Raw genomic sequence first — 71,884 nt, forward strand, 5'->3', positions numbered from 1 at the left:
ATCGCTGCTGGCGCGTGTCGTGTTGCTGCTAACGTGGAGCGAGTAGGGGTTTCCGTGCGCTTGGTCACCGGCAGCTGGCTGGCATGGGTTCCCGCATTTCAGCCACAGACACTGTACGAGAAGAAGGAACGGGTAAGCGTGGTTCATCGTGGCCGTTCTGCCGTGCCCTCTGACAAACTGCTGCCACTCGGCGCCTTTTGTAGACTCCTGTGGTGACGTCACGGTTCCTTGCACGTGGTGGCCGACAGGGGTGTCGATCACAAAGTGTTTTTCCACAAAAGTCGCGTAGTCATCGCTGCTGGCGCGTGTCGTGTTGCTGCTAACGTGGAGCGAGTAGGGGTTTCCGTGCGCTTGGTCACCGGCAGCTGGCTGGCATGGGTTCCCGCATTTCAGCCACAGACACTGTACGAGAAGAAGGAACGGGTAAGCGTGGTTCATCGTGGCCGTTCTGCCGTGCCCTCTGACAAACTGCTGCCACTCGGCGCCTTTTGTAGACTCCTGTGGTGACGTCACGGTTCCTTGCACGTGGTGGCCGACAGGGGTGTCGATCACAAAGTGTTTTTCCACAAAAGTCGCGTAGTCATCGCTGCTGGCGCGTGTCGTGTTGCTGCTAACGTGGAGCGAGTAGGGGTTTCCGTGCGCTTGGTCACCGGCAGCTGGCTGGCATGGGTTCCCGCATTTCAGCCACAGACACTGTACGAGAAGAAGGAACGGGTAAGCGTGGTTCATCGTGGCCGTTCTGCCGTGCCCTCTGACAAACTGCTGCCACTCGGCGCCTTTTGTAGACTCCTGTGGTGACGTCACGGTTCCTTGCACATGGTGGCCGACAGGGGTGTCGATCACAAAGTGTTTTTCCACAAAAGTCGCGTAGTCATCGCTGCTGGCGCGTGTCGTGTTGCTGCTAACGTGGAGCGAGTAGGGGTTTCCGTGCGCTTGGTCACCGGCAGCTGGCTGGCATGGGTTCCCGCATTTCAGCCACAGACACTGTACGAGAAGAAGGAACGGGTAAGCGTGGTTCATCGTGGCCGTTCTGCCGTGCCCTCTGACAAACTGCTGCCACTCGGCGCCTTTTGTAGACTCCTGTGGTGACGTCACGGTTCCTTGCACGTGGTGGCCGACAGGGGTGTCGATCACAAAGTGTTTTTCCACAAAAGTCGCGTAGTCATCGCTGCTGGCGCGTGTCGTGTTGCTGCTAACGTGGAGCGAGTAGGGGTTTCCGTGCGCTTGGTCACCGGCAGCTGGCTGGCATGGGTTCCCGCATTTCAGCCACAGACACTGTACGAGAAGAAGGAACGGGTAAGCGTGGTTCATCGTGGCCGTTCTGCCGTGCCCTCTGACAAACTGCTGCCACTCGGCGCCTTTTGTAGACTCCTGTGGTGACGTCACGGTTCCTTGCACGTGGTGGCCGACAGGGGTGTCGATCACAAAGTGTTTTTCCACAAAAGTCGCGTAGTCATCGCTGCTGGCGCGTGTCGTGTTGCTGCTAACGTGGAGCGAGTAGGGGTTTCCGTGCGCTTGGTCACCGGCAGCTGGCTGGCATGGGTTCCCGCATTTCAGCCACAGACACTGTACGAGAAGAAGGAACGGGTAAGCGTGGTTCATCGTGGCCGTTCTGCCGTGCCCTCTGACAAACTGCTGCCACTCGGCGCCTTTTGTAGACTCCTGTGGTGACGTCACGGTTCCTTGCACGTGGTGGCCGACAGGGGTGTCGATCACAAAGTGTTTTTCCACAAAAGTCGCGTAGTCATCGCTGCTGGCGCGTGTCGTGTTGCTGCTAACGTGGAGCGAGTAGGGGTTTCCGTGCGCTTGGTCACCGGCAGCTGGCTGGCATGGGTTCCCGCATTTCAGCCACAGACACTGTACGAGAAGAAGGAACGGGTAAGCGTGGTTCATCGTGGCCGTTCTGCCGTGCCCTCTGACAAACTGCTGCCACTCGGCGCCTTTTGTAGACTCCTGTGGTGACGTCACGGTTCCTTGCACGTGGTGGCCGACAGGGGTGTCGATCACAAAGTGTTTTTCCACAAAAGTCGCGTAGTCATCGCTGCTGGCGCGTGTCGTGTTGCTGCTAACGTGGAGCGAGTAGGGGTTTCCGTGCGCTTGGTCACCGGCAGCTGGCTGGCATGGGTTCCCGCATTTCAGCCACAGACACTGTACGAGAAGAAGGAACGGGTAAGCGTGGTTCATCGTGGCCGTTCTGCCGTGCCCTCTGACAAACTGCTGCCACTCGGCGCCTTTTGTAGACTCCTGTGGTGACGTCACGGTTCCTTGCACGTGGTGGCCGACAGGGGTGTCGATCACAAAGTGTTTTTCCACAAAAGTCGCGTAGTCATCGCTGCTGGCGCGTGTCGTGTTGCTGCTAACGTGGAGCGAGTAGGGGTTTCCGTGCGCTTGGTCACCGGCAGCTGGCTGGCATGGGTTCCCGCATTTCAGCCACAGACACTGTACGAGAAGAAGGAACGGGTAAGCGTGGTTCATCGTGGCCGTTCTGCCGTGCCCTCTGACAAACTGCTGCCACTCGGCGCCTTTTGTAGACTCCTGTGGTGACGTCACGGTTCCTTGCACATGGTGGCCGACAGGGGTGTCGATCACAAAGTGTTTTTCCACAAAAGTCGCGTAGTCATCGCTGCTGGCGCGTGTCGTGTTGCTGCTAACGTGGAGCGAGTAGGGGTTTCCGTGCGCTTGGTCACCGGCAGCTGGCTGGCATGGGTTCCCGCATTTCAGCCACAGACACTGTACGAGAAGAAGGAACGGGTAAGCGTGGTTCATCGTGGCCGTTCTGCCGTGCCCTCTGACAAACTGCTGCCACTCGGCGCCTTTTGTAGACTCCTGTGGTGACGTCACGGTTCCTTGCACGTGGTGGCCGACAGGGGTGTCGATCACAAAGTGTTTTTCCACAAAAGTCGCGTAGTCATCGCTGCTGGCGCGTGTCGTGTTGCTGCTAACGTGGAGCGAGTAGGGGTTTCCGTGCGCTTGGTCACCGGCAGCTGGCTGGCATGGGTTCCCGCATTTCAGCCACAGACACTGTACGAGAAGAAGGAACGGGTAAGCGTGGTTCATCGTGGCCGTTCTGCCGTGCCCTCTGACAAACTGCTGCCACTCGGCGCCTTTTGTAGACTCCTGTGGTGACGTCACGGTTCCTTGCACATGGTGGCCGACAGGGGTGTCGATCACAAAGTGTTTTTCCACAAAAGTCGCGTAGTCATCGCTGCTGGCGTGTGTCGTGTTGCTGCTAACGTGGAGCGAGTAGGGGTTTCCGTGCGCTTGGTCACCGGCAGCTGGCTGGCATGGGTTCCCGCATTTCAGCCACAGACACTGTACGAGAAGAAGGAACGGGTAAGCGTGGTTCATCGTGGCCGTTCTGCCGTGCCCTCTGACAAACTGCTGCCACTCGGCGCCTTTTGTAGACTCCTGTGGTGACGTCACGGTTCCTTGCACATGGTGGCCGACAGGGGTGTCGATCACAAAGTGTTTTTCCACAAAAGTCGCGTAGTCATCGCTGCTGGCGCGTGTCGTGTTGCTGCTAACGTGGAGCGAGTAGGGGTTTCCGTGCGCTTGGTCACCGGCAGCTGGCTGGCATGGGTTCCCGCATTTCAGCCACAGACACTGTACGAGAAGAAGGAACGGGTAAGCGTGGTTCATCGTGGCCGTTCTGTCGTTATAGAGGGCGTGCAATAGATGTGTGAACGTGGGCAAACTCTGGGAATGTCATGTGAGAGGGTGAGGTAAACCGGGGCGTACACTTGACTGTATTTTGGAGGCGTGGTGCTGGTTGTGTGCACGTGTTTAAAAGTCGGAGAAGGTCGTGTGAGGGATGGCATATAATACAAACTGCCTGAATAAACTCTTTTCAGTTGTATTTGAGACGCACGTGTTTGTCCCTTGTCCTCTTTGTCATCCGTCGTCTCCGCCTAAAAAAATATAAAAATAAGATGTTTTTGTTTTATTTTGTAAAAACAACAAAATGAAATTTTTTCTGTTTTTGAGGCTTTTTCGGGCCACAAAATTATATTCGTCAGTCATTCTGAAAACTCTCCTAGTCGCCGACAGCTCATGAAGCGCAGGGCGTATTGAGCTTTGAACATCTTATTATCGTTCCGCCACCAATCAGATTGCAGTATTCGTCGATAAAGGCGTCGAAGAACCAATCCCGAAGCAAGATGCGTTAACCTAATAAGCCACGCCCCGCGTTTTTTTTTTTTTTAATTTGTCTTAAGTGTATGTAATTACGTGAATTGCCGGCTTTCTTCAAGAATAGCACATGCGTTTTTTGTTAGTTTTCTTGCCGCGTTTGATGCGAAGACATTATTTAGTTATTTATGTTTATTTATTTCACTTTTCTGGTGCTCCTAAACAGCTTGTTGGCCTATGGAAGGGTGCACCATTTGTAAGATAAGATATCGCATTGATGCAGAATGTTTGTTATTGAAACAATATAAAGTCACTGTAAATTTTAAAAAAAAAGATGCCACACGACGAAGTCGAAAGAAAAAAAAGACATTAATGGTAGCGCGAGCGTAGTATGTTTAAAAAATATACAATCAGTGTAAAATAAAACTGCGCACACCGTGGTCGATAAAACAGTGCTCGCAGTGGCATATGGTGGAGACACGAAAGTTGAGGGAAGAGAAGTTCACGCAGTCTTTCTACGTAACAGTTTTGGCTAAAAAAAAAAAAAACATGCATTCAAAAAGTTTTAGCAGAAATCTAATGGTAAAATGTACGCGCAAAAATACAGCTACCTGAGGCTTGTCCATCAGAGGAAACGTATTAAACGGATACGTTACAGAATTACCCTTTTCGACTCTGAGCAACGGAATATACGATGAAAGCGAAAAGTCCTGTTAGGTACAGCAATGGATACAAAATATGTTCGTTGTGGACAATTATTGAAACCGTGGAGACATTTGTGCAAAAAGGAGAAATCGCGTGCCTGCCTCCTTTCGGAAAAGTAATGCAAGTTTAACAGTTTCAATAATCTCTCATGACTGAAATAAATCCGTGTATTAAGAAACCGATCGTAAAGCTGTCGAACAAGCTTCTTTTGTATATTTTCAATTTCAATGTTGTTTGTCTTATTCAACAATTTCATATCTCGCCAGAGAAATGTAATTTAGGCAAGATGAGCGATCTATAAAGATGAAAGAAGCAATAACAACTCTTAATCTGGCGAGTCATTCTGATGATCGCGCCCAATGTGCGGTAGCATGTATCCCTCAAATATGTCACGTAACTTTTCCCTCGTGGTATGTTTCAATTTATGCGAAAACAATGGTGGATAGTGATCTGTGATAAAATGTTTTGTAAAATGGAATAAACATCGTCATAGCTGCTGTCACAGTATCTGTAGCTTTTTGAACTAGAAGTCGTCTTCTCATGATTGAATGGCTGACCAGTTTGAATTTGCAAGAAACTTGGAAAGCCCCATGCGATTCCCTTCTGAGTAAGCCAAAGAAGTCGCTCGTGGACAAGCTTTACTATGCTATTGACTATATTCAAATCTACCTCGAATGGAACATGCCAAGTGTCCACCGGAACAAAATGAGCGCGATCTTGTTGGAGGCTACACTCGCTATTATTTCAAGGAACAGATCTAACAAGTTGCTTTTTGATAGAAACATTTTTCTCAAATATTTCAAAGTAATTTAAGAGTCGAGATAACTCAGTCGCTTTCCAGCGCACTTTCGAATTGCCAGAGTGTACGAGACAAGTGTTCCAATTCATATCAGGCAGGTTAAAATCATCCGTAATAAAAAACACTGTACTTTGAGAAAGCTATCCTGCTGAATGTCTGGTCAATACAAGCATTGAACATAGTATAGTCACATATAGAAGAAGGAAAGTGTAATTTCCCAGAAGAAAGTTACGGTGTCTGTACACATTGATCTCGACCCGCACGGATTCTTCGTAAGTTTCCATGTTATCCCTGTGAAGTTATACCAGGTCGCTATGAGCACCCCACCTCCATGTATTTGGTTGCACGCCTTGTAATTTCTATTCCCTCGATATACCAAGTACTGCGTCGGAAAGTACTCGGCGCTTGAAAGGTCATCCCGCGGCCACGTTTCAGGACTGCAGTATGTCATAATCAGAAGCAATTCATTTTTCCATAAACGTCACAACCCTTTTCGCGTATATGCTACGCACTACTCGTTCATTTTCACTGTTTCCGACAAAGGGCACAACACAAAAAAAAAAAAAATCAATGGGCATGAGCAATGCGACACAAGCAAATTCTGTGTGCTCTGAAAGAATATAATTGAGGTCAGTGCAGAAAAAAAAAAGATCCCGTCTGTATTTCTCTTGTGTGCTTCGAGGTTTGCCAAATATTAAACAGGCAGTTGGAAATGTTTTTCGTCGGGCTCATTTATTTAGTTTTTTATACGAGTGCGTCGTGTATGCGTTAAAAAGACCAACCCACGATGTCCGAAATTGACCATCCGCTCTCCGCTGAAAAGAGCAGCCATTAGGAATTCGCGTTCCCCGAAAAGTACGTATTTGATTTTTGCGCCGAAGACGCTATTGTCCAAGTATAGGGTATGCATTTGCAAGGGACCACCAGAAATGTCCTTCGTAAGAAAAGGAAACACGCAGTTTCAATAAGATATTGAGGCACAGTGAATTCAAAATATTTTGACTGTTCTTTTCATCCCGGGATTGCTTGACATAAAATAACCGGCGCAAACTTAAAAAAAAAATGACACAATATTCTTTTATCTTCGAGTTATAAACATCATTTTTTATATCTTGAAGGCTTCCACTTTCCGAGATCATTCTCGTTTTGTAAGTAAACATCGGAAGCTGTGTCGTGCTTACGAGCACAACAAGTGAACGAATGGCATATTTTCCGATATCCTGTCATCGACGATGATAGCTGCGGTTTCAGGACCATAATTTCCGATCTCCTCGCTTGGGCGCGCCTGCGTTTTCTTGTTTATCGTTCGCGCGCTCTAGGGAAACATAGGACGCCAAATAATGGGCTCCCTGGTCATCCTATCGTATTTCTCCGCCATGGAGGTCCGCACCGCTCTGTTCTTGAGCCTCTGAATGGCGGGTCATGTTGCGAGACACGCGAGTAGGTCGTTGGTAACCCGTAATGCGTTGCTTCGACCGCCGTTTACGCGGTCTCCGCTGCCTCGTCATTTCCATATCACGTAGTACACAAAAAATAAAGGTGTTTGGTTCGGAAGATGAGGGACGAGACGGACCAAGATAGCCTGGGGCAACTCCTGCGACGACGGGAAAGGGGACGCATCAAGATAGAGGTCCCTGGTTCGATGTCGGACAATCGGGCCGCCACTTGGCAGTAACTGCAATCCTGGACGGACCGGTAGAGCGTCCGTGTGCCAACGGTCGTGTACTCAGTTCGAACTTAAAGCCGACCCTGCGGTAGAAGCCACGTACTCGTTGGATCAGTCGTACGCCTCTCTTTCTCCACCTGATCGCGTTCTCACCGGTATATGCACAACGCATCTTTACTATGCGGGCAGAAACTGAGAGAGAGGAGGAGACCAAAGCGCCCGAGGAAGCTAGAGACCCGAGCTCTGGCTGGCATGGTTAGTGGGTAGACATAAATCTAGATTCCTTTGTTCGTGCGCATTGTTCAAACGCCGGAAGCCGGACGCCAGCGTTTGGTGTACTCGAAGAGTGAGGAGGGACAATGCCAGCTAGTCTTGCTTGTACCCATTCACCGATCCAGACAGAGCTCGGCTTTCTGGAGCCTCCGCGCGCTCCCCGTTTCCTCCTCCCTCTCACTTTCTACACTTATAGAGAGCTGGATGGAGCTTAGCCGCTCTACGAGTTGAGAGCGAGTGAAGTCACCGGAAGTGCGACACTTGTCCCGGAAGTCGGGCGTCTACTGCGCTTCTTTGTGCACTCAGACGATGTTTTGCGTCACACTTTCCTGCGTTTCTAAGTGGGTTTTAACACAACCCCTTTATAAATGCATCCCGAGATTGAGCCATGTGAAGGTGGGACGAGCTGGCTTAATCAACTAGAATCTCGAAACTCTCGGACAGCAAGCGCCTCCCAGAAGGCTTTTTGAATCTGCATATGCGTTGTTATCGCGCAACAATCAGGCTATCTTAAGATTGAAAAAAATAAAAAAATAAAACGTTTTGAACACTTTTCGGGCCAACTCTCGGAGGAGTTGGAAGATCTCAGAAACTTTTACTCCTGGGACAAGCCGCACACTTCTGGTGGCTTCATGCCTGCTTGCTCAGTTCGCCATCCAACCGCCTAGTGGACACCAGTGTTGCCCACATGCAGAGAGCGGGGTCAGGCGATGAGAGGTTTGAGCTAGCCCTCTGCTCATCTCAATTGGAGGCGCGCACACCTCCGAGCGCACACTAGCTTGGAGGCACCAGCTCAGAGGTGTGCGCGCCTCCGAGCTGGTGTGCGCTAGCCCACTGGACCGCCTATCCCTCCAGCAGATGGACTGAATGAACGGTAAAGGTTTGAGCGCGCACCGTATAGGTCCGCACAGCCTCTTCGTATTATACCGAGTAACACACCGGACGAAAATTTCATATCATTTTGGAACCAACGAGGCTGTATTAAGTAGAGGGCATTTCAGCTGTCTGCGTACACTCTAAACAAGTTTGTGCGTCTACATTCACGCACAACCCTCGGAGAGCCAATCACCGCAACTTACGGAGGCAGCTCATCGAATGACGACTCCAAAACACAAGTTTAGACCAAAAAAACGCAGTCTGAGTTGTGACATTAAGCAATGCAAAACGTCACGCTTGCATTGCTTAAGGTCACAACTCAGACTGTGTTTTTGGTCTAAACATATGTTTCGGCATTGACATTCGCAGAGCTACCTCCCTAAGTTGCGCTGACTGGATCTCCGAATGTTGTGCGGGAATGCAGACTTACGGACTTTTTTTATAGTGTAAGAGGGGAGCGTGTTTTCGTACGTCGATTTGATATAAATCGTTACACAGGCTGAAGAAAAGTGCTTAATAAGCAGAGACGAGAAAGTATATAAGAAACGTTGGGTATGCCTGAAAGTGGCGGCTGCATTGTTCAAACGTGAACTATCACTTTGGTGGCGACGCTTAGTCTATGTGTCTACAGAAAGAAATGCTGAGTGGGCCAGGAAGCCGTGAGCGCGTAACAAGCCAGTGCGGTGGCAGCTACGGCCCTTGAGGGCCAAGCAGTACAACGCAGTGAGGCACGTGACTACATATCACCCGAGTCCACTTTTCTGCGAAGAAGACTTTCCGCTGCATCTTTGCGCTGCATATGTGTGCGTTGCACTCGTATACGTAGCGCACATCGAAGCCATCGGAACGCAATCTGGGGCGTGGCTTTGACAAATTAGAGTGTGATGATAAAGTTACGGGGATAAAGCAAAGCAACGAACAACGGAAAAGGCGAGAACAATACAAAACCCCTTTTCACGCTTTGTTTTGCCCTGTTTTTTGTCTTTCCCCGACGTTCGCGTTGCTTTCTTTCATCTCCGTAAGGCGTATTGTACACCCTTTGCCAAGTTATAGACAGGGTATAAACATAGTCTCCCACCCTGCTGGCGCCGCCTGGCCGTTGCCGGCTGGCTATTAATACCATCTTTCTGGCTGTTCGTCTAGAAAGTAAAACTTTGTATCTGTCAGGTGCATTGACGGGATGCTACACTCAAAGAAATGCCTGCGCGTCTACTTACCCGCAAAACACTCAAAGAACCAACCACTGCGATGTTGGAAATCAGCTCAGCGAATGATGAGGCGGAACATCCGTCTAGACCTAAAAATGAAGACTGCGCTGTGGCATTACGCAATGCAAGCGTGACGCTGTCCATTGAATAATGCCACAGCGCAGACTTTACTTTTAGGTCTAAACGGGTGTTCCGCCTCATCATTCGCTGAGCTGATTTCGTAGACTGCAGAAATGGGCTCTTTGAGTGTAGCAAAGTGGAAAGTTGAGCCAGGTGGTTCATGGTTCTTTAAGTAATTAAAAGCGCCGAAAAAGATAAGGACAAAAAAGTGGAACGACACAAGGCGCCTTGTGTTGTTCCACTTCTCTGTCCTTGTCTTTTTCGGCGCTTTTAGTTATTTAAGGAACTCTTTAAGTGTTTTGCGGGTAAATATATCACTCTAAAAAAGCCCGTGCGTCTGCTTTCCCGCACAACACTCGGACAGCCAATCACTGCAACTTACGGAGGCAGCTTAGCGAATGACGCTGCCGAAACATATGTTTAGACCGAAAAACGCAGTCTGAGTTGTGACATTAAGCAACGCAAGCGTGACGTTTTGCATTGCTTAATGTCACAACTCAGACTGCGTTTTTTGGTCTAAACATATGTTTCGGCAGCGTCATTCACTGAGCTGCCTCCGTAAGTTGCGTTGATTGGCTCTCCGAGTGTCGTGCGGGAAATCAGACGCACGGGCTTTTTTTAGAGTGTAGACGCGCAGACATTTCTTAGAGTGTAACGCACTTGCATTACCTTGCTTTCTGGTACAGAATGAATCGTCAAATTTTAAGGCAGTTTTTTTTTTTCTGCGTGTCTCCCGAGAATTGTTGTTTTTGCTAATTCTGGGTCACATTACCTATCCCAGAGCACTGCCAGATTGCAGGCGAGGACTGTTTTACATAACCATGCATGTTATCTTGCTACCATGCGTGACCATGCATTTTTTATTACTGCATTGTTATCTTGTTGTCATACGGCCCGTGAAATGTTTGGGAGGAGTGCCGAAATTTGCCCGCGTGGAAATGGAGCGCGGTCGACGGCACGGAACCGCTAACTGTCTCACTAACATCTATCGCTGAAAAAAAAAAAAAAAGTATAGGAAGATATATTGGTGGATACATCGGGATTGCGTTATCATGACCCTTGGAAAACGCCATAAACGTCCCCCTTTGGGAATCGCTAACGCTGACCCCTTCACATTTCTGTTTTGGCTTTCTCTTTTGGCTTTCTTATTTGCTTCCTTTATTTTTTGCTGCCTCTTTTCGGGCCCCGTTGCGGGCTCATTGTTAGCGTTTCCCAAGGGAGGACGTGTGTGGCATTTCCCAAAGGTCATGCTAACGTATTCTTTAAGAATCCACCAATGTATCTTCCTGTATTTGCTTTTTGCATCCCTTTTTTTGTATTTCGCCTGTCAGAGTGCGTTGACGCTCTTGGATACGGCCATCCATATCACTCGTGGAAAGAACCACATCCATACCACTCGCGGAGGGAACCGCATCCCTCGTTATAACTATACACACATCACAGCCCACACACCGCTACTACTTAAACCTAGAGCGAGGAACAACCGGCGACGGTGGAGCGGCCACTGAGCACGCCCGCATTCCACCGCGCCGCGGCGCGTCCTCCTCTCTGGTTTCGCGCCAGCTGTGCGCGAGACTTTGACGAAGACGGAAGGGCTCGTTTTGACGACAACCTGGCGGTGTCGTCAGTTTGTCAGCGCCGGGGAGAGAGAGAGAGAGAGGTTGGCGCGTTCTGACGTCAGCCCTTCGCACCAACCAGAGCATCGCACGCGTCACCATCTCTCCCCGGCGCTGACAAACGAAAGACACCGCCGGGTTTTCGTCAAAATCAGCGTTCGAATGCTCACGCGTTAAAGGGTAGCTGCAAAGAAAAAAAAGATTTTTTTTTAAACAGCCTAATTGGGACAAGCATGTCAAAAAACAATTTTTCCGCGAGAAAAAAAAATTTTTACAGCAATATTTATTGCGTGAGACCGATTTTAGTTTGCGGCTATTTCGCCCGTTTTAAATCGCGCGCCACGAAGTTGGGATTCCGTGACGTCAATCCCAATCGGCTCTCATTGGCTAAGAGTTTGATTGACAGCTTAGATCTTGGTTGTTAAACCTTTGTTATTTGTTGCAATTTCCTTTTGAGCGACATATTTTTACGTTTAAAGAATAACCCATGTGATGAGAGTTATTATTCTTTACAAAAGGTTTACAAGACGGGCACTTCCGTTTGGATTCATACCATAACAAACAAAAGCTTCGCCATTCTTTCATGGCATAGAGATCATACATACTAACTCTAGAGGAAAAGGTCCGCCATTTTCCCATACATTCTGGCTGCCGCAAGCGGCGGATCATGCAGGCAGACCTTCTGGGTCCCAAACACGGTTACATCATCAGAGCAGTTTCGTGAACTTCAACAATTCACAAACTTACAGGTGGAAAGATATTCACGTTCCTTTCGAAGCTTTCTTTTTGAAAAGCGCGCAGATGTACGGCCTCGCGTTAACGCTAAACTAAACCATACACCCGGCTTCGCTAGTGGGGCGCGGCTGGGCGCGGTTGAGGAATACGAAACTGCGCAACCACCAGATTTCCGAGATTTCGACAGAAGGGAAGTTAATGCAGCGTAATGAGTTTATTGCTTTTTATAAGCGTTAGAATAGCTCATAATTTAGTTTACAACGTTAAATTATCACTGTTTATATTGCTAAGAGTTTTCACTCTTCGCGTTACCATGGCAACGTTGCTTTCTTTCTCTCGTGTTCTGTCGCTCTCTTTTGCGTTCGTTCACTCGGGACCCAGGATGTCGGCGCACGGGATTTGCCACTCCTCCTCACCCACCTTTACCCCCCTGTTTCATGGCCGCCGAAGTCTCTGCTCCCGCCTCTACGCCTGTCTCGCCTATCTCGACTAATCGTTTCGGCGAAGTGATTAGTGTTTCGCGCTGACCCAGGTGCTTGAGTGAGACTTCTTGAAGTGAAGTAGTGTGTGTTTAGCAGCTGTCGCAGGTGTTAGTGATAGGAAGCGACGCGGGGTTTTGGCTTTCATAGCGCGGTCCTTTCGTTTTCCTCTTTGCTTGCTTAGCGTGCTTTTTTTGTGTTTGTTTTGCTTGTTTGCGCGTGCAAATGCTGACTTTTCGGAGATGTCAGATGCGTGATCCCGACAGTGAGCCTTCCAGCAGCCATGTCGCCCCGAAAAGAATGCTATTTGGCTGGAGGCAATCGGGCGTTCGCGTAGCGACAAACGTGTCCAGTTACGTTCTCGTCATATCGCTCAGGAGGCCATCGAGATTCCCACCGGGCGCACCTAACGTCCACAACTAGACACACAAAATAAAAAAAGCACCATGTTCACTACGTAAAAAGTGGTCTCAGTTCATGCATCTGTAGACAGGTAAGAAATCTTGCCCAAATTTATTCACACCGCACGACGAGCGCAACACGTCGCTGTGCAAACGCAGTCCAACAACACGAAGCATAAAAACGGCAGATTTAGGAGAACAATTCGGAGTCCATTGTTCGATTAAAACGACGTAATTTATTTGAAAACGCCCGCAGCTTTTTACTCACGGTATGCGTCCGGAATCTTCCACATTTTGAAACAAAACGAAGGAAGATATACTTTTAAAAAGAGTAAAGCTATACGCACTCCGGAGTGCGCTTCGGACGGAAATGGCTATACGCACTCCGCTTTTCTCGTATAAAAAGAGTGGACACAACGAGTTTCCTAAGCGGTGCTATGGCATAGGGGGTAGGGTGTCCGCTTCATACGCAAGTGGACGCAGGTTCGATCCGCGGTGGGCCTACTTTTTTTTTTTTTTTAGAGCGCAGCTCTTAGGGGCCCGTTCCCGGCTTGAGCGGCGTCGGCGTCGCCGTCGCCGTCGGCGTCACCGTCGGCGTAACCAAGGTCATCCCAAGGTCACGTGGCCCCCAAGGTCATCCCAAGATCACCCCAAGGTCACGTGACACCCAAAGTCACGTGACCCCCTGAAGTCACGTGACCCCCGCCCCCCGAAGTCACGTGACACCCCCAGGGTCACGTGACTTCGGGGGGGCATCCGCATCGTCATCGTCATCATCACAGAGGACGTCATCAGTGATGATGACGATGCGGATGCCGGTGAGGTCATCAGTGATGTCACATGACGTCATCAGTGATGATGACGATGACGATGCGGATGCCGGTGACGTCATCAGTGACGATGACGTCATCGGGGAGGTCACGTGACCTCGGCGGGGGTCACGTGACCTGGGGGTGTCACGTGACTTCGGGGGGCATCCGCATCGTCATCATCACAGATGACGTCATCAGTGACGTCACTGATGACGTCACCGACATCCGCATCGTCATCATCGCTGATGACGTCATCGGAGTCCGCATCGTCATCGTCACTGATGACTTCATCAGTGACGTCACTGATGACATCATCGGCATGGTCACGTGACTCCCCAAGGTCACGTGACCCCCCCAGGTCACTTCACCCCCCAGTACCCTTCCCTCCTCCTCCTCAAGAGCTGCGCTCTAATTCGTTGTTACAGGGAGTTGTAAACGGCTTTCACTTTTTTTTCTCAAACATTTTGTTTTGTCGAGGCATTTGGCGATATTTGCGACATTTCCTTTTTTGCGATGAACAGTAAAAAAAAAAAAAGAAAATCGAATATTGTCGAGAAACTTCGCAGAACTAAATGGTATCGGACTCCTTTTCCGGAGGTGCGATCGGGGACAGCGGGGCCTGGATTGCCGGCTGGACGCCGCGAAGCGGCGTGTACTGGTTACGCTTTGTAATTAGCAGCCGATACTGTCGCCGCGAAGCGGCGTGAACGCAGGCGGGGGGCTGTGTTAACGAGCGCCCCAGTGATTCACGCGCCGTTCGAAAAGGGTGGCCCGAGCGGCATGATCTCTCGGAGGAGTGCGTATAGCCATTTCCGCGCGAAGTGCACTCCGGAGTGCGTATAGCTTTACTCTTTAAAAACGCTCGCTGCGTCCTCCCGGGCCAGTTTTACTGGATCAGCTGACGACGACGGGACTGGACCCTTGTACGTCAACCCCGCATAACACACATAGCACCGCATTACACACACCACGAACGTTTCAGCTCTGTCGCATCGCCGTGTTGCACCAAACAGAACGAGATCGCCGAAACCAACGCAGCGCCGTCGTGAACCTTGGCTTGTGGTTGCGCACTCGTGAATTCTGTGACTCCCTTCGCTTTCAAAACACGCACGACGATTCCGAATGATACTTTTCGTCTTCCGGGAACATCACAGGGGCACTTCTCCGGTCACGTCTTCGCTACATGTGCTCGCAAACCGCGTCAAACCAAAACAATACCGCGGCCTGGGCGGCCTGGCGTAGTTGCCAGATCTTGCCGGAAGTCGAGACGCTGCGTCGTTCAACTCCGCAGCGCAAGGAGAGTGAGGGGCGGGGCGTACTCCTCTTCCGCGGGGGTCGAAAGAGCGGGAGTTTCAAATGTGGAGAGGTTCTGACTCTACTAAATTACGTCCCGTGGCGTAAATATTGATAAAAAAAAAATCATTTTTTTCGCGGAAGATTTGTTTTGTGACATGCTTGTCCCAATTAGGCTGTTCAAAAAAAAAAACTTTTTCTTTGCAGTTACCCTTTAAAAGAAACACGCCTCATATAGTTTGGATACATGGTTTTGCGCAAAAAAAGACGGACACAAGAGAGAGAAACAAACACGAGCGCTCGTGTTTGTTTCTCTCTCTTGTTTCTCTCTCTTGTGTCCGTCTTTTTTTGCGCAAAACCATGTATCCAAACGTTCACCAACTCGCCCAACAACAAACTGTTTTTGCGTCATATAGTGTCTGCAGGCTGTGTTTTGTATGATGTATTAGAGGTGTGACCGAGACCTTATGTCTCGCATATACGCAAACAAATAGCGTCCTCGCCACGCGTTAATTCGAAACGTGTCTTGGACTCGGCGCAAGCACAGCGGCGACGAGGTTATTTATTTTGCGTTCACTCAGATTTCGGAAACACGCCGTGATCTTGCGCATTTCTATGTACGTTATTGGTTTAGCCGATGGAGGAAAACGGTCAGAGAAGACCAGCGCCATGACGATTCACTTTTGGCGCTAATTAATTGGCTCCATTGAATCGTGGCATCGGCTTTAGACGGATTTATTCGGATGATGATAATGATGATGATGATGATAATTTAAATTACAATATAATAATATTAATAATAATAATCTTTATTTGATAACGCGGTGGAGCAATTTTAGGGCACCGCGGCGCTATTGTCAGTAACGAGGGGATACAAAAAAAAAGCAGCAGCTTTGAATATTAATTAATAAATTTCCGATGCTTAGAGTAACAAATACGGTGCGGCACATAAACATGGGCTGTCTGTATTGTTGTTTTTCGAGTTGCGTTGGTAACCGACCTGGAGCCACTCAATAAAAGCTACGCTTCAAAGTAACGACACTTACCCATCTTGGTGCCTTAAAATCGGGGTCGCCACTTATCCGAAGCTTTTATCTGGAATCACTGGAAACGCAATTCCCTCCTCCACAAATGTTTAAACGGTTCGTGACGGAGCGAAGCAATAATACGTGCGCTCCCTAACACTAATCAGGATCATCGGTAGTTGCGCCTGTTCCGTACAAAGCACCTAGATTGCTTCGTCCTACACAAATATCGGGCAATGAAGTGCCGAGAAGCGTAGCTCAATTAGCGGCTCTAGTTAGAGCCGTACGTACGTTTTCTTTAAAAACCTTTATTTAATAACCCCTTTTCAAAAGTTTATGGTGGTCACCATTTCTTGGGCACGAAGCTCGATCCTGATTCGATCCGAGTCCTCGCCGAATGATGACGCAGCACTCGCGTCCAATACAGGCTCAGAGTACGTGATCAAGCAATGGCGGACAAGCGTTGTTGCTTCCTTTTGAAAAAAAAAAAAAAGGTCCATTGCTCTTGTTATGTCGCAATAACTAACGTCTGCAGCTTCGGCTGTACACGCACAACCAGTGGCAATTCAAACTAATCAGACACCACGCCCAGCGAGCACAACTTCAAGAGCGCTTGAATCTTATTTAATCTGTAGAGCCGAAGTAAATTTTATCGTGTCTGTGATACACCTGCTTCAAGGGATTTTGAAACGCTTTCATACCGCAGAGTTCTACAAAATGAACCTTTCTGGAAACGCCAGCGCCACCAGTGAGCAGTCCGGGGCATTATAGGAACTCTGAGGGTGTCGCGCCCATTAGCCGAGCCAAGTCTAGCCTAGTCGAGCTTTTGCACGCTAGGTGGCGCACGCTACTGCCCCAGCTAGAGCACCATTTTTAGTTCATTCATGCATCCAATTGAACTAACGGTCTTTGAACGTTGTTAAAACAGGCTGCTTTATTTTTTTTTTTTTTGACGAAGCAAAATAAAATCTACCAACTATATCAACTGATTCCCGTAGAAAAAAATATTAAAAAAAACACGTTGGATTCGTGAGCGATGCCCTCCGCTCTTCTGTAATAATCCAGAAATTATTTGCCTTAGTTGAAATGATTGAAAAAAGATTGGGTTGTGTGTATGTTTATACAGCCTAGAACTTGGTCTGCCTCACAGGGGCCACGAGTCTCCCAGTTGTAGATGAGAAATTTAGCCAGTGCGGTACAACCGCTAGCCTGGGGTCTTTAACGTGCATCACGCAGTAGTGATACACGACCACACGCCCGTACGATGCTCATCCAGATCGAAACGGGCAGGGGTAGGGCTCGAACCCAGGATCCCTGGGTTGTGCAGCGCGAGCTTTCGCTCCACGTGCTCCGAGCTGGTGTGCGCTAGACCACTCGGCCACCGATCCCTTTTTTTTTAATTAAAAGTATGTCTGTTTACAAAGTTTTAAAATGATCACATTGGTTGCCATACACTTATCATGTCAGTGAGCCCTGTTTGACAGGCGAGGACCGCGATTCACACACAAATTCAAAATGTATCTCGCTCAATCATGTCTTTGCAGCGTCACATGCACCCCATGCAGCCACTCGCGCAGTGGCTCGGGAATCCTTATTTACCACTAAGCCTTTAGATCGCGGTTATGCATACGCGTTCCAAATAGCGACCAACATTCAAGCCCTTGTTGTTCCGTCGCCTCAAGAAGGCTGCTCACGTACAGAAAGCCGTCGCAGAAGTGTTGCCAGGCGGGCTTGGATCCCTCTCGGACCTCCAAGTGATCCGTCCTCGACCGCCACAGCGCGTATAGACCGAGGTGTGCCAGCAGCTCCCATGCCCTACTCTGTGCACTGTCGCCGAAAAGTAAAAATTTCGCGCTCTTCCACTCTGCGTAAAGATCTATCTGCAGCACTGCTCGAAACTCTGCCCAAAAACGCTCCGCATTCGTACAGTACAAAAACACATGTTCAAGTGTTTCGGGAAACGGACACATGCAACGCATAATTTGTTGACCACGCTTCAAAGAAACCTTTTTTAACCAGCCACGTCTTGACCGGCAGTACTTCGAAGTGGAAACGTAGGAAAAAATTCTTGCTTGCCGTTCTGACAGGGTATCTACGTACGCGACGAAATACATCCGATTTATCCACACTTCCCGGAAAGCTGCGATAGAGCGGTATGAGCAAATCAACTGGGTCCCAGTATAGAGATTTCTTTTTAACTTTCTGCAGGTCCTCGTCGGAAAAGCGGGCTCGGAAAAATTCCTTCGCCGCTGCTATTTCCTGGTAGAACTTCAGAGCACGTGCCCGGAAGCCCCCAGTGTCCCCCTCGAGCCACGGCCCCAAAAAGCTTTCTCCCAGCTCTCTGAGGCTGCGGTCCCACGGCAGCCATCTTGAACAAGGCGTTAGTTCAACCAACAGATGGCGACACGCACCCGTGGGTGGCCGAAACATTGGTTCACAGTGGGATGGCTCGAGCACCATCACGTTCCCCTCGTGGCCTTGCTCGCGCCGCTGCCAGCTGTGCTCAGCTGGCTCAAGTAGCGTGGCCCAGCAAACGGATGTATGCGAGAATGTCAGGCTGGGTATAAATTGTTCTCTGATATAGGGAGATGCGGTACGGCGGTTGTAACGGGCTTTCGCTATAAATCTTACCAAGAAGGAATCAAATGTTGATTGACGTGGCAATATTCTATCAATGAAACTTTCTTCTGCAGGAATGCACGCTCAGTAGACTCAATCTTCCAAGACACCAGTGGTAGCGGACGTCAAGTAAACTGCGTCGCGATTTACGGTACTTACCTCACCATTATAATGACGACTAAAATATGGTCACGAAATATTGTGTTTCACGGGGTCCGGAAGATGTTGTAAAGGTTGTTACATTATAGTTTTCAGAAACTTTCTGGGAAGACTCGAAGTCTTCCTTGAGTCCAACGCCATCATGAGCAGTAACTGAAAACGATCCACTATTCAGTCGGTGGGTGGCGAAACGTATCCGCATCTGCGGAGTCATGGTCGATGCGTACTCTAAGTGGCTGGAAGTTTACACGATGCCTGCCACGACGTCAAAACATGTCATTGACGTTCTGCGGTCTCTTTTACTTACTTTTGCCCAACCGAAAATACTTTTCTCTGATAACGCGCCAAATCTTGCTTCAAATAAAATAAACAAGTTTTTGATGAAAAAAAAAAAACGGCATCAGGCATCGCATTAGAGCACCATACCATCCTGCAACTAACGGGCAAGCAGAACAGATGGTGTGCGAAACGAAAAAAAGCCTTTTGATGCTTACGGAAGAAGCAGTTCAGTGAAGAATCGCCAGGTTCTTGTTCCAGCAGCACGCGACGGTCTCATATTACACGGTAGAAACACCCGCCGACGCAATATTCGGCGGACGAAAAGCCACACCCCTCGATCTCATGATACTATGGCCTACGAACGAAGATCGAGAGATTCCCAGATCAGGAGTAATGGCAGTTAATTTGGTCGGACAACTCGTCTACGTGAGAAATTTCAGCGGAAGTCAGGCCTTCCATGTAAAACTTGAGTAGAAAAGGCTCTTTGTTGGTTGACCAGAAGGTGTCATTCCTCTGAATACGTTGGATATCAATGCCCTTGAGTGTAAACACAACTAAATCACATAACTCTCTTTGCGTATTGTGTAACTGCCCTTGTATTTGATAGTAGAAGCTACGGTGGTGATTTGGACCTTTCACACCAGGCTCCTTTTTCTTATTTTTCGCTTCATACTCCTTTGCGGTTTAAGTATGCTTCAAGAATCTTTTGGAACGGGGACACTTTACGTCAACGAGGCCATTTGTTCCAAGTAGTCAATCGGGGAATGCTGCTAGAAATCCGTCCCTCATATTAACGAATAAGCCGCACTTCTGCACAGTGCAGTTTTCTGTTCCACGTACAGTGTAAAGCAGCATCCTCATCGATTCTGCCATATACTGTTGCGGGTGAAGAAAGTCTTTAGGTACACGATACTTGAAACAAGTCTGGCACTGTACGTTGTGGTTCGACACCCACTAATATCGTCGTCCTTATAGAGCATCATCATTTAATCATTACCTCGTCACCTCATATTGCTCTTCATCAACAGTAAGTACAATAGGCTACCGCCATATTACAATCCAAGAATTGAAAAATTGAGTCGTTCAGCCCTTTAACAAATTTATTATTTATATAATGTCACTACGTTACATTCCCTCGAGACGATCGACGTCCATCGTCGATCTTCAAATACTTATACCTGTATATAAATTAGACGCACAAAGGGGGAGGGGGGGGGGGGGGGCGGTGGCCGAGTGCATGGTCTAGCGCACGCCAGCTCGGAGCACTTGGGGCGAAAGCTCGCGCTGCAGAACCCACCCCGCCCTTGGCCGTTTCGATCTGGAAGATCATCGTACCGGCCTGGCGGTCGTGTATCCCTATTGCGTGGTGCACGTTAAAAACGCCAGGTTTGCGGTTGTACCGCACTGGCTCAATAGCTCATCTACAGCTGAGACACCAGACGCCCACCAAGGCAGGCTAACTTCCGGCTGTATAAACATACACACAACAATTTGCAATAAGACGCATAATAACAAAGAACACAGCGTGCCGCCTCTTTTCTTTGGATGCCTTTTTTTAAACCAGCAAAAGCTCACGCGTTCTTTCTTTTGAGACGGTTAAAACGGTCGCACATAAAACCCGCATTTCTCCTACCCGGCCGCTTCCTCCTCTCATTATGTGTAGTTGGTTATAACTAAATAAGCTATAATAATGGTGTATTATTCATATTTACTTTCAGTTTCAGTCAGGGAAAAGGAGTTTCGCGGGAACTAGAGCCAATAAATGAACTGCGCTTAGAGCATCGGCACTCTCTTCCCCAACAGTGTTATGAACGCCGCCATTCTGGTGCTTGTGCAGAGCAGGCGCAACTGCCGATCGTCATGATTCAAAAGTGCGACATCCTCAGCATTAGATTCGGTGTTAGGAAGCTCATGTAATGTTGCTTTCCTTTGTCGCAAACTGTTTAAAATGGAGGACGGAAAAGCGTTTCTTGTGATTTCAGATAAAGCTTCAAATAACTGGCAACCATGATTTTAAGCCACAATATGGCCAAGTGTCGCTACTCTGAAGAGTAGCTTATTTAATGACACTATTCGTGCTCTTGTTCAAAAGGCTTGTAATACCTGGAGGGGCCATGACGTAAGCCCCGTGGATTCCACAAGCCACTACCTTTTTGACACCTGCCTCTTCCTCATTGTTCCCGCTTGTGCCACTAAATATAGCTGCGGTTCAGAGTAAAGACACTTGGCCATATTGTGGCTTAAAATCATGGTTGCCAGTTATCTGAAGTTTTATCTAAAATCACAGGAAACGCTTTTCCGTCCCCCACAAATGTTTAAACAACCCGCGACAGAGCATTGCAATATTGCATCAGCTTCCTAGCTCCGCATCTAATGCCGAGGAAGTCGTACTTTTGGATCATGACGATCGGCAGTTGCGTTTGCTCTGAACAAGACCCAAAATGGCGGAGCCCAATACGATTTTGGGGAACGGAGTGCCGATAATTTAAAGCTCATTTAGTGACTCTAGGCATGAAGTGAACTCGGGTGTATTCTTTTCCTCTTCGTCTTTATTGTTTATTGATTTCAATCATATCGAATAATGAACACATTATATCACGCTACACTTGTGTAATTGTTTGTCTTAGATTTATTAACTGACCCACTACTTTGACCATTCATTTATCGATAGTAAATCTTCCAATATATTTTTTAAATGTGGAGGTAAAAAGACACGGAGATTGATGATGATACAGACGCCAACGCCGCCCTCGGAAATTTTTTGAACATTAGAAATCAGCAGTTTGTCTGCCATCCGTTAGGTAGCGCAACAAAACGCCCAAACAGTTTTTAATTGTTTTTAAAATTAGCTAAGCTCTACACCTATTAAAAAACCAAAGCAAGATCATTGTGAAAATTTAATACATCGCAATGTATATCTATTCCAAACAATAAATGTTATTAGATGCCAATAAATCTGTTTGATGTCCAAAAAAGATATGCGTCAAAAACAGGTAAGTTTGAAGGGCTCCTGGAGCGTTATGACTTTGAAAATGAAAAAAAGCCATCGTCCACCTGTTGGGCAATCATTGTAGCTCTAAATGTTATAAAAGATTTGATCATAGTTTAATTATTTCCTCAGTGGCATTTGAAGTACCATGACTCGAAGCACAGAAAAGTGCTACGTTTGATATAAAATATCTGAACAAAACAATTTGACACAACATTACATTTTTTTCTGCACATTACCAATTATAAGTACTACATCTGTAGTTAATTTCATTGTCCTAGCACTTGTCATTAAAAACATATTTGTGCTGAAAAATGTCAATTTTAGGGCAACATTTGGAGGGACGAAAAAAACAAAGTAGTGCAAATAACAAAACAAATGTACCGTTACATTCTGCTCCGACATCATCTTAACAAAACTGCTATATTGGAACCGTGTTATCTTTAATTGATCGTTCATAAAACATGAACGAGCGGAGCAAGTGAGGGTCCGCGCCATTATATTCGCAACGCTACAAATGCGCATGAACAGTAAAAACCAACACATACATAATATCCAATGAAAGAGGATTGCATTGCCTTTCGAATGACATCAATCCCACAAAACAGTATTTAAAAGGAGATGAGTAATGACCTGCCAAAAAGTACCTAAACTGCCACATTCAGTGGGACCGTGGCCTTAAGGGGGCACTGACACATCAAAATCATATTTTTTTTTATTATCCGAAACGATTGAAAACGATGCCGGGACATTACCCTCAAAATTTGAGATTTGGGAATTCAGTATTCGTGAAGTAAAAAAACAATTTCCAAATGCCGAATTCGAAGTTCCCGCGCGATCGGCGCCGGTGCCTTGACGTCAAAAATCGCGGAGACCTGAGAGTCGACTTCCTTTCACCACTCCCTGCTGTTGCCATGGCGACCCAAAGCGAGGAGGAAAGGAGCGAGCGCCCGGCGTTGCGGCGGACCGGTTTTGAGCGGTGTCGCCTGTTTTCCGTTGGAGGATACAAATCCAGGCAGACTTGGACGTAGTTCAACTACTCTACTCAAACTACTGTAGTTTAACTACTTTTTCGAGTAACTTGGTAACTTTCAATTACAACTTTATTTGGGTAATTAGTAGTTTAATTTAACTACTTTTTCAGGTAACTTCTACTCAAATTACTAACTACTTTCGAAATTATATAGTGCTAATTTTGCCCATCACGAAAGTTTGAGCGCAGACATGAATAAGACGCCGGCAGATGAAGTGGCATTCCCGAACAAGGGGCCCCCTTGTTCGGGGAGGCGTCCTTGGGCAAAGGTGGCGACGAGCAGCCAAGACATAACACCGGCACGCACGAACGAGGGAAGAGATGCTTAACAAGCCTTGGTCGGGTATTGACCTAATCCTGTAATGCACGCAGGCGCCGCGTTAACAGCTGCAACCGTGAAAGACGGGGACACTCCGAGAGTTGTTGTCTGCCTTTAGTGAGTTCTGACTCAAGCGGTAGGTTCCACGGGAGGCGCCACTGGAATAACCTCGCAGCTGGGCGCCGTTTCCCATGGTCGCCTTGTCGTCAGCGCATACGCCTTTGCAAAGCCGGACTCCTCCGCGCACAAACCCTGGCACGGATAATCCGTTCATGGGAGCACGTTCCCGCTTCCAGCTGCAACTGTATACGAGCGACGATGCTTGTTCACGTAATCCTTCGCGTCCTTCCGACCATCCATGCCTGGGAGACCTCCTCTTTGTTAAAAACGATTTACTTGTCAGGCGTGTCAGGCGCGTCAGAATATCGTAGTCGCCGGCGAGGATTGGGAGTTACCCTTGAGAGATCTTTTTGTTGGACCCGGCGTTCTGTTAAACAATAACAATTTTTTTTTTTTTTTAGGAGCGTAGCACTAGCACTACAACGCGACGCGCAGTCGTCCGGATGATCTCATCGTCGTGGCGGGAGATTTCAACCCTTGACGTATTCTCAGAACTCTCAGCGTACTCTCAGAACGACGTCGGAATAAAGAGGGGCCGGTCATAACAATCTCAACTTGACGAAGAAAAAAGAAAAAAAGGAGGAAAGTTTGTTATAAAAGACCCTCTACCCGAGGCAAACCTTACATGTTTCGTCATGGACACCTAAGATGCCGACACTCGCTTACCTGACCCTGCACAGCCTGTTTCTCAAATTCAACGCTGCCGTTCCATCCAGCCCGTCGGTGGAACGTCTTTTTAGCTTGGCTGGGGACGTCTTTAGAAGGAATATGGGAAAACTCTCCTATCAAGAACTTTGAAAGTCAATTGCTTCTGCGAGCGAGTAAACTATTTTGGCGAAAACGCAAGCCATAAATGGACTGCATTAATTTGAGGCTCGCAGGGTTTTTCATTGATCAAAACTGCTGTTCATTTTGCTACCACAAAAATATAAAAAGTAACTTCGAAAGTAACTTCAAAGTAACTCGCTACTTTTTTACAGTAGTTAGTAGTTTACTCAATTACTATAACAAATGCGTAATTTCTACTCTACTCCAATTACTTTTTGCGTCGATACTCAGTAACTTAACTTAACTACCTTTTTTGAGTAATTTGTACATGTCTGAATCCAGGAGACGGCACCACAACGAACTCCCGATTTTTGGTATTTCAAAAAGAAGGGCCGTAGTGCGTTCGCAATTGCGTTAAAAAACATGTTTTAGGATTGCCGTAATTAAATGTTATAGAGATGTCGCCTACAAAGCTTCTAAATTTCCTGATTTTTGACGTCACCGATCAAAAGAAGCGAGGAGGCGAGACGCGGGAAAATCAAACGCCAAAAATAAAAAGGCGCGCGCGCGCGCGGGAAAATTTTTTTTCGCGATGCGGTTTTTTTTGCGTGTTTATGACTGCAACTTTCATCGTTTTAGACAATAAAAATAAATACGACCTTTGGGGTGTCAGTGCCCCTTTAAAAGCAGAAATCACGAGAGGATTGCCTTGATCGCGGAAAAATAGGAACTGCTGTACTTTCAGCTTAAGTTCTACGTTTACAAGACCCAACCCTCCTTTCTTCTGGCTTACAAATAGGTTCTCACGCCTACGTTCAAAACACGAGTCCCAGATAAACGTTGCGAAAAAGTGATGCACCTTTGCCACGTCACTTTGGGAGCACGGCAACACTTGTGCTGCGTACCAAACGGTCGGGAAAAAAACAGAGTTACAAATAAATGCGCGATTGAACAAAGAGAGTTCCCTGGCATGCCAGTCAAGTACCTTACTTCTGAGCCGATTAATGTCCAAACCACCGCATCGGCCACTCAGTTTCTCTGCGGTCAAACTGAGCCCTAGGCAGTTCGAAACGCTCGTCGTCCAGGTGACACCGAGGAACTGCTCCGGTGTCAAGTCCCAGCCTCCAAGCCAGGCTCCGACAGATTTGTCTGTGTTCATCGCCGCACCCGAGACACTGCAAAAGTCTGCGATGTGTTGGGTTACAGCGCGCACTTGCGTCCTTGACGAGCACAACACTGTGACGTCATCTGCTTAGGCGAGCACTTTAAGCGTACCCGACGCTAGGAACAGCCCACGAATGCTCGCGTCACCGATAATGGCCCTGCACAACGGTTCCAGGTACAATGCGAACAGAATAGGCGACATCGGGCAGCCTTGTCGCACGGATCGGGTGACTGCAATGGGAGCCGTCCTGTTGCCTTTGACCAGGAGCCGCGTCGTGATGTCCCCTTGAAATCATTGACAATAGCTCCTTCTGAAAACAAGCAAAAATGTATTTTTTATCCATTGTAGTTTACTGTTTTGTCTGTTCTCATCATACATATCAATCTATTCGTTATAATGTTGCTGTCATATAATTTTTCTCTAGATGATTCTATGACCTCATGGGTAGTATATGTTGATTTCTGTCTGTGACGTGAGTGTATAAAGCAGGCAAAAATGTATTTCTTTCATCCGTTGTAGTTTTTTTCTTCTCTTTGTGTGTGTGTGTAGGTTCCAATCATCTATATCGATGTATTTGCAATTATGTTGCTGTTATATCATTTTCTTTTGGTAATCCTTTGACCTCACTGGTAGTACATATTTATATTTTTTCGTTTTATTTCTTTTTTTGTTGTTGTTTTGCTGTATGTTTGCCTGCTGCCTGTGTTGTGAGTGTAGCCTGGTACTATAAGGCCTAGTCAGGGACTTTATTGTCGCCTTTTTGCCCCAGCTCCATGGCAATTTCTGTATTGTCAGAAACTCCAAATAAATAAAAAAATAAAACACTGTATTATTTATTGCAATGACCAATTTTGATTCTGGGATGTGCTGCAACGCGCTCTTAAAAAAAGATCTGATTCTTAACGATTACAGTCTCCGCTTCTTCTGATTCTAAGAAAATGAAGCTCTGCCGTACGACATTTTTACCCTATTAGGATTCAGTGTTGGAAGTAACGCGTTACTAGTAACGACGTTACTGGTAACGCGTTACATTTTTCGCTAACGCAGTAACGAACTCGTTAGTATTCTGAATGACTAACGAGTAAAGTATTTTCGTTACTTTTTTACGGTATCGGCTGTCAAATTTCGTTACTTGTTACCCGTTACTTTTGACCAAAACTGGTGAAATCCTGCACCAGCTTATCGCTGCACGGAACCAGCATCCGTCACAGTAAAGTTAAAAAAAAAAAAAAAAACTCACTTCTCGAAGGCGATAAAAACCTTCGGCTACCAGCTAATTCCGTTAATCCTCCTTTTTTTAAATGTTTTTGTAGTGTCACCACCCTCAAGGCTTGAACGAACGACTGCGTTACACCCTCCTCCCCTCCCTCCTCTCTCTCCCCCCCCCCCCCCCCCGCTTTGTGCAGCAGAAGTGGACAGCGGGGGGGGGGGGGGGGGGGGGAGGGGGGGGGGGGTGGAGCCGTGGAGAGACGTCCGTTTACAACAGTGGACAACTAGTGGCGAAACGATTTGCTTCTTTCTCTAGTTTTATAAAAAAAAAAAATCTTTTGTGGAATATTTTTACTCTCGCTCTCTCCCCGCTGCCTGAAAGTTCCTGACCCACCTTTGTACACAGAAGAATGTTTCGCTTGATTAGTCTTTAATTCCCTAAGGTCATAATAAAAAATAAAAAAAATTTAAACCTGGAAACAAAACTTACAAACACGAAACCTTTTTTTTTTTTTTTTTTGTTTCACAGAAAAACTAAGAGCTACTGCTGGTAAGAGGCAGCAAGTGATTATAGCCAGTGTGCTGGTAACCGGTGTCCTGTTCCAAATAGTGAAGTAAATCAGTCTCTGGTAATAGTATGAACCAGACTGTTACTAAAACCGGCGTACAGATGAGGGGTGTTGGTTGGCTGGTTGTGTTCCACCAGTTCTCGTTCGCATGCTGTAGTTTATAAAAGCCGATTGACTAACATCTCCAACTCATTCTGCGCGCGAGATGGGCATGAATAACGAAAGTCCGTCGCCATGGCCAGCAGGTCTGAATGAAATGTATCAACTAAAGGAGACAGAATCAGGTAATTTACAGTTTCAATGCCTAATCTGCATGCCGAAAATTAAGCTGCTTCGGGCATCAAAACACTATGAAACCACTCTGTAAATTTTTATCTTTATCCAAGCTTGTTAAGGAGGCTTACCATACCTATCTGCCAAACACATGTACTCGAGCAGAAAAGTAACGTAAAAGTAACGTTCGTTATTTTTGAAAAGTAACGGTAACGGTATATCGTTACGTTTGTAAACGAGTAACGTAGCTCGATAACGCGTTACTTTTTACCAAACTAACGAGTAACGCTATTTCGTTACTTTTTTTCGGTAACGGGCACAACACTGTTAGGATTACATAGCTTATGCAAATGCCGGATGACAGACACCCAGAGAAACCACGTGCGACGAAGTCCTTCTTTTCCGAGCTGGTAGCGCAAGTGAGAAGTGTATACGATTCCCATTTCAGTTCACCCGACTGGTTCCCCGCCTTCGATGCATGTCTAGGCCTCCCAGATTTGTGAAGAGTGCAATATAAGTGTGAGTGTATGTGTGTTTGTGAATCTGTGAGAATTGTATTAGATTCATTGAGTTGGACGCTGCGGTGATATCGCTGTGCATATAAGTATTTTAATCAATTATCACGTCTATATGCCAAATATAAATTATCTGTGACAGTTGTATGTAAATAGACTTCCACAAACAGTGTTTTGATTGCATGTGCATATAGAAACGAAAACATGCCTTTAGTTTAGAAGTATTTCCATTCATTGAAGGTTAAAAAAATTGTGTGTGGCCCACAATAAAGGGAAAAAAATGAAAGAAGTCTACAACTCTCTGGGCTCATTCACACTGGAAGCGGATCCGCGTTCGCAAAGCGGTTGCGAACGCGGTTGTATAAGGATTCAGTACAATTGCACGCGCACACGATGACATCAAATGCGCGTGCAATTGCACTGGATCTTTATACAACCGCTTTCGCAACCGCTTCGCGAACGCGGATCCGCTTCCAGTGTGAATGGGGGGTAACGCCGAATTAGAGCGCAGCTCTTGAGGAGGAGTGGGGGAGGGTACTGAGGGGGGGGTCACGTGACCTCGGGGGATCACGTGACCTGAGGGGAGTCACGTGACCTCGGGGGGGGGGGGGGGTCACGTGACCTGGGGGGGCCCTCCCCGAGGTCACCGAAGGTACCCGAGGTCCTCCCGAAGGAACCCGAGGTCCTCCCGAAGGAACCCGAGGTCCTCCCGAAAGAACCCGAAGTCCTCCCGAAGGAACCCGAGGTCCTCCCGAGGCCCTCCCGAAGGAGCCCGAGGTCCTCCCGAGGTCCTCGGGAGGGAGGGGGGGTCGCGGTTACGCCGACGGCGACGCCGACGACGCTCAAGCCGGAAACGGGAGCCTAAGAGCTGCGCTCTAAAAAAGTGAAAGCCGTTTACAACTCTTTGTAACGCCGAATTTGAGCGCAGCTCTTGAGGAGGAGGAGGGAAGGGTACTGAGGGAAGGGTAGACCCCTCCTTGTCCTCCTCCCCTCATTCTTTAATATGCTCCGGGGGGTCACCTGACTTTGGGGGGGGGGTGGAGGGGAGGGTCACGTGACCTCGGGGAGGGGGCCACGTGACCTGGGGGGTCACGTGACCTGGGGTGTCACGTTGGGGTCACCTTGGGGGTCGCGTGACTTTGAGGTGACCTTGAGAGGGGTCACGTGACCTCGGGGGTCACAAAGACCTTGAGGGTCACGTGACCTTGGGGTGACCTTGGTTACGGCGACGGCGACGCCAACGGCGACGCCGCTTAAGCCAGAAACGAGCGCTTAAGAGCTGCGCTCTAAAAGTGTGCGTGGCCCAGTCGCCAGCGCGTCTGGCTCGTACCCGAAGGGTCCTGGGTTCAAAACCCGCCTCCATCTAAAATTCTGCGAGTACTAATTCTTATGGCAAATAGTTACCTTATAGAGTGAAATAATTTGGAACATTCGGCGACTTTTAATTTGCATTACATTTTATGTTTTAACCCCATTCATTCCACGCGGGGGTTCGGTGGCCGAATGGTCTAGCGCGCACCAGCTAGGAGCACGTGGAGCGAAAGCTCGCGCTGCAGAACCCAGGGGGCTCAATCCCCGCCCTGCCCGTTTGGATCTAGATGAGCATCATAGCGGCGTGCGGTCGTGTTTCACTACTGGGTGGTGCACGTTAAAGACCCCAGGTTAGCGGTTGTACTGCACTGGCTAAATTGCTCATCTACAGCTCAGACACCAGACGCCCACTGAGGCAGACTGACTTCCGGCTGTATAAACATACACACCACAATTTGGATGATCCTCGTAGAACAACACTACGAGATTGAGTCTGGGAGGCGCTAGTAATTCTAATTTTGTAAAATATGAGCGTTGTAAGGGCCTTTCGGTATGATTCCACGCCTGAAAGTGTAAGCAAGCACCTTAATTTTGGAGCCAATCCTCCATGAGCTTCGGATCACGATTTTCACGCCGCGGTACTACCATCGCTGAAAGTTGCGAATGTTCGTTAATAGGGTATTTTAGCCAACCGTTACCGTGTTCCGCGTGCCGCACTACGGTAGCCTTTGAGATGTGCTTTTAAGCTCCCGTGACCTTTGGGAGCGCGCTTAAAAACATGCTTCAAAGGCTCCGGTAGTGCGGTACGCGATGACAGATTGATAGAGGTCTCCAATATTGTTTGACGTCAGATGTCATTGGATGCTTTACTTATTCATAAAAATGCATATTTAGATTCGCCACTAAGAAAACAACTCCTAGAAGTAACTCAGGTAAATAAAATATAAAGACGACACTAATTTCACTCTCGAACAGTTCACATCAAAATAGTATGATTGTAATATCTATTAACTTCGAAACGTATACAGTCAAAACCAGCCAAATCTTACGAATGATTCGGTGTAAAAGCGATGGTACACCTATTTATCAAGTTCACACCCCTTCCTTCGGACGAGGCTTCGAATGGTGAGAAGCAGAAAGGCGGCTAAGGCTTGCAGAAGCACTCTTCATGCCCCCGACTGCCACCGAGTGAGCGCGCCCAATGTGGTGACGAAGCGCCTTCATGACAGCGTCGTCTTCTCCTAGCGGGGTGCCTGCCTTGGGACTAGCCGGCAGAGACACATTCGCTCTCTTCATCCCTTCCTGCCCGCGAGCCAGAATGCCGTAATAGGTGGAGTAGATGAGCCTCATGTTCTTTATATCGTCGAGAAGGATGACGGACGTGACTAACAAAAAGACCATGAACAATGCGAGGGCGACGCAGATGAAGATGTAGTCCAGCATGTGGTGGCGGAAATACGAAAGGGCAGCGTCGGCGCAACTCCGCGTGTAGATGTTCGCCCAGGCGTTCTGTTCGTCGGTCAGGAGGATTCCCGAACCGCAAAGCGCGTTGGGAGGATTCGTCGCGGTGTTGTTGACTCGACAGCAAGAGGCCGGTACGCCGCAGCGCTCGCGACTCGGGTTGGCGTCCAGGCAGCGGAAGTAATCGTTGAGTTCCCAGTCACGGAAGGAGTCCCTCGACAGACCGCAGCACCGGAGAGTCTCTTGCAGGTTGTCGATGATATTTTGCAGGTCCGGGCTCTCCCTGTACGAAGTTATAAAGTCCACGTACCCGCCTCTTTTGATGAAGTTCCTCAGGACATGCGGTAGAAATGCGACGAGAAAGGCGACTATGGCGTCGCTCCCGAGGAATATAACGATGCCGACGTGATAGACGTGGAGGAAAAAAACATTTTCGCGGAGAGCGCCGAGGAAGCCGGCGGATGACGTGATTAATGCGAGTACGCTGATTAGAATCAGAGCTATCTCGAAGTGCATCACGAAGGTGAAGAGGAATGACTTGTTAAAAAGGTTGCTCCAGAAGGCAATCGACTGACCCGGTCGGTTGTGGGAAGCCCCGAAGCTGGCCCACAGGACGACTAAGGAAAGCAGCATGACGAGGAGGTTAGTGCCGACGATGATGGCTCGCCTTATGAAACTCACGTCCAAGCGTACGGTTGAAGAGAGCGATGACGAATGGGAATTCTTAGTCTTTTTTCCTGTTTCCAATGTAATCCTGGACGTCTTGAAATCCTTATTGACGTTGTGAAGCGGCTTCAACGGATCAGGTGTTGGAACATCCGAAGTCGCGGCAACCATAGTTCCTCGACACTTGAATTCTTGAGCTCCAGCCTCGAACAGTGGAGGTGACTGAACTGACCCAACCATTCGAGCGCTCTTTTTCTACTTCTTTCTTCAAGCTGACCTCAGCACGAGTTTGTTGACTTAAGGCCCGTTCACACGATGCATTTTTCTCGCGCATCTAGTGTCGCGAAACGTAATTTCGCGAAATGGTTGCGCCTTCTGAACGAGTCAGAAAAGGACGCGCGCATCTAAAAAAAGTTGCGCGCACACCTCGCTTCTGGAGCGAGCTTTTGCTGAAACTTTGCCGAGTCCTGTCAATCACTCTGAGGGCCCCGCCAATGGCCGCTCAGAAACGCTCTCACGTTGCCTTTGAGGGGGGAGCGAGCTGTTTGAGAAGACCACTTCACTGCAGATGTTGTAGCCAAGCCAAATCCGAAAATAAAACCGAAACCGCGAACGATGGATACTGCCGGCGCTTCCGCAAGCACATCAAGCACGACTGAAGGAAAAGTGAGTAGCATATCGGAAAAAAATCCAGCGATGGACGAAGACGTAATTGGTGATGATGATAATTCGCGTCTATTTTTAGTCATAATTAAGAAATAAAACCTTGAGACAAGGAAACAAAAAGGGTCGAAGTACACAGTACCGTCTCAAAACCAGCACAGCGTACAGCTCTCATTTACTTCCACAACAGTCTTCTTCTTTGTCAACCTCCATCCAAATTATACATATTCAACAGTAAATAAAGTAAATGACAGTAAATGACAATTCAACAACTGGTAAATGACAATTTAAGAGTAAACTAAGTAATTGGAAGTAAATGACAGCTGTATGCTGTGCTGGTTTTAAGACGGTGGTGTGTATGTCCCTTTTTGTTTCCTTGTCTTAAGGTATTGTTCACCAGCTCGCCTGCGTTTTGACTCTTAGAATGTGGCGGGAAATGGAGAACACGGCGCTGAATGTCTAATGGTGATAATGATGATGTTGGATTTCAACTGAAGCGCCACTTTATGGTCAACACCCAAACTATTTTCGCGAGTCAAAACGTCATCGTTGTTGCACGTGAAGCGGTACGTGTGAACGAGCACATTTCGCGAAACTTGGGTGTCGCGAAACTGTTGCGCGCCTAAAAGATGCTTCGTGTGAACCAGGGGGGTAAAGGTGGGTGAGGAGGAGTGGCAAATCCCGTGCGCCGACATCCTGGGTCCCGAGTGAACGAACGCAAAAGAGAGCGACAGAACACGAGAGAAAGAAAGCAACGTTGCCATGGTAACGCGAAGAGTGAAAACTCTCAGCAATATAAACAGTAATAATTTAACGTTGTAAACTAAATTATGAGCTATTCTAACGCTTATAAAAAGCAATAAACTCATTACGCTGCATTAACTTCTTTTCTGTCGAAATCTCGGAAATCTGGTGGTTGCGCAGTTTCGTATTCCTCAACCGCGCCCAGCCGCGCCCCACCGGCGAAGCCGGGTATATGGCTTAGTTTAGCGTTAACGCGAGGCCGTACATCTACGCGCTTTTCAAAAAGAAAGCTTCGAAAGGAACGTGAATATCTTTTCACCGGTAAGTTCGTGAATTGTTGAAGTTCACGAAACTGCTCTGATGATGTAACCGTGTTTGGGACCCAGAGGGTCTGCCTGCATGATCCGCCGCTTGCGGCAGCCAGAATGTATGGGAAAATGGCGGACCTTTTCCTCTAGAGTTAGTATGTATGATCTCTATGGTGTGAACAGACCTTAAGAATCTGTTCACACGATGCATCTTTTAGGCGCGCAACAGTTTCGCAACGCTCAAGTTTCGCCAAATGTGCTCGTTCACACGTACCGCTTCACGTGCAACAACGATGACGTTTAGACTCACGAAAATAGTTTGGCTGTTGACCATAAAGTGGCGCTTCAGTTGAAAGTCAACATCATCATCATCACCATTAGCCATTCAGCGTCGTGTTCTCCATCTCCCGCCACATTCTAATACCCTTGTTACACGGGCACACTTAACTGCAGTTACGCTAAACCACAATTAGCGCACAATACTTGCCGACAACATTCTGCGGCGATGCAGTCAGAGCTATGGGCGAACGTGCGCTTGAGCATCTTGAGCACCCATCAAAGCAGTGCACGCGCTCTTTTCACTTCTTTTGAAATAGCTGTCCGAGGGTATAGTGCGGCATCTGTGCTGCCACGTAACCGCAGTTAAAGCTGAGTTAACCGCGGTTAAGGGTGCCCGTGTAACAGGGGTATAAGACTCAAAACGCAGGCGAGCTGGTGAACAATCATAATTAAGAAATAAAACCTTAAGACAAGGAAACAAAAAGGGACATACACACCACCGTCTTAAAACCAGCACAGCATACAGCTGTCATTTACTTCCATTTACTTAATTTACTCTTAAATTGTCATTTACTAGTTGTTGAAATGTCATTTACTGCCATTTACTTTATTTACTGTTGAATATGTATAATTTGGATGGAGGTTGACAAAGAAGAAGACTGTTGTGGAAGTAAATCAGAGCTGTACGCTGTGCTGGTTTTGAGACGGTACTGTGTACGTCCCTTTTTGTTTCCTTGTCTGAAGGTTTTATTTCATAATTATGACTAAAAATAGATGCGAATTATCATCATCACCAATTACGTCTTCGTCCATCGCTGAATTTTTTTCCGATATGATACTCACTTTTCCTTCAGTGGTGCTTGACGTGCTTGCGGAAGCGCCGGCAGTATCCATCGTTCGTGGTTTCGGTTTTGTTTTCGGATTTGGCTCGGCTACAACGCCGGCAGTGAAGTGGTCTTCTCAAACAGCTCGCTCCCCCCTCAAAGGCCACGTGAGAGCGTTTCTGAGCGGCCATTGGTGGCGCCCTCAGAGTGACTGACAGGACTCGGCAAAGTTTCAGTAAAAGCTCGCTCCAGAAGCGAGGTGTGCGCGCAACTTTTTGTAGATGCGCGCGTTCTTTTCGGATTCGTTCAGACGGCGCAACCATTTTGCGAAACTACGTTTCGCGACACTAGATGCGCGAAAAAAATGCATCGTGTGAACGGGCCTTTACATTCTGAGAAGACGGCTATATCAAAGATTGATGTCTTCACCAGTAGTTTGATCATTTTTCACTAAATCCCTGTAAAGGGTGTTCTGAAAATCCGTGTGTCCTCTCTTTTACGATAATTGTCGCGTAAAAAACCTTTTTTGTTTTTATAGCAAGGCCTCTATTTACTGTGTTTGAAATTGACAAGGTGTGGCATCTTAAATGTATAATATATTTCAGTTACGGTTTAGGCTACATTAGCGGCAAGATATTTTTGGAGGCTCCCTCTTATTAATCCTACCTGAGCAATCCCAACCATAATTGCCGATCGCCAGGGTCAGTTTAGATAAAGTGTGTAAAAAGCACGGTGAAAATCTTGTAATCATCGCGTCGCCAAACAAACACCGTCAAAGTCGACAGTCTGGCATTCATCTTATTTCTATTAATCAAAGTAGACTTCATCCCACTCAGAGGCGTCAAAGTAATACCCCTGTCAGACGGGCTAGTTTAGTGTCACTGCAAGCGAGTGCACTTCATCCCGTCGAAACACACTCCAAGTTCGCTAAACTCGTCAACAAAAATATTCTTTGTGTTATGACATAGTGGGGGGAGGAGCCGAAAGATTGCTGCGAAGTTTTCTTTTCTCACAAACCCGCAGATCCGTCTGTCTTCGTGACGTTTTTCGTTGAGCGGACGAAAAATCCCTACGCCTCCCTAGGCACCGAACAAGAGCAGCACTAGAGAGCGCGCGGAGACGACCGTGGTTCATACGTGTGACGTCACAACAAAGATTAACCGCTGCGACCGTCATGTTTGATGGTCTCTAAAAAGCACGATGGATGCTTGGGAATTACATTTTAAAATAAACATCGTCGAAGTTGATAGTCTGGTATCGTTCGTATTTCCGCCGATAAAGCAGAATTTACTAAAAAGCGTCCCCGCCGTTCTTTTGATTTATCTCGGCTCAGGCCAAAGTGTAGCCCGACGTGGCTAGGTCACAACCAGCCGACTACCATTGTCCATTTTCGGGCGAATTTCGCCTCCGGGCAGTTGTTCCTTCATCGGCAGGATAAAATCATTTTATGGTAGATATTCGAAGATCAGTCAGTTTGAGATTAAGTATGTTTATCAACGGAAATAAGGAAATAAAAGTACCGGTAATGTCAGGTTGTCAATATTGGCGGTGATGCTTCAAGAACGCAAGGACACTAAACTTGAAATCGTCGATTTGAACACGCACCATCAAACTTGTCGTTCACAACTGATAATCCTGACTCCATCGTCAAAGGTATCAACTATAAAATGACGTCACTGAACGCGCCCGCACACTATATACGTGCCCTGGCACGAGTCTTTCGCTTGAATGTCTGCCATGGCCACTCTTGAGTTCATGGAACGCAAGCCGTTTTAATTCCAGAATCTCTTGAACCGTTATTTCGATAATTGCAGGCTGTGCTGTTCCTCGTCATTGCTCATTGGAACACCTCTAAGCAGGGTCGTCGAAACAGGAGGACGGGGAGGGGGGATTTAGCCCCCCCCCCCTCCCCCAGATCCGTCGAAAGAGGGGGCAAGGGGCATAAGGGTGGAAGGGGGGGGGGGGGGGGATATCGTCCCAGCCCCGAACCACCATAGCATTTTAGAGTTATAATAAAATATAAGGGGAAAGGAATATCCCCCTTCTTCACCACAATCACCTCCTCTCTTTCTCTCTCTCTCTCTCCCGAACAATTTCTACGGCCCTTCTTGAGACTCCTATTTGTTTGTGCGTGTGCGTGTGCGTGTGTGTGTGTGTGTGTGTGTGTGTTGGTCGTACCTTAATTCTTTATATAGAGTGCAGCTCTTCGGCGCCCGTTTCCGGGTTTCGCGGCGTGGGCGTCGCCGTCGGCGTAACCGGCCCGCTAAATTAGCGCGAAATTGACGTCACATGACCTCAACACCAATTCAATTCCCAGTTACGTGACTTCAACGCCAATTCACTTCTCCGCTAGATTGTCATGTGATGTCCTTTTCCCTGCTAAATTTAGCGGAGAAACTGAATGGGAGGAAAAGGGGAGGAAAGGAAGAGGGGAGGAGGAGGGGCATACCCTCCTCTCCGTACCCTCCCTTATTCCCCCTCAAGAGTTGAGCTCTAATTTTGCATTACAAAGATTTGTAAACGTCTTTAATTTTTTTTTTGTTATCCTTCGTTTTCCTTCATCTCTCAGACATTACCGTCGTCGCTACACAAACCGCCTGTGGATGACCCCGTTGGCGTTGTTGACAGTGGCGGAAGATGAGCTCTATAAAGCCGCCCGCGTACACCGCGCACGGCTCCACAACATCACAAAGTTCAATCTTCGCATCGATTCCGAAGCGAAGATTTTGGCCTCAAATAACTCCTTCCCAAAGTTGTGAAACGTCACTTTGTCGTCACCAATAACTTCCACAAACGACGATCTTGCGACGAGAAAGTTCAGAGTATTTACCGGCCGCCTAGGTACAATCTACGCATCACAAACGACGATCTTGCGACGAGAAAGTTCAGAGTATTTACCGGCCGCCTAGGTACAATCTACGCATCATTGACTCTAACGCGGCGTAGGGAGGTAGGGACATTCGGGCGAGACGTCATCAGTGCAGCCGTTCAATCGGCTGGCACCACGGTGTTGCTCGCACGCGCTTCGATGGGGCTCGCTACGACTTTGTGTTTTAAATTCTCGCTGGAATTTGAGCACCGAGAGAGCTTGGATGATTGACACCTCGCTCGGCTTGACGTCAGCGTCGCGAGAGTCCAATTAGCACGCTCCGCAACTTTCGGACACAAAGTTGTGCTCGACGAGTTTAGCTACCCAAGTGTGTTGGTGCTACACGGGAAAACTTAGTTTCACTCCAAAATGATGGCAATGACGATAGGTAAAGTAATGGGCACGTGAAATATTAAACTGCATACGCATGTTTTTATAAATAATTTCGTCGTCTTATTAAGAACACGTTACCACACATTGTTGCACTAAGTCACGAGCCTTAATCCAAAGTTAAATCCAATTTGATAATTATGATCAACCATTAAAAGCCAGTGATGCACGACCGCACGCCGGTACGACTCTCGTCCAGATCGAAGCGGGCAGGGGCGGAGATTGAGCCCAGTATCCTGGTTCTGCAGCGCGAGCTTTTGCTCCGCGTGCTCCGATCTAGTGTGCGCGAGCCCACTCGGCCACTCGCCACTCGCCACAACGAAACATCATGGAGCGTGTGGAGGACGAGCTGGCGGGCGATATCCGCGATGTTGAACAGTGGAAGCACGTGGTTGGGGCACTTTTCTCCGTGAGAACCCAACGCATTTCAGATGAGAGGCAGCTGGACCTGGATGCCGACGCACAGGCAAGAATTTCAAGTGACATCAATCAGCAGCTGCAGGCCAATGCCTTCACCATAGCCACTCTCATGACCGACCACCTACCCATGATCAGTCGAGAACGGTGGACTTTCCAGAGGAACGAACGGTGGTTCGAAGACACCTTGCCCCATTTGGGCGAGTTCCATTTCAAGCAAGCCTTTCGCGTCTCTCCTGCCACCTTCAGATTCCTGGTGGAGTTATGCAGGTGCCTCCTGGAGCGAGAGAGAACCAATATGGGGGAGCCAATCTCCCTCGAGAAGCGAGTGGCAGTAGGATTGTACCGTTTGTGCTTGAGCGCCGAAGACAGGACAATCGCGCACGTATTCGGAATCGGTCGCTCAATCGTAAACATGCTGTACAAAGACTTCTGCGATGCCGTGATTCAAAAGCTGGAAAACGTCTGGCTCCGGATGGTCCGTTCGGACGAGATGACGGCACATATGCGCGAGTTCTTCGGTGTTTTTGGATTCCCGCACGCTGTCGGCGCCCTGGACGGCTGCCACTTTCCAGTGTCGCCACCCAAAGAGCATGCAACGGATTACCACAACTACAAGGGGTGGTAGGTGTCTCTTTATGCTTTTCCCGCATTACTTGTTTGCTACGATAAATATTGGTCTACAGACTGCAATTTGCGATATATTTACGTTTACGAATTTGGAAAAGAAATTAGGGGCCCTTGCTATAAAATGCTTACTGTCATCATCCAATTGAATTTAAAAAAAAATAAGCATAGGTGTTGTGCTCCTTAGTCATGGTAATCATTTTGAAGTTGACGTAAAAAATAATTAAACTGTGCTTCTTTTTCCTACAAGAATTAATCTGCTTGGGAGAAGAGCGTGTTGGTTTAAGTCATGGATGAAGAAAGAATAAAACAATTAAAACAGGGACAACACAACCACATCTTTCAACTAGCAACTAGCAACAGACGAGTAAACTTTTCAAACAGCGAGCAGCCGACTACACCCAGTAGGAGTAGGGGAGAGAAGGGGGAGAGAGAAGGAAAGAAAAGAAACGCGAAGTGCAAGTCAGGGTGGTAGGGTTATCTCAGATCTTAAAAATTCAACCTCAGTTTTCGTCAGCAAGAGGGAAGGGTTAGACACGTTGTTTTTTGCTGTGGTCATCGCGAATGATTCCATGATTTCCCTGCCGAATCTGCTGTCATGCCCCCCAAGGATTTTTGTGTCATCAAAGAAGGGATGACAACGCAAACACGAACGGGCATGTATGACTATGGGATGATAAGAATCTGGAGAGGCCTTAGAAACTTCGTTGTGATGTTCGCGGAGTCTGTGATTGGTGCATCTGCCGGTCTGTCCTATGTATTGATGGCCGCAGCTCAAGGGGATGGAGTAAACTTTCTTCTCTTTGCATGGAATGAATTTCTTTTCGTGTTTGACGGTGCAGCCAATCGGAATCCGGTTGTTGTTCACTTGTTGACATAGTTGTTTAAGACGCATGCGGCACAAGAAGACAACATTCGTGTCGAACTTTGACGCAATGGATTTTATCCGGTGGGCTGAATTGTGTACGTAAGGAATGACGGCGAAACGGGCTTTCTTTTTTGTGGCTGGTGAGTGGCGATCAGGCCCGCGAATCATCCTTTCCATTACAGATCGGAAAATGTCGACGGGAAACCCTGCCCTGACGAGCCTCATGTGCTGCAATTTGAAGCTATCTTCTGAAAGATGACAGCAAGACTTTGTGAAGGATGAAGAAAACAACGATTTGATGATACCGTGTTTTACCGACTTCGAATGGGCGCTAGAAAACGGTAAGACAGGTTTGGCAGACCTTTGTTGAAAGGCCCAGCACAGTCCAGTGGCACTGACATGAAGCCGCAAATCTAGGTACTGAAGACCTTCATTCGATGGTTCTTCTTTCGTGAATGTAAGGCCTGAAGAACAAGCGGAAAAAACAGCTGTAATGCTAACTGAAGGAGTTCGAGCAGGATGAATGATTAGGTAATCGTCTACATATCTGAAAACATGGCAGCCAGGCGCGGAGATGCCCAGTTGTGCTTTTATAGCTCTGTCAACGAATAAAAGGAACAATTCGCTGAGAACAGGGGCGAGACATGAACCGATGCAAACGCCCTTTTTTGTGGCGGTAGACCCCTCTTTCATGTTTGACTAAGGTGGACTGAAGATATAGATGAATCAGGTCCACGAATCCAGCAACGGAGACACCGGAGGAATTCTGAAAATCCACAGCTCTGTGCTCAAAGATGGCGTCGGAGATTGAGGCAAGCAAAGTGGTAGGATCTAGATTGAAATACATGTCTTCTATGTCAAGTGAAAAAATAGAGTGGGGCAAGGAGAAGGAATGTTGGGAACTGATGACAGAGATGAGTTCTATTGAGTTAGACACTCTAAAGGGTTGAGGGAGGTGGATGCAGGACAGATGCTTTTGTAGAAAGAACCCGAGCTGCTTCTGCCAACAACCCTTCTCTGACACAATACTTCGGAGGGGAACTCCACTCTTATGTGTTTTTGCAGTGAAGAAAACTGAAAGGTACTGCTTCGCTGGACTACTAATGGCGGTTTTTAAGGACGACAGGTTCAAAGACGAGCAGAGTTGTTTGGCTCTTGACCTGAGGGTCCCAGACGGTCGCGATTTCAGTTTGAGAAAATTCTTTGAAAGGGCGGCGTTCACCCTATCTCCAAAATCTCCCTCCTCTAACACAACAAACACACCCGTCTTATCGGATTCTAACAGCTTTAGGTGTTCTTGACGAAGCTCTTCAACAGCGGCGAGTAGAGAGATCTTGCCTGGCTTGGGGGGTGGGTGGAAGCACACGGCGTGGATGGCGGAGCCGAGAAAATCTTGCCTTTGTGGTTCTGGGATGGCGGCGGCGACTTGATGTACTGAGGCGAGTTGGTCAACCTTCTTAGTGGGAAGGTCTGGGGCGAACTTGGGGCCTTTGGAGAGCAATTCTATGGTGTCGGACGAGATAGCAGTGTTGCACAACAGAACTGGCGGTTCCAACTGCGTCTCGTTCAGCTTGCGGCAGGACGCAGTCACTCCAGCAATCACTTCTTTCCATGAAGCTTCAAGGAGGCGAGAAGCGGCGTCGACGATGAACAGGTACGAAGGATGCGAGCGGAAGCCAGGGCCAAACAAGTTCGTCATATGGCTGGGAAGGACCCTCCCCAGAAGGTGGAGCTCTAGGGATATTTCTTTCCTCGATATCTGCATGATGCGGTAGATGGAGGCCCAGGTGTTACAGTGGAATCCAAGGACGGAGGCCACTCCAGGATGAGGGAGGCTCTTGCGTAGGTGCACACCGAGCGAGCGGAGCCTTAGACGGAGCAAATTCATTCTTGAGATGAAGCAAGCAGCCTCGAAGAAGGAAGCCGGGTTGAAGATCGGTGGCTCGCAGTTGGGACTGGGACGGTACATGGCTCAGAAAAGTAGGTATGCTTGGGAGAAGAGCGTGATGGTTTAAGTCATGGATGAAGAAAGAATAAAACAATTAAAACAGGGACAACACAACCACATCTTTCAACTAGCAACAGACGAGCAAACTTTCAAGCAGCGAGCAGCCGACTATACCCAGTAGGAGTAGGGGAGAGAAGCGGGAGAGAGAAGGAAAGAAAAGAAACGCGAAGTGCAAGTCAGGGTGGTAGGGTTATCTCGGATCTTAGAAATTCAACCTCAGTTTTCGTCAGCAGGAGGGAAGGGTTAGACACGTTGTTTTTTGCTGTGGTCATCGCGAATGATTCTATGATTTCCCTGCCGAATCTGGTGTCATGCCCCCCCAGGATTTTTGTGTCATCAAATAGGGGATGACAACGCAAACACGAACGGGCATGTATGACTATGGGATGATAAGAATCTGGAGAGGCCTTAGGAACTTCGTTGTGATGTTCACGGAGTCTGTGATTGGTGCATCTGCCGGTCTGTCCTATGTATTGATGGCCGCAGCTCAAGGGGATGGAGTAAACTTTCTTCTCTTTGCAAGGAATGAATTTCTTTTCGTGTTTGACGGTGCAGCCAATCGGAATCCGGTTGTTGTTCACTTGTTGACATAGTTGTTTAAGACGCATGCGGCACGAGAAGACAACATTCGTGTCGAACTTTGACGCAATGGATTTTATCCGGTGGGCTGAATTGTGTACGTAAGGAATGACGGCGAAACGGGCTTTCTTTTTTGTGGCTGGTGAGTGGCGATCAGGCCCGCGAATCATCCTTTCCATTACAGATCGGAGAAGGTCGACGGGAAACCCTGCCCTGACGAGCCTCATGTGCTGCAATTTATTTATTTATTTATTTATTTAGTATACCCTCAGGGCCAAAGGCATTAGAGAGGGGAGTGGTTACAATCAAGAAGAAATTAAACAAACAGAGTACAGCAAAAGTGGTAATACAAATAAACAAAAAATGGCATATAATCATACAATGTTAGCTAAGGCGTTCTTGAAGGGATGGGAGTCTTCGATAGTGGCTATTGAAGCAGGAAGGCGATTCCACTCGTCAGATGTGCGTGGCAGAAATGACTGAAAGAAAGCGTTAGTTCTGGCTGATGGAATTCCAACCTTATTAGCATGATCAAACCGAGATGAGATGTACTGAGGAGGTAAAATAAGTTCGTCGTGCAGATGTGAATGGTAAAACAATTTATGAAAGAGACTGAGACGAAAAGCTTTACGGCGAGATGCGAGAGATGGCAGGCTGAGGCTAGACTTCATTGAACTTATGCTCGCGGTTCGGTTATAGTTAGAAAGTATAAAACGAACAGAATTATTTTGGACCATTTCGAGTGAGTTTATTAGGTTTTCTTGGCTGGGATCCCAAACTGACGCGGCGTATTCCAATCCAAGCTATCTTCTGAAAGATGACAGCAAGACTTTGTGAAGGATGACGAAAACAACGATTTGATGATACCGTGTTTTACCGACTTCGAATGGGCGCTAGAAAACGGTAAGACAGGTTTGGCAGACCTTTGTTGAAAGGCCCAGCGCAGAGTCCAGTGGCACAGACATGAAGCCGCAAATCTAGGTACTGAAGACCTTCCTTCGATGGTTCTTCTTTCGTGAATGTAAGGCCTGAAGAACAAGCGGAAAAAACAGCTGTAATGCTAACTGAAGAAGTTCGAGCAGGATGAATGATTATGTAATCGTCTACATATCTGAAAACATGGCAGCCAGGCGCGGAGATGTCCAGTTGTGCTTTTATAGCTCTGTCAACGAATAAAAGGAACAATTCGCTGAGAACAGGGGCGAGACATGAACCGATGCAAACGCCCTTTTTTTGGCGGTAGACCCTTCTTTCATGTTCGACTAAGGTGGACTGAAGATATAGATGAATCAGGTCCACGAATCCAGCAACGGAGACACCGGAGGAATTCTGAAAATCCACAGCTCCGTGCTCAAAGATGGCGTCGGAGATTGAGGCAAGCAAAGTGGTAGGATCTAGATTGAAATACATGTCTTCTATGTCAAGTGAAAAAATAGAGTGGGGCAAGGAGAAGGAATGTTGGGAACTGATGACATAGATAACCCTACCACCCTGACTTGCACTTCGCGTTTCTTTTCTTTCCTTCTCTCTCCCCCTTCTCTCCCCTACTCCTACTGGGTATAGTCGGCTGCTCGCTGTTTGAAAGTTTACTCGTCTGTTGCTAGTTGAAAGATGTGGTTGTGTTGTCCCTGTTTTAATTGTTTTATTCTTTCTTCATCCATGAAGAATTAATAATTTTAAACTCTATTCATTACTTCTGAAACATGCCATATTTATGCCTATTGTTTTTTTTTTCTTCTTTTCTTTCTCAACACAGGTATAGTATCATCCTTTTGGCGTTGGTTGACCACCGGTACCGTTTCCGGTACATAAACTTGGGAAGCCCCGGTAGGTGCCATGACGTCAACCTGTACGGACGTTCAACACTGTGCGCACTTGTTGACGGTGATCACTTCCAGTCTCCTGTGGTAGTGATTGAAGGTACTGTCGTAGAGCCAGTTATCTTGTGCGACCAAGCATTCCCTTTGACTACACACCTGCTAAAGCCGTACGCCAGGGCCGTAACCAGGGGGGGGGATAGGGGGTTCTGACCCCCCCCGAAATTTTTTTCTGGGTACGGCCCTGGTCGGTGCACTTGCAGCCAGCCGATTTTAATCTCCACCTCTGCGCACGCGCAGTGGCGCCGGTTGGCTACCGGATACCAAACCGGGACCGGTTCTCCGGTTTGCTGCAACTCTCCATTATATACCACCGATGCACATGATTCATAGGCGAAAATAAGACAATAGACACTTTCAAAATGGCCGCCGTTGTCCCCGAAAACCCCCCCCGAAATTTTTTTCTGGGTACGGCCCTGCCGTACGCAAATGCCTCAAGCGAGACACGGGAAGCTTCCTTCAACTACAACCTCTCAAAGACGAGAAGAATAGCCGAAAATGCCTTTGGCAGACTGAAAGCTCGCTTCCGATTTATTATGAAGAGAATGGAATGCCACCTGCAATGCGCAAAGCGAGCAATTAGGGCCGCATGTGTACTTCATAACATCTGCGAGGAATTCAGAGACAAAGTTGAACAGCAGTGGGAGCACGAAGTACGTGAGCTTGACTCTTTCTATGCACAGCCGGCTCGCAACACTGACGTGTGGAATGGGAGAGGCGAAGAGGTCAGAGACGCACTGGCAGCCTACTTCTGGAAGCGGGATCAGCGTGCATCGGGAGCAGCTACAGCAGCCAGTTAAAAACGCATCTGGAAGCGGCTCACCCTACACTAGGCACAAGTAGAAAGGCCAGTAGACAACACAGACCATCGACATATGTGCAGTCGAACAAATAAATGCCACAGTGGTGTGAAGCTGTGAGGCGTTTGCTTTATTTCGTCAGAAGTTGAGTGAGGACGTCGATCAAATGATCTTCCCTCTCTGCTGCAAGCTCTAGCAGCTTTAGCTGCCGTTAGCGTACAGCCAGTTCTTTTTCGCGAGATTTTTCCTGCGAATAACGCAGCTGCCGCTGTTCTTCGAGCAGCTGCGCCAAGAAGGTTGCGTGTAAAGCCTGGTGCTTCTTTGGCTTTGCTGGCCTCTCCGCTGCTTTCTGTCTTGGCGTGGGTGTAGAGGGCGATGAGTTTGGCAACTCTTCAGCTGGGGCCTGCGATCCAGGTGATGCAGGCTCACTGGTGAGACCATCTTGAGGGGACCGCTCTCCGACCTGGCTTGAGTTCCCGCTGACCACTTCATTAAAAACCTCGAAGAATACATATGTGCATCATAGCAGGGAAAATATGTCCATCAATATTAACGCTTAACAGGAACCTGTTTTCCAATTTCGAAAAGTAAAGTTGAACGTTGTGCTCCATGTGGCGGAATGCAAGGTTTACATGATGCCCCTCCCTACTGGGAAAAACTCGTCCAGATGAAGTGCAGTACAGAGCGGCCCCACTAGACCAATGGGTTTGGAGCCATCTGCCTGCAAGCAATTTTTAGCTGTCAGCTAGCGTCCGTCCTGTATGCTCCTACTTTTGTCCTGTCCTTTTGTGGTGTTTTTTAATCATGTCTTTGAACAACCAACTAGCCAAGCAATCTACCCTGATATTCACAATAAGTTGATATTTCTGTGGGTTTGTGTGCTCCTAAAAAGTGGTTGCTGCAGGAATGTACTCACATGCTCAACGGAGTCACCTCCGCTACATACGGACTCCTCCGTGAGACTGGCATCGTTTGCCGGTAAGGAGCCCAGGAAACGGTGCAGGTCCCAGTAGAATCTCCACGTTATTCCCCCTGCACCCGTTGTCTTCTTCCGGCTAAGAAGCCTATAAGCAAAGTAGACAATAACTCATCATTATGTCTTTATTTGTGTGTCCATAAGCAACCTGTAATGTGGCACAAGTAAAAATAGAAATAGATACGTAAAACTTGCTCAACTATAAATAATAAATATGCGAATGACAATCATACTAAAAGAAAACATGCACAACTAAAGATGGTGAATCATCTCGACCAGTTTGCATTTGAAATGAGCATTTAGGTTTAAAAAACATCGAGATTTCTATGACTGAAATTATTCATGCATGTCTGCATTTTTGTTGTTACGAGCAAGTAGATTTAAATCTCAGTACATAAAAGTTGTAGTAGTACGGCACCATAAGCCTCAGGTATCGGCCAATCGCCTTTTTGTGGTGCCGGAGCCCTCCAGGTATCACGGGTGCAGGTGGATACCTGCACCCGTGCAGTCATTGAGCGTCTCATGATGCAGGGCATCATTCCATTCGGCCCTCCCGCGCAATTCACGCCTAAACATGACTAGCGCACCCACAATTGTTCAATGGAACTGTCGCTCGCTCCGACGCAAAAAAGCAGACCTTATCGAAAAATTTCATCTTCATTCTCCATCTGACACACCCGCTGCCTTCGCTATACAAGAACTCAACGGCCCACTTCCGGCTTTGCCACAGTACGACGGACTTGCTCCGGACGCCGAGACTAGTGCCTCCTTGCCTCGTATCCGCGCCGCACTGTATGTACATCGCTCAGTCCCATTCACTCCCCTCGACACATCACAGTGGTGCTCCATCATCACCAGCGTTACGGGTTGCCGACTGCTCCTACTTCCTCGCCGACCTGTTCTTCTTTTCTCTGTGTACGTGACCCCCGACACGTCGCTATATCGTCGCACAAGGCAGCCGCTAAATGTCGCCTTCATCAAACACTTTTCTCGTCTTTACCCCAAGGACGACATTATAGTATGCGGTGATTTCAACGCAAAACATACGGCCTGAAGTTACGATGTTGACCTTTTTCGCGGTACACGGCTCCTTGCGGACCTCACCGAACTCAAACTTTCCCTCCTGAATACCCCAGACACACCTACACGTATCGGCCAAACCTCCCGGCAACAAGACACTTGCCCCGACCTGACCTGGGCTCGCTTTCCTCAACGCTGGAAGTGACAGGTCACCAGCGATCACCTCGGCAGCGGTCACCTTCCCATCACTTTACATTATCACTTCCCATCTCCAACTTCATCGCACCACAACACCCGTCGGGACACCTTTATCACCAAGTGGGACAAGTTTCGGGCAGCCCTGGTTTCTGTCATGAACGTCACCGGTTTCTCAGACATTATACAAGCCATCCAGTGTACCCACAAGGCCGCCACCAAACGCCTAACCGTTCCCGGGGACGCTCCGGCACCTGATGCACATTTACTCACCCTTTGGAACCGCCGCATACGCCTGTTGGCTCGCTACCGCCGGTCTGGTAGACCACGTCGGCTCCTCAGGGTTTTGCGCCAGGTGCAAGACACCATCTCGAGCTACACATCGGAACTGGCTTCTGACCGCTGGACCTCCATGTGCAGCTCCGTTTCCGGTAATACCAATCTCTCCAAAGTATGGAGGCTTCTGCGCTTTCTCCTAGGAGACCGCGAACCTAGACAACCTGCCGCTGCCGTTGCCCTCCGCGAAGGCGTTTCTTTCGAGGAGCTAGCAGAAAGAGCGTCTGATGTCTTTTTTCCACAACCATCTCGGCATGACCCTGGGTGCTACACTCGTATTCACCCTGTTCCCGAGCCCATCGGCTTGGATTCCCCGTTCACCCTCCACGAACTCGAGGCCGCCCTGGATAGGGCAAACACACACAGTGCACCAGGCCCTGACAACATCACCGTCGGGCAACTTCGCAACCTTCCCACCGCCCTAAAAGAGACCGTACTGACGGAGATCAACCTGGTGTGGGATTCTGGGTGCGTCCCTTCCGAGTGGCGTCACTCGACGGTATGTCCTATTCCGAAGCCCGGCAAACCACCTACGTCTCTCACAAATCTACGCCCAGTATCCCTCACATCATGTCTCTGCAAAACGGTTGAGAGCATGCTGAACGTCCGTCTGCAGTGGTGGCTTGAGTCCAACCAGCTGCTCAGCCCATCGCAATACGGGTTCCGCCCTGGACTCTCCACTCAGGACGTCATGACCCGCCTCCAGCACGATACGCTATCTACATCATCACCGCATCTTCGTATTGTGGCAGGGGTCGACGTGCGCAAGGCGCTTAAAAGCGTTCCGCACTCCTCCGTCCTCTCAATGGCACAACAGCTAGGCATCACCGGTCGGGCATACAACTTCATCGCGGCATTCCTCGAAGATCGCACTTTCACTGTTCACGTCGGCACATCCCACGGAATCACCCATACAAACCGAGTGGGCGTTCCACAAGGGTCCGTTCTTTCTCCAGTACTTTTCATATCGTCCTTGCTGGCCTTCCTCCCCGCCTTAGTGAGGTGCCTAACCCCGAACATGCGATCTACGCCGACGATATTACGTTGTGGACACACTCTGGCTCACCCGGTTACCAACAGGATGCCATTCAAGCTGGGCTCGACATCATTCACGACTACATCCAGTCTGTTGGCCTCGCTCCCGCTCCCGACAAGACGGAGTTCGTCGTTATTCATGGCGGTCGTCGCACACCAGCAAAAGAAGCAGAAAAACAGTGCATTCAGCTCACGCTCGCAGGTACTCCCATCTCACGCCGCACGAGCATCCGGATTCTTGGTTTTCACCTCGACCAAGACAGCCGGGCGGCGACTTGGTTTCAGCGTACCATCAGCACCTCGAAACAGCTGAACCACCTTTTATACAGGGTAGCCCACCGCTCCCGCGGGGTGCACGAACATGATCTCCGTATCTTTGCTAGGGCCTTCGTGGTGTCCCGCATTATGTACGGCTACCCGTACTACCACCTTACCCGCACCCAAAAACTCAGGCTCGAAATAATTAATCTGGAACTGCAACGAATTGTCACCGGCCTTCCGAGATACACGCGAATCAATGCGCTCACCAGCTGCAGCCAGATGAACAGCCTTGACGACCTGGCCTCCACCCAGATCGCAACTCAAGAAACTCGACTCCGAGCCACTCTAGCGGGGCGCTTCACACTGCGTAAGCTAGGTTACAACATCGACCACATCCTACCTTTACCCACCCCACCCCCGCCATGGGAGCTCTGCCCTCTCACAGCACCCCGTCCCCTCCCTCGGAACATGGGTGAAAAAGCGCAAGCCCGCCGCAGCGACTTTGCTCGCCGACATCTCCACTCTCTCCTTGTTCGCTCTTCATCGGCTCTAGTTTTCTACGCGGACGCGGCTGTGGACAATAACTCCACGCCAATCTTCAGCACGGCATGGTGCGATCTCGACGGTCATCGACGCGGTACACAAGTTTTCATGACCCCTGCTCCTCTAGTCACGCTGAACTTTGTGCTATACTGCACTGCTTAACCTCCGTTAACACTTTCACCCTGGTACCCTCCTCCAGAATCGTAATATATACAGATTCTCAAGAAGCCATCCGTGCTCTCCGCCACTCATCCCCATCATCTGCCATCGCTATTCAGATTCATCGGGCAGCCATTTCTATCCGGACAGCCGGCCACCATCCCCTCATCGACTGGGTGCCCGCCCACAGCGGCATACCCGGCAATGAAAGGGCTCACCGACTTGCGCGCGCTAAACTTCTCTCCGCGCGAGCCGGGGCCCCTACTTTTCCTACGCCACCGGAGCTCACACCTGGCTCCTTTCACGATTCACACGAAGCCCGGCAGGAGCACGCCAGCCAATGGCGTCATTACCTGACTACTCAGGCTAACCCCCTTGACTTCCCCTCTCTTTCCCACCTTCCTCTCACTCGCCACGAGACCTCCCTTCTACAGCAAGCCAGGTCAGGAGGGCTCCTCGCTCCCTCCCTTCTTGCAAAGATGTATCCCCAGGTCCACATCAACCCTCAGTGTACCCACTGCCACATTCCTGCTAGTCTCCCCCCTCTTTTGTGAGACTGCCCGCTCCACTCAACAGCCCGCGTTCGCGCGCTCTCAACCCTCTCACCTCACCCCTCCACTCTCACTGAGTGGCTCAACCCCCCTTCCGCTCCTGATCCAAGCGATTTTCCGATATTTAGAGGACCCGCAGGCGCCCCCACTCGGCTCCAGGCTGCTCAAGCAATACGAGCCAATCATCGCCGCCGCCCGACGTCTCTCTGCCCCTGGTAACACCAAGGACACACAAGACGACGAGATAAAAGACCATACAGCAGAGCGCATAGGGCGCTCATTCATTTGGTCTGTAAATAAAGACGTTTGAAAGAAGAAAGAAGCTGTAAAAAACAAATTAAGCAAACGGGACTCACGAAGTGTCTGTTTAGGCGTGCTATCTTTCCTAGCATTCCAACTGCAGAACAGACAATGGAGCGACATAGCAGCTAAACGAAAAATAGCTATCAAAGTACACTCTCGGGTCACGAAGCATTGACAGTAGCAATAGAAGGTAACATCGTGTGCAAGCCATGCATCGTTTCCCACGAAACCGGGTTGCTCTGTAAGGATCTCAATTTTGACACAACGAAACGGGCGTCATATTACGATTACGTGAGATTGAAAAAAGAGGAAACTTTCATAGAAAAAGCAACACCAAGCTGTACCTGTTGCCGAGGTTCTCGATCTTTTTTTTTTACTTCTTTTGTGCTCCTTTTGAAGCCTATCGCACACAATTGTTCAGCAATGGCGGCGTACACCTTAGCATTCCGCTTCGTGCGGCGCAGATCTCCCAGGTGGTCCTCCCACAGCCTAATCAATGCAAAAGTCTCCTGCTCCGTCCATGGTGCTCGTTGTACGTTCTTTTTTTCAGGCTTCATGCGCAGCACACGTCGCAGTCGCAGTCACGAGCTTGCAGACAGGTCCAAAGAAGAAATGAGCCGTTAATGCGTTCATCGATCGCTTCTTCGAAAAAACAACAACATGGACGTCGCTGGCCGCCGCGAAGGGGCCAAGGCAGGAAACTAGATTAGCCGCTTGTTTTTCTACAATGCACTACTCTCTTAAAACTTGTGTTTGGGCGAGTTGGTTCATACTGATTTAAAAGGTTAAAAAGCGCAACACAACAAGGACAAAGAAGACACGAAGACGACAGGACGGGCGCTAGCCCGCCCTGTCGTCCTGTCGTCTTCGTGTCTTGTCCTTGTTGTGTTGCGCTTTTTAACCTTTTAAATCACTACTCTCTTGCCAACAGAAAACAAGTGCGCATCTAATATTACTCCTATCGAAATAATACTAATTTTACGTAGCGCTAGTTTCTTCTATTATTTTTAGTCCTTGAACACTGCTATCGAGATTACACACTCGGTCTAACGGAGCGAGCGTAGTGTGCTCCCCGAACTCACTTCACCGAAAGTGTGTTCTTCGGGCAGGGCTGGGGATTGAACACAGGATCCCTGGGTTCTGCAGCGCGAGCTTTCGCTCCACCTGCTCCGAGCTGGTGTGCGCTAGACCACTCGGCCACAGATACCCCTTAATAAATACACATTAAAAAAAAATTAAAGACGTTTACAATTCTCTGTGATGCAGATTTGGAACGCAGCCCAGGAGGGTACGGAGGGGAGGGTATGCCCCTCCTCCCCCTCCGTACCTTCCCATGCTCCTCTCCTGCTCCCCTTCCATTTAGAAGAAACTTTTCGCAAAATTTCCCGCTTAATTTAAGGAAAATTTTCCCGCTAAATTTAGCGGAGAAAATTCCCGCTAAATTTAGCCGGGAAATGTTCCCGCTAAATTGGCGTGTGACGTGACGTGAAATTTTCCCGTTAAATTGACGTTATCCACGTGACGTGAAATTTTAGGTGTGACGTCACGTGTCACGTCACGAGGGTAAATTTTCCCGCTAAATTTAGCAAAAACATTTCCCGGCAAACTTAGCAAAAACATTTCCCGGCAAACTTAGCAAAAAATTTTCCCGCCAAATATAGCGGGGATATTTTGTCCTCGTGACGTCACACGTGACGATAAACGTGATGTCCCATGCGACGTCACAGGTAAATTTTACGCGTGACGTCACGTCTGACGTCACTACGGGAAACGTCCAGCTAAATTTAGCGAAAAATTCTCCCGTCAAATAAAGCGCGAAAATGTTACCCTCGCTACGTTACACGTGACATTACCTGTGATGTCATCATGGGAAACGTCCCATAATGCAACGCGCGGTTTCGCCGATGCCGCTCACCCCGGAAACGGGCGCAAAAGAGCTGCGCTCTAAAACAACGTTACATTAATGAACAATTTGTACGCCATTTGGATGATTCTGATCGATCACCGCAAGCCAAGATAAAGAATGAAGCATATCCAACTTTGGCGTTCCGCTTCGTCCCACGGAAGTCTGTGAGGAGGCCCTGACGCTGCCTAATTAGATCATAATCATCGTGTTGTCTCCAAGGGCTGCATGCTGAAACAAAAGTAGGATCTCCTTCTCTGCTAACCAAGATAATCTTGGAATGAGTGACTTCGTCGTCGTCTTTTATCAATTCACAGTGGCGCTAATCTTGCTTCAGATCAACCCAAACTCAACGTCCACCCATTTGTTTTGCGATGCCACTCTCTTTCAAGAATTTCTTATTCTTTGTAGAATAAAATTTACTCCAAGTTTTTGTTTTCGTGTTGTTATGTTTTACTGTTGAAACACTCCTATCGATGCCACGCACTCGATCGAGCGAGGTGAGTTCGTCAAACTCACTCCAAGCCAACTGTGTTCCTCAGGAAGGAGCCGTGTGGCGCACCACAGAAATGACACTATGGGCGAAGTGCACTCGATTGTAGTGACACTAAACTAGCCCGTCTGACAGGGGTATAAGGCGTTTGGCCAATCGGGGAACGAAGACCACAGCGACGCATTTTGCCGCGCACGTCGATAATGGTTTGTGGTGGGCTAGCGAAATCTTTCACGGGTCCCTCACGAAGTCTAATATCTCACGTGTAGGAGAATGCATGCATCCGCCTGCGCGGCATCGTGGGTCGGCTGGGTCATATCTATGCTTCAGTGGACGTTGCAATAGACTTGATGTGAATGACTCATCACTCCTAAGCAAATTAAACTCACTATATTCAGTTTAGAATCTATGGATATCAAGCCACATCTAGGCTAAATATATGAACGCTTTACACACGCGCCAAATTACAGCCGCCATTGCTGACTTTCTCTTCTCTTACCGAGATTCCGAGCAACTGAAACAGTAGTTGACAATCCTCTACAAAGGCCGACGCTTTAGAAAAGGACACAGTTGAATCTAATGTGGCAATAACCTGGCCTGCTATGGTAATGATGAAGTGAAATAAACGAAATAAGAGGAAACAAAAACTGAAGGTCAGTTATGGCGGCGTCCATTCACAGCTCCTGCAAAGCGTCTATAGGCACTGAAGCACTCGCGCACCTTGAACGTCGATCGAAGCTGCACACGCGCTCTCTTTGCTTCTTCTCAAATGCCGGAGAAAGTAGACTCCGAGTAAAACCCGTTGATGCTGGCAAGTACGTGCAAAGGCATGCTTGTCAAAGCTATGTTCACGCGCACTCTGCAGGGGCTTGTACGCATGGGGCACCAGTCGGTGTGCAATGCTTGCAATAATCTGGACGAAATTGGGGTGCGTGTATGTTTAGACAGCCTAAAACTTAGTCTGCCACAACGGGCGACGAGATGAGATGAGATGATGTAGATGAGAATTTTAGCCAGTGCAGTACAACCGCTAGCCTGGGGTTTTTAACGTGTATCACGCAGTAGTGATACACGACCCCACGCTAGTACGATGCTCATCTAGATCGAAAGGGGTAGGGGTGGGGATTGAACCCAAGATCCTGGGTTCTGCAGCGCGAGCTTTCGCTCCTGCAATTGTCTACAGACCGATCTCACTAAGTGTTCGGCGCATCTGTGACGCCGCCATAAATTTTGTATACATGAGGCAGACAGCCATGCATTGGAGGGCTTGTGCCGTCTCGTCCTCTACACCTGCAGAGACCTCCAGCGCGGGTATTGCAGGTGAAGAAAGACTAAAGTTCCTTCGATGCATTGCGGCAGCGGTGGCGTAGTCAAACTGGCTGGTGATATCGGTCTATTCACACTTCGTGCTTCTAACCAAGGAGGTTATATTTTAAGACCTAATATAATCTCCTTGCTAAGTACTGAGAACAATTGTCGTGCGAACGCACGACATGCCACGCCGCCATTTTCGTCCAAGGGTGGTAAGGGCGTGGCGGTGCGCGCCACGCGTATTAGGGCATTTGATGTACGAAATGACGTAACCACGACCTCTCTATCTCTCGCTTCATAGACGGCCAGCAAGAAGCGCAATGCATATCGCGCTCGTGGCGTGAAGAGTTCCTGCACGGCCACGATTACTGTAGTTGCTAGCGTTGCCGCTTGGTGGCGTCAACACGTGGCAATCTCGCCTAGTAGTAATATTGGAGGACTTGCCCGTGACATCATTCACGGTCTTACCGGTACTGCATGTGCCACGAGCGTTCGATTCACCGTGTTAGTTCCACACAGCGGAAGCAGTAGCTCGAGGGAATCAGCAAGTAGAAATAACCGTCAGTTCGCAGCAATGGCAACACCTGCGAGCTTTGTATGGTTGGCCTGGCAGATGTCCCACCATCCTCAGTACAAGCTCTTACCTAACGTCTGCAAAAAACAGCGATCTTGATCGTGTGGAATGCACGTTGAGGAAGCACTGTGGAAGCTTTAACATCTACAACATAGTAAACTCGTTAGCGTTCGCCGCCAAGTCACATTTAGTAAAGGGCTCGATATAGTCGGACGTTTCCAACGCGGCCCGGCCAGCGGTGGTCGGCGCTAGCCACGCTAGCCACGCCACGCCAGGCACGCCAAAGATCCCCTCTCTTCAGTCCGACTTCCACGCCGCCACGCGCATTGACGCGAGGACCGCGTAGAACATGCGCATAGTGAGTAATTAGAGAAGAATAGATGGACGCTGTTGAGCCGGGTGGTGTTTTATATTGGGCAGGAGACCGAACTATAGGGGGAGCTTTATCGAGCTTGTTTTCCCCACAGCCCGGTGTTTACTAAAGCCCCTGTCACATTGAGGAAACAGGGCGGAAACATACAAAACATGTTTCTCAACAGTCGGGAAACATGTCGGCTGTCGGCTCTGTTGCCCGACAACCCTGTCACATTGAGGAAACAGCAACACAACATGGACGAAAGCGACAATGTTGTCTCGGTGTGACAGCTTTTGGCAACGGAAACCTCGGCAACTTGTGTCGGACGACACGTGTTGCCCCATTCGGTGGCTGAGCGAATTTTTTTCCAGCAACACGGCAACATCTATATTTTTCAGTACAGATAGTCGCACGAGAATACTTCAATAATTGACAACTCCCCATTTCTAAGCAGCCCCAGCACTATTGCAATTAGCACATCCCTTCTTGCACTGTGTGGTTTGTCGGAGCGGTCGAGTTTATTCGATCAGTTCAGCGTTTCGCTCGAGATGCCGTCGAACCCTTTTTTCGATGCGCGATTTGACCCTTGCTAGGAGATCCTCAAAGGAGCCGGTGTCCATCCGAATCCAACGCCGGTAGGCCTCGGAATCTTCCAGAGCCAGCTCCCACATCAAATTCTCATAGGCACCTTGTTGATGCACTCTTGCGAGCCACTCGCTCGTCCATTTTGAACGCGGCTTCTTGCGCGGCGGCAGCTGATCGTCAGAATCATCTGAATCGATGGCAAAAAGAAGCACCAAAGCAGAAGCTGCTGCTGTGGCCGGCTCGTATGCCATCCTGCAAGGGTCTAGCCCTGTAGCAGAACGCAACCGCCAAATCCAGAGAACACGAGATGGTTTGCGCGGCTAATGAATCGACTACGGTAGAGCGACGGCGATGAGACGGCGATCCAAAATGGCAACGATTCAAGGGGCGAGCGGAGCCAGCGGATCTGAGCCTAGCCGCCTATACTCCGTTTCAGCTTCGGTCCAGACGCAGCCGATGCTACAAGCGCGAGCATGTGGCACAGAACAGTGCTTGCACTGCACGAGCGCGCATGCTTGGCAGGGCAGACGAGGGCGAGAGAGAGAGGGAGGCAGCGCGCAGGAGAGGAGGCAATTTGTATTCTTCCGACACGCTTTCCCGGTGTGACAGGATGTTCCCCGAGTGTCGGAGAACAAGTTGAGAAACATGATTTTCGGACGACAGCAACATGTTTCCGGACTGTTGCTGTTTCCGCAATGTGACAGGGTCCCCGAAAACATGTTTTCCTCGTGTTGAAGGACAAAGTTCTCCGACTGTTTCCTCAATGTGACAGGGGCTTAACACAGAAAAACAAAGAAATTAAACCTCGCCATGCACGGTCTGGACACGAGCGCTTCACTCTTACCAGTGCTTTGGTTGCACGAGGAGCGGCCTTCGAATCCTTACCATCGATATCGCTGATCAAAAATAAACAAGAACATTCGGTTTGTTGTCCCCACAGCTGAAGCGTGCCGCCAGAGGCGTGACTGTTCGATCTCCTCCCCAATAGCATATGAGCCCTCGTTGGGCATGCCAGCTCCACTTCTTTTGATAAACCTCTCACTAGTCTATAGTTCCGGCGCGTGCATCAGCCTCGAGAACATCTGTTGGGCTAGTTGGTTGAATATTTGCTGCCTGTAAGCGAGCAAGTGCTCTGCTTTGTTTAGACGCACGAAAATCGTGAAATGCTTTAGGGGGAAGGAGAACTCGCGAACTGTACGAGACACAAGGCATTCTCCAGTGGAGATGCCTGCGACAGCGCGCCCGTCAGCGGCCTTGAGACAAAAAGCAACAAAAAACATCATTACCTTAATCTCGATCCTGATGGCAACACTGGGAACCATACGCCACTATGGTTCCCAGCGTCTCCGCCGCTGGGAACCATAGTGGCGCAGAGCTGGTTTCGAAAGATATATTGAGATTTTGGTGGGATCGCCATCCCACCATAAACTAGACATTTATTTCTAAACAAGCTGGTGCATATCGCTTTCTTCATAAATAAATGCACCCTTAGAAAATGCTTGAAGGGGGGAGGGGGAGGGGGAAGGTGTTTCCCCCCCCCCCCCCCATTAAATCCTCCCCTGGACATGCGAAGCGTATATTCTGTAGCAAACGGCCTCCAAATTATGACCTCTGCACAATTCCGCAACGAGCTAGAGCAGCTTGTGTTGTTGCTGTCAGTTTTTTTTTTTTTTTTTCTTTTAAAGGTTTTGCATTTTTCGGCGCAGAGTGCACCTTCCTCACGGGTCTGAATTAGAAACTTTGAAGATGGGAGCGTCAGTCTAACGACCTCCACTGGACTGAGCTCTTCGAGGTAAGTGCCGCAGCATCTGCCCGCAGTGGCGCTCGCCTCGGCTGATTAGCACTGCGATGCTTCTACGTTCACATAGATTTTTTTTTGCCGGATGATGAAAGAAGCGCTCGTTACTAACGAGAGAAGACGCCTAAATATAGCGCAGGGGTCTAGTGCGTTCAGGTGCGAAGAATGGCACCGCATAACAAGATGAGCGTGTGGTCGGAAGCGCCATTTACGAAACATTTCCCACACATCGTAAGTTACCGGTGCACAGTCGTGGACGATGTGAAAAGGCCTTGGCAAGCGCGTGGATTAGAAGGCCTGCAGCGCTATCTATCGGAAGAAACCGCAACCATTATCGAGGCGTCAGTGGGTGTTCAACTTTTGTCGCAACTGCACACTTGACCTCTGTCGCTGTGTTAACCGATGGTAGAGGAGTTGCGCAACAAGCGTTGAAATCAAGCGCGACTGAAATCACCAGGTCGACAAGTTGAGTGATCAATTTTCGGGTGTGTGATAACGAGCTAATGCAGAAAAAAAAACAGATAAGCATAACGATAATTATCCCTGGAGAAAGGGAACAAGAGGGACAAAGGACAAAGACAAATCCCCAAACACAGGTATACGTGACTGGTGCCTGACTGAGAAAATCCGTCTGGCTACTGGAGGTTTTTTCGGTCGCTCAACAGTCATCTAGCTGTGTTTGAAGATTTGCGTTTGTCCGTTGTTCCCTTACTCCAGTGACTATTTTAGTCATTCTTCTCCAGCTCACTTGCACCTTTGCATTAATGCGTTATTATTATAAGCAATAAGCGCTTTTTTATCGACCTTAAATGCTGGTTTACAAATCACCGTTTTCTTATGTTTTCATACGTCACGTATAAGTCAGCGAAACATTCGTGTCTCGAATGTCGCGTGCCAGGCGACCTTTTCTAACGGGTAGCCACGCATAAGATGAGTCGTAACGAACCCTAAGAACACAGAGTCGTGTGAACCAAAATTTACTGTCTTCCAAATTGTCATTAGTAAAATAGCGCAAAACAACAAGGAAACGAAAGACGAGGTAGACAGGAAGGGCGCTGTCCTTCCTTTCCTTGTCGTTTTGCGCTATTTTACTAATGATGAACGACCAACTAGCCCGCCAGCTCACCTTATTGCAGTTCCAAATTGTCGCATTTTATATTGGAACGCTGCCAGTATCATTTAAAAACAACGCAGAAATGATTGTTGACTCAACAATTTGTTTGGCGAACCACACAGGAAGTAATAAAAACTATTTTAAGCAGCCGCTAGAATGACAATAATTCACGCAATAGCCTCCATAATAACTCAGCTTCCTTCCGTTATTATACAACACTGGAGGTTTTCAAAGCCACGCTCTCACCTGGACTTTTTTGTTTTTTTTTGTTTTTTGTTCTTTTTTTTTTTATATCGTCCGCGATTGTATTTAAGAGCTGCACTTACAGCTGTGCATAGATCGTACAAAAAAAAACAACAAAAAAACATGGTGTTCGTTGCAGAAGGGACTAGTCTAAGTGGCGCAAGTTACCGTACTATACAAAGTAAGTAGCCATTAACATCCATCCAGGCTCTGCATCCATCCATTAACATCTATCCGATATTTGTACCTGCCGAAACGCCTCACGCATGTTTGAAGCACGTTTTCTCCATACGTTTATACACTTCGGAGGACTTTGCAGACAGTTATTTAATGACCAGTCAGAAATGGACCGTGAGACAAGGAAGAAACACGTCTCAGACGGCGTTTGAAGAAAGTTTTTTGTACGTTGTATTAGCAGTGTGGCTCAAGAAACGGGGGGCGTGGTGACTCCCGAGAAACTTACAATCGCTTCGCAGCCAGTGGACTCGCGACATCAGTCTATAATATTTAAGAACACCAAAAGAACGAATAACAAAGTCAGAACCGTGCACATATCAAGCCACGCACACGTCGTTTTCTATAAGCTGTCTTTGATTAAAGCTCCCGTGTATCGTGTGCCGAGAACTACTGTCCAGATTTGGTGGAAAGCACGTTGAATGCGCATAATGAATGCGCATAACTGCTGGTTTCTCCCAAATCGAGATGTTTTTGTTTGTTTTTCTCCGTAGAAGATATTTGAAAGCTCATTTGGAGCTTGCGTTGTGGACAACGACCAACGATATGGCGTTTCGTTGATACCCCTTAAGAAACACGTAAACAAAAGGATAAACGGTCTCGCTTATCGCATAAAATATCGGGGGCGACAGGCCAGGCAAACGGAAGATACCTGCTACGCTTTAAATGCAAATAAAACATTCTACAGTCATAGACAGCTTGGGATACAGCGCGAAGAACAGACGTGGACGAAGGAGAAGCACACGCGACGAGCGCTGACTATGATAGTCAGCGCTCGTCCCGTGTGTTTCTCCTTCGTCCACGTCTGTTGTTCGCGCTGTGTCCCCAAGACGAATTCCCACCAACTCGCCCAACTATCCATTCTTCTAAGCCATAGACAGCTAAAGAACCGCAGGACATGGCTTAATCGGTTCGCTTTTTTTGCTTCGTGATTAGTTCTTCGGCGATCTTATCGGCCAATACCTTCATGCGCTGCGCAAGTTGTTCCGCTACTCGAGCGGGGTTTGCGGTGACGTCCAAACGCCAAGCTCTGATTGGCTCCGATTGGAAGGATAGTGGGTCGACCTCGAGGCAGCTAGCATTGAGGTCTACCCGCTATTCTTTCAATTGGAGCCAATCGGAGCTCGGGGTTCTGACGTGAGTGCAACCCCTGCGCGAGAAGCATACGAACTTTCCCTTGGCATAGCATTTGCTTGGGAGCGACAATAAAATGCGTTCTTTAAGTTGTTTATGACTATACAGTGACTGATAGCTTAACCGTAATGCACACGGCGCTTCACGTTACACTTATAGATTGTCCAGTGACATAAGGGAGTTATTAAGTTTTAGAGCCCAGCTCTTAGGGGCCCGTTTCCGGCTTGAGCGGCGTCGCCGTCGGCGTAACCGCGAGGTCACGTGATCCCGCCAGGTCACGTGACCCCACCAGGTCACGTGACCCCCCCCCCCCCCCCGAGATCACGTGACCCCCTTAGGTCACGTAACCCTCCTCAGGTCACGTGACCCCCCCGAAGTCCCCAGCGGTCACGCAACCCTCTTCAGGTCACGTGACCCCCTGAAGTCACGTGAGCCCCTTCAGGTCACGTGACCCCCTGAGGCCACGTGACCCCCTTGAAGTCACGTGACCCCTGAGGTCACGTACCCCCCTAGCGTCACACGACCCCCGCCTCAGGTCACGTGACCTCAAGGAGTCACCTATCCCTCAGTACGCTTCTATCCTCCTCCACAAGAGCTGCGCTCTAACCGGCGTTACAGGGAATTGTAAACGGCTTTCATTTTTTTTCCGTTGGTCACGGAGAGAGGGCCCAAAATATAGTCGGATGTCACATTTATTCCATTAAAGGACGAACCAATAATCGTTATATCAATCATAAACGTCAATACGAACCTTCACGCCAAATTTCGCAAGTAGGCATGGCTGGTCGTTTCGTGACGTATGTAACCAAAACCCTGTTCCCGGGGTTCCTTTTGGGCGAGAGCGAGTAGGAGACTGGCAAACAGATACAACAAGTTTAATACTGAGAAATTGGGGGGGGGGGGGGGGGACGGGGGGGGGGAAGGGGGGGGTAACTTTGGGGCTTACTGCTTCGTTGACAACGTGCTCGTCCAGGCGTTCGCGACACCGCAAAGGCAGGCAGACCGGGGCTCCCGTGTAGAGTCCGGGCTGGCTGGCGAAGAGTCGTGACTCTTCCGTCAGATCGGGTAACACCAAGGTCGATTGGGAGCTGCTGCTGCTGCGTGTTGCTGCTGCCTCGGCTCCGGGAGACGGTGACCCCGCTCGTTGCAGTTGCGTGGAAGGCGTTCGTCATGCAGTCTCTGCCCCAGGACTCAGCACGGTATTTCTTCTTTGTTTCCTTTCGGCTGGCCGGCGACCACGCGTCAAGTCTCGATCGACGCTCTTGTCCAACTGGTTTTCCCGCCGAAATCCCCACGGACGGCCGTTGAGTGCCCCTCCTCTCTCGCCCTCTCCTTTCCCTCGATTCTCCCATTGTTCCCGACGAGCACGGAATTTGGGAAAGCCCGGGCGGTTCCTCCAAGGTTGAAGGCGGGCTGTTTCCTGTTCTGCCACAACCCGGCCCCGCGAGGCAGTCATTCTCGGAACACGTCAAAGTCACACCCCGGCTTTGCGAAACACAGGCCTTCTCGGAACTCGCGATCGTCACACGTCCCATCAGGCATGGAGACATCCAAGTCGCGGAAACGTTAACTTATTCCCGGTTTTGATCTAGTCTGTATCCAGGGAGGAAACTTTTCAGCACACACCCGTCCGCTCCGAAATCTAGCGGACTCTATAATTTACGCATGCACTTTGACCCCGCCTCCTCCCTCCGCCCTCCAATTCATGAACATCCCCAGCCACCTCAACCCCCCCCCCCCCCCCCTAAAAAATTCCTGGCTACACCACTGTTTTGATCAACATGGTTTATGGTGCATGCGTACAAAGAGCACCATCCAAGAATTGAGCTATCCTCAATGCTAGTAAATCTTATCTTTCTTAGAACGAAGTTATTTCGCTGAGACAGCAGTCAAGTGCTGTAGTGGCTCTCTTTGACAGTTACTAGATTACCTCAGTTGTGGAAGTCCCGTAGAAGGCGGTCCCCCCCCCCCCCCCTCACTCACTGCAGTATGCCTCCCGTTGCTTCAAGTGCCGTCTAGATTTTCGTTTCATAACTGTCTCCCATAGAGCGGAGCTGGAACGCCATCTAGACGCTGTACTTCGAAACATTCGTATTCCAGAGAATACACTGCAGTTACCATAGCAGCCGTCCTGCGCGTCGAGTTTGCTGAGCGTCATCAAAAACCACCAAAGTAGTCAGTTTTAGGAGTACTTGAGCACGTGGAAAGCATGGTAAAGCGCTAAAGTTACCACTCGTGCAGCAACTTCATTGACCTGATCAAACGGGATGAGGCCTTGACAAGGATATCGCTGCAGCAGCTTGCAAATGGTGGTGCCGTGCGGGCCAGGTGACCGCCGCGAACTATCACAATTGGACTGTCGCCTTTCTGATGGCGCGATTTTCCTGCTCGACTTCCTCAACCAAGGCGATAGCATTTTGTGGTTTATGACTTTTGCCTGTGTGCGCGACGGTTCTGTGTTTGAACTCTTAAAAAAATGAAGTCGCAATCATATGCCCTTCAGCCCTGTCTGATATATCACTTTTCAAAATATCTCGTTATAAGGAAGTTTTAGAATAACGTACGCAAGTGCTTTGGGTAACCTAAAAATAGCGTCGCGATATAAAAACTTGGGCAACGCTAATTTTTGCTTACTCAAAGTGCTTGCCTGCGTTATTCTAAGACTTCAGTAGGGATTTTTCGTAGACCGCGTTTCCCCTTTCGCTAAGCTTTCCGCAACGAAGAAGCCGCTACTGCGCCTGTGCGCCGATGGCCTTGACTGCAGAGTTCTGGGTATCGTAGCGGGTTGCGGAGAGCGCCGCGTGACGGCGAAAACGTCCTACGTAAGCTTCCTGTTTATAGGGCGTTTTCGTAGATCGTTTCCGCTGTCCCGCAACGGGCTCTCTGCAACCAGCTACGCTAGCCGGAACTCTCCAGTCAAGGCCATCGGCGCACAGGCGCAGTAGTGGCTGCTTCGTTGTGGAGGGCTTAGCGAAAGGGGAAACGCGGTCTACGAAGACTCCCTATTGTACAGAGTGCGAAACCGTTAGCGCGAACAAGCGATTGTTGGTTTTAGCTGTTTGTCTAAAAAAATCAGAAGACTGCCATCAATATTATTAGTGTGTTTGAAAGTGCACATCCGCTCCACTAACCTAAGCGGTAAAATTTGGTACCATCTAATACCATTTCGAAGTAAAAGTAAAAAAATCGCCAACATCGTGTTCGTCGTAACGTTGTCGCGCAGTGTACATATCCATTTCGTAGTTACACATTTTGGGGGTCATCTTGAAAGAAACATTTAAAGTTGTTCAGGTAGAAATATATTTCGTTGGAGCTTGTCTGACAGTGATGTATATTTTACGAATACGTTGACTATAAAAACTAGTTCACAACATAACTGAATAGCTTGGCTGCACCTTCGCATTAATTGCATTAGCATGATTTCGGGACATTCTTAAGCAGAAAAACTGCGCAAAACAAGACTAGAACGATGGACACTTTTCGCGAAGAGGTTGAGATGTGCGGGGCTTTATACGAACGGGTTCAAACGGGACGAATTCAAACGTAAAATATGTCTTGGCTACGGCTTCAAATATGAAGGGCGTTTCGGGAACGGGTTGGAACGGGACAGGTTCAAACGGGAAGGTCGTTTCGGGGATGGGGCGAAACGGGACGGGTTCAAACGGGAATGAGTTGTTTCGGGCTACACCCGTTTTTACAGCGGAGCCGTTAAGGACTAGTTTCCCCAGGATTGTGTCCCCCGCAAAGAAATGTAGACACCGAACTCTGGACACCTACCGCCATCTATGAGCGACGGCGGGAAGCCACGTATCTGGTTGCCACCATCGCTCATAAATGGTAGCAGCCTTTCCACTCTGGCTTGCCGACTTGCGGCCGGCCTAGGGAGCCTTCATGTGCGCTTTGCTAGGGCGATGCCGCCCTTTGTAATACCACTCGCCGACAAACCAGCAGCCATTTTGGTCCTCGGTGGTAATCCGTGGGGCTTATAATCCTCCCAGAAACAAGCACCTTATCTCACAAGTTCGGAGCAGCGTTGTGGAACCCACGGGGGGATGATTAGCATTTCCCCCTCGGATGGGAAGACCGATGGACACAAAGGCCACTTTTCGGCGCACGGGGAAACAATGAGAAACAAAATGGCGGTGGAAGATGGTGTGGGAAAGGGAAACAGGCAGTTGGCATCACCCTATGCGAAGCGCACATGAAGGCACACTAGGCCGGCCATTACTTTCCATTGTACAGCTCCGCTGGTCTTCCTTCTTCACCAGAGTGGAGAGGCTGAAAGATTTTTCTTCTTTTATCACCCCCTTTTTCTCACCACCAGCCTTGTGCCTGTAACACGAGTGGTAACTTTAGCGCACTGCTGCGCTTCTCGTGCGCTCAGTCTTTCTACAAATGACTGATTTAAGAGTTTTCGATGACTCTCAGCAAATTTATAATTGGAACCATATGTCTTTTTCACTAATTAAAAGGTTAATTATCGAATATTAGTTCATTATTTACCTTATCGTAACGATTAGCCCTATATCATGTCCCACTGACCGTATGACCTACCTGCACAAGCTGCATTAGTGTATATTCCACTTTTTTTTAAATCTGTAGGTCCTAAGAAGAAACACCCTGTATGGGGTGACTTTTGGCATTATTGACGTTAAATTTAACAATCGCTCCTATTGACTTTCAGGTTGCCGTTTTCAAGAAGCAGCCTCAGCATGTTGAGGAAAGTAAAACTAGATGTCATATAATGCTGACGTCGTCCTATCGAATTTCAAAACCTCTCTTTTATATCTTCAATATGTTCTCATTCGAGCAGTCACACGGTCGAAGGCCCTCCTAGGAACGCCATACGTATGGCATGGCCGCGTTGAAGCCACTCCGTAACACAAGCTTGCAGAATTTCAAGCTTGTCATAAGTCGAAAACCATCAAGATCTAAAGGGTAGAGTGGTAAAGCTTAACTGCCACTCTCGACTTCTTAGCATGCACCGGACTATGCAGTTATTTAATGAATTCACGTAGGTATAAATCAAAGTGTCGATGCAGGCGATTTGGCTGATTCTTACGAATTGGTGAATTGAAGAATCAACTCCATTGTCCCGTACACTCCCTATACTCTGTCCATCTTTACTGCACGCTTTTACACCAAGTCGGTATGAACTTCAAAGTCCGCCGCACAGAAACTAGTGGAAGTGCGATTTAGAGTTAACTTAAAACTCTAACTCGGCGCAAGCTTTTGTTTCACGTGCTGTTTGTGTGAGCCGCGATAACCCACGAATTACGGCGAACTGTGTCCGCGCCCATCTCGAGTTCGCTGACCCGATTTTCGGTCAGTGGCTCCCCCTCAATCCGTTTAGTCTTCGTCGGACACATTCGTTAGCGCGACGTCGTCGGTCGAGCCATTGCCACGACACTGGGGAACACTCAACGCCGCACTGCCCGACGCACTCCCAGCCAGGAAGCACTCCCCATCTCCCGCGCCACGAATCCAGTTCGGAATGACCCCTTCCCGTAGGGACACTTTACGCGCCTCTCGACGACTCTAACCCCTCGACGTGCCTGGAAAAAGAATGTCGATGTGTTTGGGCAGAGCTCAAGTTTGGGTAAGGCTTCCGTAGCAAGCAAATGCATTGCAGAAACAAAATCGTTCCCGAAATTGCAGTCAGTGTGCAGGCGAGCTGGTGGAAGTTTACCATGATGATTTTTATCCGAGACTAGGGCAGAAAGAGGAAAACGTTTTTACATCGTAAGAGAAAGTAACACAAACCTCTTCCACCGCCAAAAAAAAACAAAAAACTTTCTTCTGTTTTATTTCTGAATTCAAAAAGCATTCTTTCCTTAGATCAGCACCTTTCCTTTCGTAAGCGGGCGCACTTACGTATCATGACTCGAGTTTACCTTATATTGGCCCCTTTAATGTAAGGTTTCTTGCTCGTTTCCTAACAAATCGAAGGAAGCGAAGTAGCTACCTTGATGATTCCTTTCCTTTCCGCTTTCAAGTTGGCGACGTTCTGGGATATTGGCGATTTTTTCCACGTCGTTCATTACTGAAACGGTGTGCAGGAATAGGGGCCGTAGAGCAAGCGGAGCGCTCGTTTGATGGCTGTCACTACCGGCGGCGAAAGAAGTGACCGCGTACTTCAACGTGTCCGCTGACGGTGTGGCTGGGCCGTGCATTTCGGTGTCGTGCCAACTTTCATGTTGGGGCCCCGTTGCGTCAACCAGTGAAATTTGAATCTGTGCATCCACGCTATTTCGAACCAGCGAATTCTAAGAAACGCCTGAACTGAAGTAAAAGTACATAGGAGTCTGATCTTGCAGTTATATTAATAGGCACACCGTACCAACGGCGAGCAAGTTCAGGAATTCCAAATTTTAACCTGGACGCTGTCTGCCAAATTTATCGAACGTCCCTGCTCATCTAAGCACGAGTCTTTTTGGAGAAATTGTGGGGAAAAAAAGAAGCTGTCATTCCAGCAAGGAAGGTATACCCTTCTCGACTGCGGACAAACCTGATGTAGGGTGTGGATGAGCGGGCAAGCGTCGCCGCGTTGAGGGAGATCACTCGGCGTAGCAAGCATTGGACGCTTCCCGACGCCTAAGGAGTGTATTTTACTTCGAGTTCCCCGACCGCTCTCACAGCAGAGGTGAAGTGAGTGTGGAAAAAGCAGTGTTTTTCACTGAATGCCGACATGTCTACTCCAAAGATGCTCGTGCCAGGTAAGCTGGTGGCAAACGTGGCAGGGCCAAGCAAACAAGACGCAGAAAACGTATAGCAGCAGGGCGCGGCAGCACTCAACGAGGTCTCCTCAAGAACAAAACCTCAAAATGAGCTTGCAAGGCAAAAAACAATGTCTCGAGCTTCTTTTAGCATTAACTGCGAAGGAGGGACAAGAGGAAACCCATCACATTGCATTGCTTGCGTACATCTGAGAAAACCTTCTTTATGTGGCAATCACGCACCAAACGACGGGGAAAAGAATGCGTTTAATAGTTTAACGTATCAAAGCTTTTTTTTTTTACTCTTCCGTGATATTTTTATTGGTTGAAAGTCTCGGCTAATCGTGAATCTCATAACTCGTTTAACCTCTTAATTGGACCTCTCAGCCCGCATTTGATCTCTTGACTTATGATAAACAAGCAATAAGTATAACAAGTAGCGAGATTCAGTATTACCTCTCAAATCCTCTTCGCCCTTTAAAACGCAGCTTCTACTGGCTTCACAAATATATTCCAGGACTCTTGATGACAGAGTGCACTGTTACTATACTGTAGTACCAAAAACTTGATCGAGGACTCGAAACACCGTCTTACAACGAACCCCTTTTTTTAAGTCTAAAACAAAAACAAACAAAAAACACTTGAGTGGATATCAATCTCTGACTGGCCCCTCTTTTCTAGTACTGAGCTTGTTTCAATTGACGCAAATTCATTGTGGAGTTCAGCTTTAACTAGCCATATATATCTTCAGTAGTTGATTTTTGGAATTGTATCTCTTGATTCGTTGAAACTCCCGACTTGTTGGACCTCTTGCCATATATTGGATCTCTTGACGCGTTTGATATTTTGACTTGTTGGACCTCTTGACTCGTTGGATCTCTTGACCCGATCCGATCCACTGGAAACCGAAGACATCTTTCTTTGATTTATACTCCGTTTCGCACAAAGACACGCTTTGCAGCAACGCGTGCTGATTTGCAATCTTGTCGTATGACGAGGAAACGCTCGCGTCGTAAAAAAATGACCGGTTTGTCTAGAGCTTCGTCATCGGCGGCTCTGTCGCAATAAAATTTATACGAGTTCTTTGACCTGTTTCTTTCATTTTTAAATCTGGATGTGGTTTTCATTGTTGGTACAAGACTGCCCAGTGAGGCATGTGGCAATAAAACTGTAGAGAATGTACTCTGGAACGCACATTAAATTAAACTTTGAAACTTGGCGGCGCAAAATAAAATACAGGTCTGATCGACCAGCCGTTATTTGCCAAGGCAACCCCGCCTTTATTGACGCCGAAATCGTCAAAAGGTTAGTAGAATTGTTTTCAAATTTTTTTTTACTAAATTATGTATTTTGATAGCTAAGGTAAATACGCTCCGTGATTGACCTGTATCTTCAGCATTGTGTTTTGGGTAAGCCCTTGAATATTTTAGGAGAACTAAAAAAAAACAAGAAAGCGATCCGACTTCTTGCATGTTTATTATGTGTGCTTGAGTGCCGAGAGACCCTACGGTTTCTACAATGAGACGCCTTGTTTTCTTGGTTGTAAGTGGTTTTGAAATAGGCTTCTTAAGTGAAGCCTCTCCCAGCGGCTAGAGCAAAGCAGGATAACGAATGAGGTTATAAAACATTCGAGGACACACCGTGCACTTGCAGTTTTACATTGCTAGACTGCAGCAGTCTGCAGACACGAGTCACTGCGATATCCGTGGTTCGAATGCCGCGAGCCAAGTCTCTCCTTGAACTCATTGCCATGCGGCCTTCGAAGCACGAATCTCGCGGTGACTCGGGTTCACATCTGGATGCAGACTGTCTTTTGTACGATGTATAATGCCCGTGTCCAACTAGAGCGACATACAGAAACAAAAGACAACGACAAGCCTCGAACCAGAGTCTTTCGCAATTTTACAGGCTTTGTAGAATAAAGGAGACTATGCTGAAACCCGAGCATCATGCACGCGAGGGTGACTTTGGCAGGCATGCAGTCGTCGTGCTTACTTCACGAGCACCGAACGACTGAACGCCTGCCAAAGGTACCATCGCGAGCATGCTGCATGGGTTTGACGCTTGTCGCTGTCTTTTGTCGTTGTCTGTCGCTCTAGTGGGACACGGGCATTGACCCCGGCTTCAAAGTGAAACGGAGTACAGCCTTGCATCTACCCTCTAATCGTTCCAGTCAGAGCTCGGCTTCGGTCCCCACGCGCTCTCGTCTCCTTCTCTTCCTCGGATTCTAACCGCGTACGGACCTGTGGGGAAGTGCTGGTGCCCCCTGCGAGTGCCCGCGTAAGCGGGAGGCAAGAAGAAAAGCAGCTTCTTTGTACAAAAACTGGCGTTAACTATCGAGACCATGGTCAGCAACCCGCAAGCTAATTTCAACGAGAACATTACATAATGAACCGAAGCATCGGAAGGATGAGTTTCGCTGGATTATGCATGACGAACAAAACGGTCTAGTGGAGAGAGTGTAACATTCTCGTTAAGGGTAAGAGAGGAGTGAAAGGGTGAGGGATCCAATCAACGAAGTCCGGGGCGCTGCCCACTGCACTTGCTCGCGGTTGACAACGGCAGCTGCCTCCTCGGGCACGACGCGGTTAGGTGGGTGGTTGCCACACGGCGATGTTGTAGTAAACGATGGCCGTGCCAGATTACGAACAACTAGAGAGGTGCGTATATATATATATATATATATATATATGTATGGTGTACCTAAGAGAAGGCCGCTCGGCCGTTTTAGGGCACCCGAAAAATAAAGATTATTATTATTATTATTATATATATATATATATATATATATATATATATATATATATATATATATATATATATATATATATTCGTTGTTTTTGTGGGCTTCATAGTGCAGAAGGACGGCTCGATATTAATACGTCTCCTCCAGCTCCTTTTTGTGCTGTCTTCTATCTCTGTCCTTTGTTATCTCTTTATATAAATACATATTGTTGTTGTTTTTGTCATTTGCATTGCTCACGTCCCCATCAAGAAGAACTATTTATATTGGCGCTGCATTCCTATTTTAATAAAGTCATATCATCACACTTGTATTATTATATGTTTCTTTATATTTAAATGTTTTATTGTATTTTATTTCATTTTTATTTTAGTTTAGTGTTATCGGGTTTTTCATGTTCAAATGTGCTGATTTTGCTTCATTATTTTTGTTTTGCATATTCCCCAAAAAGTGTTTATGCCGTCTCCTATCGTGATCCCATGAGGGACTGATAGTATTTTGAAATAAATTTAAAAAAAAACATCATGTCCCGCACCCCGGTGCAAAACCTATTATAAAATCAGTTGTATTAGTAAATACTAAAAAAAAAATACTATTTGACAAAATAAGGCTGCATGTGAACAAAACAAAATTAATTGGGGAAAACGTTTGCTCGGGATGGACGTACAAACTACTCTAATTTTGTGACGTACGCTAAATACACACTTTTGACGAAGGCTGCACCAAGACTAAATGTCAGGTAACAAACTTAAAACCTCATGAACAAGACAGTTGTAAAGAAAGACAACCAAACATGTGCTCGACTGCTCCTAACGGTCAACCATTTATACACCAGCAAAAAGAAAGCAATATACATATTTTTTTAGTAATAAATGGATATTCTGAACGTTTCGTGCATCAACTCAATTGCAGTAGCGCTTCTTCTTGCAGGAAGTGAGGACCTGAAATCGCTACGTCAATCATATTTATTTATCTTCACAAACTCAAATGTCAATGAAAATGAAACATATTCTCGTAATAAAATTTGAAAATAGTCTACGTTTTTCCGTAACTTAGAGTGTAGTGAAAGCTTCAACGATATGCGGACAGAGGCGCACAAACTAAAAGCACACGGTCAAGGTGCATTCAAGGTTCTTGATAGGTTTGACTGGTGATTGGAGGCGCCCGAAAGACGACCAACGCAGTAGAGTTTCGATGCTTATGCGGAACGCGTAACAACCGCAACGCAGAGCTCTGATTGGGTACTATTGGAAGGATAGCGGGTATACCTCAATGCTAGATTCCCTAAGATCTACCCACTCTCCTTCCAATCAGAGCCAATCAGAGCCCCGCGTTCTGACGTTGCTGCAACCCCTCCGCAAGAAGCAGACGAACTTGCGCTCCGCATAGTCACCGACGGGATGAGAAGCGCAGGGTGTGGCATTTTATGTTCGCGCTTCCTACTTCCTGATTGGTTGTTCTGTGTTGTCATGAACGAATGCCGCGGTCTCATTGGCTGCGTTTCTAAAAGCGGTCGGTGACCATAACTGCCCCCATCACCTCGCAACCTGGGCTGCGTCCTGAGCAAGCCACGTGTACCAAGTGTTCGTGATAAAAATAAAAATAAAAACGTGCCTTCTTTTTGTTGATTAGAAAAAAAAAAAACTAGGCATTTCCGAACGCTTCGTTCAGCCCAAATTTAGCGCCAGCGGCTTAGACGAAATGCCAAATTTATATACCCGGTTTTTATTTCACAATTATTCGTTTTTCGAAGCTTTTTTGTGAGAAAACGACAATTCACGTAACCCGTGAATACATGAAGTTGGCGTCTTCTGCGAAAAACGGGCCCCTTTTTGTTTTTAACAATGTATAATAAAAAAAGACCGCTTATAAATTTTAAGTTAAATAAAGGTAAATTACGTCGCCTCGACATGTTGTCCCAACCACTAGGTCGACACTCAACGTTCGACGATGCTCGCTGTTTTTTTATCTTTTAGCGGTGAGAAAAGCTTTTTTTTCTCTCTCTTCGATGCACCCTGTATCCTAGGCAAGCAACCAAACGTAGGGGTAAACAAACAAGAGCACTTCAGTTATTTTTTTCGCAAGGTCAGCGTCGATGCAAAGATGAGAGCAGCCATCGGTACCACCGATTCCTTTTCCCGAATGTTTATTCGAAGAAGCTAAAACAAGCTAGCGTTTCAAGGCTGGGCTTTTCACAGCTTCGTAAACATAAAGTAACGCAAAGAGTGGGGATTCGGGTCGTGCCCAGAATTTACGATGTCGAGATTTTAAGCTTTCGTCTTGGGTTTAACGACGGCGAACGTATCTGACGTTGCCACTCTTCAGAAAACAGACGTGAACTTCGAAAGCACGTCTAGCCTGAAGCTTTTTTGTTTTGTTTACCAAATTTGAGGATAAGCGTTAAGATCACTTTTCAAAAGGCCATTCGCTCTGAGTGCTCGACTGATGTAAGAAAAAC

At 48.0% G+C, this 71,884-nt stretch overlaps 3 protein-coding genes across 3 annotated transcripts; 2 read left to right on the plus strand and 1 right to left on the minus strand.

Annotated features, from left to right (window-relative positions):
- Positions 1–30,556: 30,556 nt before the first annotated feature.
- On the minus strand, positions 30,557–31,762 carry LOC8023429 (tetraspanin-14-like). Its single transcript, XM_002401107.4, has one exon. It carries the CDS (start codon positions 31,760–31,762, stop codon positions 30,557–30,559), a length of 1,206 nt encoding a protein of 401 aa, XP_002401151.4.
- Positions 31,763–38,230: 6,468 nt separating this feature from the next.
- Positions 38,231–38,713, plus strand: LOC121836876 (the record flags this gene model as incomplete). The annotated part of the gene is made up of 1 exon (XM_042292164.1): positions 38,231–38,713. A coding segment is annotated over one exon (483 nt), but the record flags the coding sequence as incomplete, so codon positions are not given.
- A 2,762-nt stretch (positions 38,714–41,475) lies between these two features.
- LOC121836877 (protein ALP1-like) lies at positions 41,476–44,844 on the plus strand. The gene is made up of 3 exons (XM_042292165.1): positions 41,476–41,564; positions 43,924–44,163; positions 44,475–44,844. The coding sequence occupies exons 1-3, from the start codon at positions 41,476–41,478 to the stop codon at positions 44,842–44,844; spliced, it is 699 nt and encodes a 232-aa protein (XP_042148099.1).
- The last annotated feature ends 27,040 nt before the right edge of the window (positions 44,845–71,884 follow it).

The sequence above is a fragment of the Ixodes scapularis genome, unplaced genomic scaffold (assembly GCF_016920785.2).
Source record: "Ixodes scapularis isolate PalLabHiFi unplaced genomic scaffold, ASM1692078v2 PGA_scaffold2__306_contigs__length_199485367, whole genome shotgun sequence".
NCBI classification, from domain to species: Eukaryota; Metazoa; Arthropoda; class Arachnida; order Ixodida; family Ixodidae; genus Ixodes; species Ixodes scapularis.

Bases quoted from the DNA above. Each gene is read 5' to 3' on its own strand.
- LOC121836877 (XM_042292165.1), top strand. From the start codon at position 41,476: ATGAAGCAAGCAGCCTCGAAGAAGGAAGCCGGGTTGAAGATCGGTGGC. The intron at 41,565-43,923 runs GTATGCTTGGGA...TTCTCAACACAG, and splicing joins TACATGGCTCAGAAAAGTAG to GTATAGTATCATCCTTTTGG. The intron at 44,164-44,474 runs GGCCGTAACCAG...GCCGTACGCAAA, and splicing joins CTGCTAAAGCCGTACGCCAG to TGCCTCAAGCGAGACACGGG.
- LOC8023429 (XM_002401107.4), bottom strand. From the start codon at position 31,762: ATGGTTGCCGCGACTTCGGATGTTCCAACACCTGATCCGTTGAAGCCG.